This window comes from Ixodes scapularis, unplaced genomic scaffold (assembly GCF_016920785.2).
Source record: "Ixodes scapularis isolate PalLabHiFi unplaced genomic scaffold, ASM1692078v2 PGA_scaffold3__209_contigs__length_174095766, whole genome shotgun sequence".
Taxonomy (NCBI): Eukaryota; Metazoa; Arthropoda; class Arachnida; order Ixodida; family Ixodidae; genus Ixodes; species Ixodes scapularis.
In genome coordinates, this window is record NW_024609868.1 from 157,160,479 (window position 1) to 157,231,901 (window position 71,423).

General features: G+C 49.9%; 1 long non-coding RNA gene across 2 annotated transcripts; it reads left to right on the plus strand.

Moving 5' to 3' along the window:
• The first annotated feature begins 11,689 nt into the window (after positions 1–11,689).
• LOC120840278 lies at positions 11,690–15,646 on the plus strand. 2 transcript variants are annotated; one of them, XR_005715505.3, is made up of 5 exons: positions 11,690–11,796; positions 14,693–14,751; positions 15,216–15,274; positions 15,396–15,452; positions 15,588–15,646. It is a non-coding gene; the product is annotated as an uncharacterized LOC120840278 (long non-coding RNA). The 2 variants fall into 2 exon arrangements; XR_006078165.1 differs by lacking the exons at positions 11,690–11,796; positions 14,693–14,751 and adding an exon at positions 15,002–15,079.
• Positions 15,647–71,423: the final 55,777 nt, after the last annotated feature.

The window sequence follows — 71,423 nt, forward strand, 5'->3', positions numbered from 1 at the left end:
GTCGCCAAACAAGTGACACAGGTTTCGCTTCCCGATAGTTCGGCTGTCATCTGGCAGCCGCCGGGCCAAAGTCGCCAAACAAGTGACACAGTTAGGCTTCGCTTCCCGATAGTTCGGCTGTCATCTGGCAGCCGCCGGGCCAAAGTCGCCAAACAAGTGTCAAAGTTAGGCTTCGCTTCCCGATAGTTCGGCTGTCATTTGGCAGCCGCAGGGCCAAAGTCGCGAAACAAGTGCCAAAGTTAGGCTTCGCTTCCCGATACTTCGGCTGTCATCTGGCAGCCGCCGGGCCAAAGTCACCAAACAAGTGCCAAAGCTAGGCTTCGCTTCCCGATAGTTCGGCTGTCATCTGGCAGCCGCCGGGCCAAAGTCGCCAAACAAGTGTCAAAGTTAGGCTTCGCTTCCCGATAGTTCGGCTGTCATCTGTCAGCCGCCGGGCCAAAGTCGCCAAACAAGTGCCAAAGCTAGGCTTCGCTTCCCGATAGTTCGGCTGTCATCTGGCAGCTACGGGCCAAAGTCGCCAAACAAGTGACACAGTTAGGCTTCGCTTCCCGATAGTTCGGCTGTCATCTGGCAGCCGCCGAGCCAAAGTCGCCAAACAAGTGACAAAGTTAGGCTTCGCTTCCTGATAGTTCGGCTTTCATCTGGCAGCCGCCGGGCCAAAGTCGCCAAACAAGTGACAAAGTTAGGCTTCGCTTCCCGATAGTTCGGCTGTCATCTGTTAGCCGTTGGGCCAAAGTCGCCAACCAAGTGACAGAGTTAGGCTTCGCTTCCCGATAGTTCGGCTGTCATCTGGCAGCCGCCGGGCCAAAGTCGCCAAACAAGTGACACAGTTAGGCTTCGCTTCCCGATAGTTCGGCTGTCATCTGGCAGCCGCCGGGCCAAAGTCGCCAAACAAGTGACACAGTTAGGCTTCGCTTCCCGATTGTTCGGCTGTCATCTGGCAGCCGCCGGGCCAAAGTCGCCAAACAAGTGACACAGTTAGGCTTCGCTTCCCGATAGTTCGGCTGTCATCTGGCAGCCGCCGGGCCAAAGTCGCCAAACAAGTGACACAGGCTTCGCTTCCCGATAGTTCGGCTGTCATCTGGCAGCCGCCGGGCCAAAGTCGCCAAACAAGTGTCAAAGTTAGGCTTCGCTTCCCGATAGTTCGGCTGTCATTTGGCAGCCGCAGGGCCAAAGTCGCGAAACAAGTGCCAAAGTTAGGCTTCGCTTCCCGATAGTTCGGCTGTCATTTGCAGCCGCAGGGCCAAAGTCGCCAAACAAGTGCCAAAGCTAGGCTTCGCTTCCCGATAGTTCGGCTGTCATCTGGCAGCCGCCGGGCCAAAGTCGCCAAACAAGTGTCAAAGTTAGGCTTCGCTTCCCGATAGTTCGGCTGTCATTTGGCAGCCGCAGGGCCAAATTCGACAAACAAGTGCCAAAGCTAGGCTTCGCTTCCCGATAGTTCGGCTGTCATCTGGCAACCGCCGGGCCAAAGTCGCCAAACAAGTGCCAAAGCTAGGCTTCGCTTCCCGATAGTTCGGCTGTCATCTGGCAGCCGCCGGGCCAAAGTCGCCAAACAAGTGTCAAAGTTAGGCTTCGCTTCCCGATAGTTCGGCTGTCATTTGGCAGCCGCAGGGCTAAAGTCGCCAAACAAGTGCCAAAGTTAGGCTTCGCTTCCCGATAGTTCGGCTGTCATCTGGCAGCCGCCGGGCCACAGTCGCCAAAAAAGTGCCAAAGCTAGGCTTCGCTTCCCGATAGTTTGGCTGTCATCTGGCAGCCGCCGGGCCAAAGTCGCCGAACAAGTGTCAAAGTTAGGCTTCGCTTCCCGATAGTTCGGCTGTCATTTGGCAGCCGCAGGGCCAAAGTCGCCAAACAAGTGCCAAAGCTAGGCTTCGCTTCCCGATAGTTCGGCTGTGATCTGGCAGCCGCCGGGCCAAAGTCGCCAAACAAGTGCCAAAGCTAGGCTTCGCTTCCCGATAGTTCGGCTGTCATTTGGCAGCCGCAGGGCCAAAGTCGCCAAACAAGTGCCAAAGTTAGCCTTCGCTTCCCGATAGTTCGGCTGTCATCTGGCAGCCGCCGGGCCAAAGTCGCCAAACAAGTGCCAAAGCTAGGCTTCGCTTCCCGATAGTTCGGCTGTCATCTGGCAGCTGCGGGCCAAAGTCGCCGAACAAGTGACACAGTTAGGCTTCGCTTCCCGATAGTTCGGATGTCATCTGGCAGCCGCCGGGCCAAAGTCGCCAAACAAGTGCCAAAGTTAGGCTTCGCTTCCCGATAGTTCGGCTGTCATCTGGCAGCTACAGGCCAAAGTCGCCAAACAAGTGCCAAAGTTAGGCTTCGCTTCCCGATAGTTCGGCTGTCATCTGGCAGCCGCCGGGCCAAAGTCGCCAAACAAGTGCCAAAGCTAGGCTTCGCTTCCCGATAGTTCGGCTCTCATCTGGCAGCTGCGGGCCAAAGTCGCCAAACAAGTGACACAGTTAGGCTTCGCTTCCCGATAGTTCGGCTGTCATCTGGCAGCCGCCGGGCCAAAGTCGCCAAACAAGTGTCAAAGTTAGGCTTCGCTTCCCGATAGTTCGGCTGTCATTTGGCAGCCGCAGGGCCAAAGTCGCCAAACAAGTGCCAAAGCTAGGCTTCGCTTCCCGATAGTTCGGCTGTCATCTGGCAGCCGCCGGGCCAAAGTCGCCAAACACGTGCCAAAGTTAGGCTTCGCTTCCCGATAGTTCGGCTGTCATCTGGCAGCTACAGGCCAAAGTCGCCAAACAAGTGCCAAAGTTAGGCTTCACTTCCCGATAGTTCGGCTGTCATCTGGCAGCCGCCGGGCCAAAGTCGCCAAACAAGTGCCAAAGCTAGGCTTCGCTTCCCGATAGTTCGGCTGTCATCTGGCAGCCGCCGGGCCAAAGTCGCCAAACAAGTGCCAAAGTTAGGCTTCGCTTCCCGATAGTTCGGCTGTCATCTGGCAGCCGCCGGGCCAAAGTCGCCAAACAAGTGTCAAAGTTAGGCTTCGCTTCCCGATAGTTCGGCTGTCATTTGGCAGCCGCAAGGCCAAAGTCGCCAAACAAGTGCCAAAGCTAGGCTTCGCTTCCCGATAGTTCGGGTGTCATCTGGCAGCCGCCGGGCCAAAGTCGCCAAACAAGTGCCAAAGTTAGGCTTCGCTTCCCGATAGTTCGGCTGTCATCTGGCAGCCGCCGAGCCAAAGTCGCCAAATAAGTGACACAGTTAGGCTTCGCTTCCTGATAGTTCGGCTTTCATCTGGCAGCCGCCGGGCCAAAGTCGCCAAACAAGTGACACAGTTAGGCTTCGCTTCCCGATAGTTCGGCTGTCATCTGGCAGCCGCCGGGCCAAAGTCGCCAAACAAGTGACACAGTTAGGCTTCGCTTTTCGATAGTTCGGCTGTCATCTGGCAGCCGCCGGGCCAAAGTCGCCAAACAAGTGACACAGTTAGGCTTCGCTTCCCGATAGTTCGGCTGTCATCTGGCAGCCGCCGGGCCAAAGTCGCCAAACAAGTGACACACTTAGGCTTCGCTTCCCGATAGTTCGGCTGTCATCTGGCAGCCGCCGAGCCAAAGTCGCCAAACAAGTGACACAGTTAGGCTTCGCTTCCCGATAGTTCGGCTGTCATCTGGCAGCCGCCGGGCCAAAGTCGCCAAACAAGTGTCAAAGTTAGGCTTCGCTTCCCGATAGTTCGGCTGTCATTTGGCAGCCGCAGGGCCAAAGTCGCCAAACAAGTGCCAAAGTTAGGCTTCGCTTCCCGATAGTTCGGCTGCCATCTGGCAGCCGCCGGGCCAAAGTCGCCAAACAAGTGCCAAAGCTAGGCTTCGCTTCCCGATTCGGCTGTCATCTGGCAGCTGCGGGCCAAAGTCGCCAAACAAGTGACACAGTTAGGCTTCGCTTCTCGATAGTTCGGCTGTCATCTGGCAGCCGCCGGGCCAAAGTCGCCAAACAAGTGTCAAAGTTAGGCTTCGCTTCCCGATAGTTCGGCTGTCATTTGGCAGCCGCAGGGCCAAAGTCGCCAAACAAGTGCCAAAGCTAGGCTTCGCTTCCGGATAGTTCGGCTGTCATCTGGCAGCCGCCGAGCCAAAGTCGCCAAACAAGTGACACAGTTAGGCTTCGCTTCCCGATAGTTCGGCTTTCATCTGGCAGCCGCCGGGCCAAAGTCGCCAAACAAGTGACACAGATAGGCTTCGCTTCCCGATAGTTCGGCTGTCATCTGGCAGCCGCCGGGCCAAAGTCGCCAAACAAGTGACACAGTTAGGCTTCGCTTCCCGATAGTTCGGCTGTCATCTGGCAGCCGCCGGGCCAAAGTCGCCAAACAAGTGACACAGTTAGGCTTCGCTTCCCGATAGTTCGGCTGTCATCTGGCAGCCGCCGGGCCAAAGTCGCCAAACAAGTGACACAGTTAGGCTTCGCTTCCCGATAGTTCGGCTGTCATCTGGCAGCCGCCGGGCCAAAGTCGCCAAACAAGTGACACAGTTAGGCTTCGCTTCCCGATAGTTCGGCTGTCATCTGGCAGCCGCCGGGCCAAAGTCGCCAAACAAGTGACACAGTTAGGCTTCGCTTCCCGATAGTTCGGCTGTCATCTGGAAGCCGCCGGGCCAAAGTCACCAAACAAGTGACACAGTTAGGCTTCGCTTCCCGATAGTTCGGCTGTCATCTGGCAGCCGCCGGGCCAAAGTCGCCAAACAAGTGACACAGTTAGGCTTCGCTTCCCGATAGTTCGGCTGTCATCTGGCAGCCGCCGAGCCAAAGTCGCCAAACAAGTGACACAGTTAGGCTTCGCTTCCCGATAGTTCGGCTGTCATCTGGCAGCCGCCGGGCCAAAGTCGCCAAACAAGTGACACAGTTAGGCTTCGCTTCCCGATAGTTCGGCTGTCATCTGGCAGCCGCCGGGCCAAAGTCGCCAAACAAGTGACACAGTTAGGCTTCGCTTCCCGATAGTTCGGCTGTCATCTGGCAGCCGCCGGGCCAAAGTCGCCAAACAAGTGACACAGTTAGGCTTCGCTTCCCGATAGTTCGGCTGTCATCTGGCAGCCGCCGGGCCAAAGTCGCCAAACAAGTGACACAGTTAGGCTTCGCTTCCCGATAGTTCGGCTGTCATCTGGCAGCCGCCGGGACAAAGTCGCCAAACAAGTGACACAGTTAGGCTTCGCTTCCCGATAGTTCGGCTGTCATCTGGCAGCCGCCGGGCCAAAGTCGCCAAACAAGTGACACAGTTAGGCTTCGCTTCCCGATAGTTCGGCTGTCATCTGGCAGCCGCCGGGCCAAAGTCGCCAAACAAGTGACACAGTTAGGCTTCGCTTCCCGATAGTTCGGCTGTCATCTGGCAGCCGCCGGGCCAAAGTCGCCAAACAAGTGACACAGTTAGGCTTCGCTTCCCGATAGTTCGGCTGTCATCTGGCAGCCGGCGAGCCAAAGTCGCCAAACAAGTGACACAGTTTGGCTTCGCTTCCCGATAGTTCGGCTGTCATCTGGCAGCCGCCGGGCCAAAGTCGCCAAACAAGTGACACAGTTAGGCTTCGCTTCCCGATAGTTCGGCTGTCATCTGGCAGCCGCCGGGCCAAAGTCGCCAAACAAGTGACACAGTTAGGCTTCGCTTCCCGATAGTTCGGCTGTCATCTGGCAGCCGCCGGGCCAAAGTCGCCAAACAAGTGACACAGTTAGGCTTCGCTTCCCGACAGTTCGGCTGTCATCTGGCTGCCGCCGGGCCAAAGTCGCCAAACAAGTGACACAGTTAGGCTTCGCTTCCCGATAGTTCGGCTGTCATCTGGCAACCGCCGAGCCAAAGTCGCCAAACAAGTGACACAGTTAGGCTTCGCTTCCCGATAGTTCGGCTGTCATCTGGCAGCCGCCGGGCCAAAGTCGCCAAACAAGTGACACAGGCTTCGCTTCCCGATAGTTCGGCTGTCATCTCGCAGCCGCCGGGCCAAAGTCGCCAAACAAGTGACACAGTTAGGCTTCGCTTCCCGATAGTTCGACTGTCATCTGGCAGCCGCCGGGCCAAAGTCGCCAAACAAGTGACACAGTTAGGCTTCGCTTCCCGATAGTTCGGCTGTCATCTGGCAGCCGCCGGGCTAAAGTCGCCAAACAAGTGACACAGTTAGGCTTCGCTTCCCGATAGTTCGGCTGTCATCTGGCAGCCGCCGGGCCAAAGTCGCCAAACAAGTGACACAGTTAGGCTTCGCTTCCCGATAGTTCGGCTGTCATCTGGCAGCCGCCGGGCCAAAGTCGCCAAACAAGTGACACAGTTAGGCTTCGCTTCCCGATAGTTCGGCTGTCATCTGGCAGCCGCCGGGCCAAAGTCGCCAAACAAGTGACACAGTTAGGCTTCGCTTCCCGATAGTTCGGCTGTCGTCTGGCCGCCGCCGGGCCAAAGTCGCCAAACAAGTGACACAGTTAGGCTTCGCTTCCCGATAGTTCGGCTGTCATCTGGCAGCCGCCGGGCCAAAGTCGCCAAACAAGTGACACAGTTAGGCTTCGCTTCCCGATAGTTCGGCTGTCATCTTGCAGCCGCCGGGCCAAAGTCGCCAAACAAGTGACACAGTTAGGCTTCGCTTCCCGATAGTTCGGCTGTCATCTGGCAGCCGCCGGGCCAAAGTCGCCAAACAAGTGACACAGTTAGACTTTGCTTCCAGATAGTTCGGCAAGTCATCTGGCAGCCGCCGAGCCAAAGTCGCCAAACAAGTGACACAGTTAGGCTTCGCTTCCCGATAGTTCGGCTGTCATCTGGCAGCCGCCGGGCCAAAGTCGCCAAACAAGTGACACAGTTAGACTTTGCTTCCAGATAGTTCGGCTGTCATCTGGCAGCCGCCGAGCCAAAGTCGCCAAACAAGTGACACAGTTAGGCTTCGCTTCCCGATAGTTCGGCTGTCATCTGGCAGCCGCCGGGCCAAAGTCGCCAAACAAGTGACACAGTTAGGCTTCGCTTCCCGATAGTTCGGCTCTCATCTGGCAGCCGCCGGGCCAAAGTCGCCAAACAAGTGACACAGTTAGGCTTCGCTTCCCGATAGTTCGGCTGTCATCTGGCAGCCGCCGGGCCAAAGTCGCCAAACAAGAGACACAGTTAGGCTTCGCTTCCCGATAGTTCGGCTGTCATCTGGCAGCCGCCGGGCCAAAGCCGCCAAACAAGTGACACAGTTAGGCTTCGCTTCCCGATAGTTCGGCTGTCATCTGGCAGCCGGCGAGCCAAAGTCACCAAACAAGTGACACAGTTAGGCTTCGCTTCCCGATAGTTCGGCTGTCATCTGGCAGCTGCCGGGCCAAAGTCGCCAAACAAGTGACACAGTTAGGCTTCGCTTCCCGATAGTTCGGCTGTCATCTGGCAGCCGCCGGGCCAAATTCGCCAAACAAGTGACACAGGCTTCGCTTCCCGATAGTTCGGCTGTCATCTCGCAGCCGCCGGGCCAAAGTCGCCAAACAAGTGACACAGTTAGGCTTCGCTTCCCGATAGTTCGGCTGTCATCTGGCAGCCGCCGGGCCAAAGTCGCCAAACAAGTGACACAGTTAGGCTTCGCTTCCCGATAGTTCGGCTGTCATCTGGCAGCCGCCGGGCCAAAGTCGCCAAACAAGTGACACAGTTAGGCTTCGCTTCCCGATAGTTCGGCTGTCATCTGGCAGCCGCCGGGCCAAAGTCGCCAAACAAGTGACACAGTTAGGCTTCGCTTCCCGATAGTTCGGCTGTCATCTGGCAGCCGCCGGGCCAAAGTCGCCAAACAAGTGACACAGTTCGGCTTCGCTTCCCGATAGTTCGGCTGTCATCTGGCCGCCGCCGGGCCAAAGTCGCCAAACAAGTGACACAGTTCGGCTTCGCTTCCCGATAGTTCGGCTGTCATCTGGCAGCCGCCGGGCCAAAGTCGCCAAACAAGTGACACAGTTAGGCTTCGCTTCCCGATAGTTCGGCTGTCATCTGGCAGCTGCCGGGCCAAAGTCGCCAAACAAGTGACACAGTTAGGCTTCGCTTCCCGATAGTTCGGCTGTCATCTGGCAGCCGCCGGGCCAAAGTCGCCAAACAAGTGACACAGTTAGGATTCGCTTCCCGATAGTTCGGCTGTCATCTGGCAGCCGCCGGGCCAAAGTCGCCAAACAAGTGACACAGTTAGGCTTCGCTTCCCGATAGTTCGGCTGTCATCTGGCAGCCGCCGGGCCAAAGTCGCCAAACAAGTGACACAGTTAGGCTTCGCTTCCCGATAGTTCGGCTGTCATCTGGCAGCCGCCGGGCCAAAGTCGCCAAACAAGTGACACAGTTAGGCTTCGCTTCCCGATAGTTCGGCTGTCATCTGGCAGCCGCCGGGCCAAAGTCGCCAAACAAGTGAAACAGTTAGGCTTCGCTTCCCGATAGTTCGGCTGTCATCTGGCAGCCGCCGGGTCAAAGTCGCCAAACAAGTGACACAGTTAGGCTTCGCTTCCCGATTGTTCGGCTGTCATCTGGCAGCCGCCGGGCCAAAGTCGCCAAACAAGTGACACAGTTAGGCTTCGCTTCCCGATAGTTCGGCTGTCATTTGGCAGCCGCAGGGCCAAAGTCGCCAAACAAGTGCCAAAGCTAGGCTTCGCTTCCCGATAGTTCGGCTGTCATCTGGCAGCCGCCGGGCCAAAGTCGCCAAACACGTGCCAAAGTTAGGCTTCGCTTCCCGATAGTTCGGCTGTCATCTGGCAGCTACAGGCCAAAGTCGCCAAACAAGTGCCAAAGTTAGGCTTCACTTCCCGATAGTTCGGCTGTCATCTGGCAGCCGCCGGGCCAAAGTCGCCAAACAAGTGCCAAAGCTAGGCTTCGCTTCCCGATAGTTCGGCTGTCATCTGGCAGCCGCCGGGCCAAAGTCGCCAAACAAGTGCCAAAGTTAGGCTTCGCTTCCCGATAGTTCGGCTGTCATCTGGCAGCCGCCGGGCCAAAGTCGCCAAACAAGTGTCAAAGTTAGGCTTCGCTTCCCGATAGTTCGGCTGTCATTTGGCAGCCGCAGGGCCAAAGTCGCCAAACAAGTGCCAAAGCTAGGCTTCGCTTCCCGATAGTTCGGCTGTCATCTGGCAGCCGCCGGGCCAAAGTCGCCAAACTAGTGCCAAAGTTAGGCTTCGCTTCCCGATAGTTCGGCTGTCATCTGGCAGCCGCCGAGCCAAAGTCGCCAAACAAGTGACACAGTTAGGCTTCGCTTCCTGATAGTTCGGCTTTCATCTGGCAGCCGCCGGGCCAAAGTCGCCAAACAAGTGACACAGTTAGGCTTCGCTTCCCGATAGTTCGGCTGTCATCTGGCAGCCGCCGGGCCAAAGTCGCCAAACAAGTGACACAGTTAGGCTTCGCTTTTCGATAGTTCGGCTGTCATCTGGCAGCCGCCGGGCCAAAGTCGCCAAACAAGTGACACAGTTAGGCTTCGCTTCCCGATAGTTCGGCTGTCATCTGGCAGCCGCCGAGCCAAAGTCGCCAAACAAGTGACACAGTTAGGCTTCGCTTCCCGATAGTTCGGCTGTCATCTGGCAGCCGCCGGGCCAAAGTCGCCAAACAAGTGTCAAAGTTAGGCTTCGCTTCCCGATAGTTCGGCTGTCATTTGGCAGCCGCAGGGCCAAAGTCGCCAAACAAGTGCCAAAGTTAGGCTTCGCTTCCCGATAGTTCGGCTGTCATCTGGCAGCCGCCGGGCCAAAGTCGCCAAACAAGTGTCAAAGTTAGGCTTCGCTTCCCGATAGTTCGGCTGTCATCTGGCAGCCGCCGGGTCAAAGTCGCCAAACAAGTGACACAGTTAGGCTTCGCTTCCCGATAGTTCGGCTGTCATCTGGCAGCCGCCGGGCCAAAGTCGCCAAACAAGTGACACAGTTAGGCTTCGCTTCCCGATAGTTCAGCTGTCATCTGGCAGCCGCCGAGCCAAAGTCGCCAAACAAGTGACACAGTTAGGCTTCGCTTCCCGATAGTTCGGCTGTCATCTGGCAGCTGCCTGGCCAAAGTCGCCAAACAAGTGACACAGTTAGGCTTCGCTTCCCGATAGTTCGGCTGTCATCTGGCAGCCGCCGGGCCAAAGTCGCCAAACAAGTGACACAGTTAGGCTTCGCTTCCCGACAGTTCGGCTGTCATCTGGCTGCCGCCGGGCCAAAGTCGCCAAACAAGTGACACAGTTAGGCTTCGCTTCCCGATAGTTCGGCTGTCATCTGGCAGCCGCCGAGCCAAAGTCGCCAAACAAGTGACACAGTTAGGCTTCGCTTCCCGATAGTTCGGCTGTCATCTGGCAGCCGCCGGGCCAAAGTCGCCAAACAAGTGACACAGTTAGGCTTCGCTTCCCGATAGTTCGGCTGTCATCTGGCAGCCGCCTGGCCAAAGTCGCCAAACAAGTGACACAGTTAATCTTCGCTTCCCGATAGTTCGGCTGTCATCTGGCAGCCGCCGGGCCAAAGTCGCCAAACAAGTGACACAGTTAGGCTTCGCTTCCCGATAGTTCGGCTGTCATCTGGCAGCCGCCGAGCCAAAGTCGCCAAACAAGTGACACAGTTAGGCTTCGCTTCCCGATAGTTCGGCTGTCATCTGGCAGCCGCCGGGCCAAAGTCGCCAAACAAGTGACACAGTTAGGCTTCGCTTCCCGATAGTTCGGCTGTCATCTGGCAGCCGCCTGGCCAAAGTCGCCAAACAAGTGACACAGTTAATCTTCGCTTCCCGATAGTTCGGCTGTCATCTGGCAGCCGCCTGGCCAAAGTCGCCAAACAAGTGACACAGTTAGGCTTCGCTTCCCGATAGTTCGGCTGTCATCTGGCAGCCGCCGAGCCAAAGTCGCCAAACAAGTGACACAGTTAGGCTTCGCTTCCCGATAGTTCGGCTGTCATCTGGCAGCCGCCGGGCCAAAGTCGCCAAACAAGTGACACAGTTAATCTTCGCTTCCCGATAGTTCGGCTGTCATCTGGCAGCCGCCTGGCCAAAGTCGCCAAACAAGTGACACAGTCAGGCTTCGCTTCCCGATAGTTCGGCTGTCATCTGGCAGCCGCCGGGCCAAAGTCGCCAAACAAGTGACACAGTTAGGCTTTGCTTCCCGATAGTTCGGCTGTCATCTGGCAGCCGCCGGGCCAAAGTCGCCAAACAAGTGACACAGTTAGGCTTCGCTTCCCGATAGTTCGGCTGTCATCTTGCAGCCGCCGGGCCAAAGTCGCCAAACAAGTGACACAGTTAGGCTCCGCTTCCCGATAGTTCGGCTGTCATCTGGCAGCCGCCGAGCCAAAGTCGCCAAACAAGTGACACAGTTAGGCTTCGCTTCCCGATAGTTCGGCTGTCACCTGGCAGCCGTCGCACTCTCAGAAAAAAGGGTGTATGTGGGTGTATCGCGCACCCTTACACCCCCCTTCGACTGGAGACACCCGCCGAGCGTAATCGCACTCCCATCACGCGAGTCCTCCTCTCCCAAAGGAATCGGCGGGCGTGGCGAGGGTGTTGCCAGGTGCACATTACACCGCCCCCCTTTCCTTTTTCAAAAAGGGGAGAGGGAGTGCTATCAGGAGAGCGCAAGAAAACAAACAAAATGCGCGCGGTAATAGAGTAGAGCGCGCGTCCTGATTAGCAGTCACTGGGCACACGTCATCCGACTGACAACCTATCGCGATAGCGATCGCGTTTCGCGCGTTATCTGGCCTTCGTGATGCCAGGAGACTTGACCTCCTCACCTGAGTCACCTCCTGCATTCCATCTCGGCGTGCTTCGGCGGCCATACTTTTGCTTCGGCTGGCGGGTGACATCGCCTTTGTTCATTCGCGCTATCTTGAATTGCGTGTTTTTTTAGAAGGTGGTTGGACAAAGCGGATCGTGTTCACGAAGCGATGCTTGACACGTAGTTGCACTGCAGTCACAAACCAAGATGTGCCCGCCCGATAAAGGTAAGTCTGCCGTTTACATGCACTTGTTGGATGCTGCGTTTGGCGAGGCATGGGGCCTGCTAGCTGGGGACGTGCTTTCCTTTTCTCCTGTCTATGTCAGAGTTTGTTCGCTTTTGTATTTGTGGCATGTGTGCGCGGTGGCGGTGCCCGGTTCTCTGAGTTTACAAACGAGCACGACATCGCAGCTTCGAGACATTATTCTTGCGTGTAGAGCTGGCGTCATTCAGAGCAACGGGTCTCTATCGTTTCGCCAAAAAACACTTTTTGTGGACAGATGTTTCATGGACTCTCGTTCGTCGACACTACCGTTCCATCGACAGTTGTTACGCGGATTTCGCGTTGTAGGGACATTTCGTCGCGGGTGTATCCTACCCGTACTATCCGCTTCGTGGCAACAGTGTGAGGCAGCTCCTTACAGAAAAAAGGTAGTTTGTGCTGTCGATGAGGCATTCTGGCGATGAATCATCGCGTATCTATAAAACGATCTGTCGGTGAAGCGTAGTTCGATTGCAGAGCAACATGCTCGCGCTTGTTACCGGCTTCGCTCGCACGTATGGTTATGCAATGCGATTTTCAGTGGGGATGATGGAACTAAGGTGGCGCTTCGGGATAAGGCGGTTAGAGTGCTTCTATAGGTTCCCTACGGGAGTCAGAGTTGCGCGTTCATCTTCGTAGCGCCGTCTTTCCTGTACGGCATGTTGATCCAGCTCCTCACGCGAATTTTGGACCTCTTGGCGAATATGTGCTGTCACCTCGACACGAGGCCAAGTGTCGAGAAAACAACGCGCGCGCAAGGCCTCTTCCGCCCGTTCCACACCCAAAACGTCAGCTACATCCTGTTCAACCATTGAGGCGCTGTGACCTAGATACTGCTCCCCCAAACTCGCCTTTGTCCCCATCGTGCGTAATCTTCCGCCCCGAGGTCGACACAACGAAACCATATTCCCTCCCTGCTCGGCCACTACGAGGAGGGAGAGGGTACTGGAACCATTGACTCTCGAACCGACGAGGCGCGCGGCGCGCTCAAAAGCAGGGGTGCGTACGGCGGGGCGCGTGCAACGTTACTTTCTTGCAGGGTACGTAGTCGGATCTCGGCAAATAGCGGCGCAGCGGCACGTAGAAAATAGACGCGCAACTCTGGCTCCCGTAGGGAGCCTATACAGGAACTGGTACTCTAGTGCAGCATCGAGATTATATGCTCCAGCCAGAGTTGCGCGTCTGGTTTCCACGTGCCGCCGCGCCGCTATTTGCCGATATCCGATCACGTGAGGAGCAGACTCCAAATGCCGTGCAAGAAAGCCACCGGTACGGCGGCTTCGCCGACGGTGCAAGCGCCTCGGTGCACATACCCCCGCTTTTGCCTCCTCCTGTCCTGCTTTCCAGGAAATGAGGAGGTAGAGCGCCGCGGCCGCTATTCCCCGAATTTAGTCGCGTGAGGAGCAGACTTGAAGTGCAGGAAAGCCGGAGCTACTGGGATGAACGCGCAACTCCTGACTCCCGTAGGCTGCGTCTGCAGGAACTCTAGGGCAGCATGGAGTTCCTGCGTAGGCCCCCTACGGTAGCCAGAGCAGGGTTGCCAGGTATTTGCAGATTAACCCGTCAAAATTTCCTGATATTGTGCCCAAGAATAGCCAAATGTCGGGCTACAAAAATAGCCCAACACATAAAATTTCATACAAGGTATTTACATCTCTTTGGAACACGGGAAACATGATACATGACATAAGCCAATTATTTACAGAAGAAAGCAATAAGAGGATAAAGCGCCCCCATGTATATTTTACTGCAGCGAAAGAAGGGGGTTCTCAATTCATCTGTTAAGCTGCCCCCACTCCTCTTCCTCCCTCCTTCTGGAAACACGTGCCTCCACCCCTGCCTGCGGTATTAAATCATGCCAAAAAACTTCAGAAAAACGATATTGCACCTCCGCAACCAACACCAATGAGGGTCCACATATTGTATTTGCACGCTTGTGATTTGGATAGTTTCCTTTCCTAACCTCTTGAGTTGCTTGTTTTTCTCTACCCGGCGCAGAAATATCATGTTTAAGGCTTTGAAAATTGTTGAATATCGGGTATAAAATAGCTTAATAGCCAACCACCAGATTTTCCTGCCTATTACAAAACTGAGTAGCCCAATTGGGCTCTTTATAGCCCAACCTGCCAACCCTGAGCCAGAGCTGCGCGTTCACCCCGGAGGACCGGCTTTCCTGCAGGGGACGAAATTCTGCTCCTCATCTCACTGGATTGGGCGAATAGCAACGTGCTCTTTCTCCTTTCCTGAAAAACAGGAAAGGAGGAAGAGACAAAAGCAGGGGAACGTACGCTGAGGAGATTGCAACGTCGGCGAAACGGCCGTATCGGCGGCTTTCCTGCACAGTATTTGGATTTTGCTCCTCACATGATCGGATCTAGGCGAATAGCGGCGTGTCAGCGTGTGGATAACAGACGCGCAACTCTGACTCCCGTAGAGAGCCTATGCAGGAACTCTAGGGCAGCATTCACCAGCTTCGGTGTGTGTATGGTGCTCAGTTTGGCGTTACTTTGAGAGCTCTATTCGGAAACATGTGCAGTGGCTGTACCCGCGGATGCTAACTTTTGCGAAGCTCGAGTTTGGCTAACTTTGAATTGTAATGTTGGTACCCTACTTGTCAGACTCTTTCTTGGGCAAAATTTGTAAAATTAGACTACACGTTTTATTGCATTTTTCATTTGTGAAGCATACACTTTATCACACTACAGCAACAATTAGGTGTCGCAGTGTTAATGGTTCAAAAACGCGAGTGTCTCTTTGTGCTTGTAGTATGCAAGTCACCTCACGCACCTGTGAAGTGTGAGATAACATAAGATGCTTGGTTAGATCACGTGTACTAATGACTCGAATCTCTAACGCACAGGAGTGAAGCTCTGCTGCTAGCACAGATGTCGCCATAGTCTCGAGGCACCGTCTGGCAAGGTAAGCGATCAACTAGCTTGCTGATTTTTGTTTTCTTGTCAGATTAAGCATATATTGTAAAATTAGGCTAAGTGCTTGCTTAGATCACGTGTACTAATGACTTTCATCTCTACTGCACAGGCGAGAGGATCTGCTTGTAGCACAGTCGCTACCATAGTCCCGATGCCCTCTCTGGGTAGGTAAGCAACCAACTATCCTGCACTGTTTTTTTTAGTTTGTAATGCATGTCTTGTCAAATTGGGCTTGGTGTCTAGCTAGGTCACGTTTACTAATGACTATTTGCACCTAGCAGTGATGCCATCATTGTCCCGAGGCACGTTCTGGCAAGGTAAGCAATTCACTACCCTGCGGACCCTATTTTCTTTTTTTTTTCTTCTTTACTTGTCAGGCTGCTAAGTAAAATTGTGTGACTAGGCTAGGTGCTTGTCTATATCTCGTATACTAATGAGTAATCTAATGCACAGGCGAGAGGCTCTGCTTGTAGCACAGACGCTACCATAGTCCCGAGGCTCTGTCTGGCAAGGTAAGCAATCAACTATGCTGCAGACTGCTTTTCTTTTTCTCAGGTTGTTAGCGTATCTTGTGAAACTAGGCTTGGTGCTTGCATAGATCACGTTTGCTAATGCCTATTCTCTGATGCACAGACCAGAAGCTCTGCACCTAGCAGATGCCGCCATAGTCCCGAGGCACCGTCTGGCAAGGTGAGCAATTGATTATCCGGTGGACCCTGTTTTCTTTTCTTCTTTACTTGTCAGACTGCTAGGCTTATATTGTGTGATTAGGCTTGGTAGTTGGTTAGATTACATGTACTGATGACTCAAATCTCTGATGGACAGGCTGCCCTCACGGCAAAACAGGTTTAATTTTGGCAGACGCCTTTCGTCAAGCATGGTACGCAGTCTTTGCCATTTTGTAACTATTTGATTCAACGGGGGCGACATGTTTTCTTTAGCGGCATTAATGATAAATAAAGAGTTTGAAGTAAGAAGGACAGCATATAAAATGGCACAAACAAGGAGCAAAGCATAGATACCATTCACATGGGCATTCCAACCGGGGGGGGGGGGGGGGGGCAGGGGGGCGCAAGGCATGTGTTGTCACCCCCCCCCTCTGCCACCCCCCTAAAACAGCCGCCACAGGGCAGGTTAAAGACTGGCCGGCGGCGCCCAAGGGATTGCAAGTTACAAAATGTGGAGAGCGCAAGGTCCCTTTAACAAATTTCTTAACCCCCATGCCCTACAGAAGCCCTCGATCTTTTGGGGTGGGCTATCTGGCCTCTACACTCAAATGTGTTTGAGAGCACTGCTTTAGATGGTCCAAAATTTTGTTAAAGGAAGCTTGCATTAGGACACCTCTGATGTTGGCATTCGTTTATCTGGTTAGGCGCCACTGAGTACAAGGTTGCTTATGGCATTTTTCGGCTAATTGTGCATTTTATTAGTAAAACATAAACACAGTTGCAATAAGAAACAGGCTGGCATTGTTGAAAACCGCCAAAATCAGTTGTTTAAGTATATTGAAAACACATGCTTTTTATCTGTGTTTTCGGTTTTCCAGCCTTGCACCTGTATCTAAAGTGGTAAACTTTCCACCCCACTATTCCTCAATGGTGTGCAAAATATTTATGAAGTTGGCTGAGTTCCTGGTTTTTGGTAATGCTAATTAAGTAAGGTGTGGGGCCTTGAAGTGTCCTATATGTACCTAATCGTGGTATACAACTGGGTTTTGCTTTTCAGGAATGCTTCATGGCTCTTTTTGGTGGTCAACACCCAAGGCAAGGACTAAAAGATAAGACATGCAAAAAGAAGAAGAAAAGAAACAAGTGACGTTTCTGGTGCTTGCATTCAATGTGTATTTTTGTAGTATATGTTTCACCCAGTGTTTATGAGCAATAAATATGTAGGAACAGATACCAATTTTTGTAGCTTATTTTATAAAATATTGCATGATCCTGACAATGTTATATTCGCAGGAGTGACACAAAAGCTCTCAATTTTATTTCAGGTTGACAGTTAGGACGTCAAAATGATGCCAGTCCATATAATGAAATGACGATAGAATGGGGGATTGGCAGCTTAACTGTTTTCGGGTTGACAAATGGGACATGAAAATGACACAAAACACCGTCCTTTGACGGTTAAAAGCTTGGAAAAGAGCTGCAAAGACATTTCCTGTAAATTTGATGGAAAATGTTCTAGTGTTAGTTTTGTTGACTTCGCACATGTACACCTAAGAGTGGGGTTTATCGGTTAGAAGGGTGTGGAAAACGGTATATAAGTACACCTAAGAATTAGGTGTAACTGCATTCCCAATAAGTGAGAAACGGAATATCTGTGCACCTAAGAATGGGGTGTATCAGTATTCCCAGTAAGTGAGAAATGGAATATATGTACACCTAAGAATGGGGTGTATGAGTATTCCCAGTAAGTGATAAACGGAATATATGTGCACCTAAAGGAGGGGTGTATCAGTATTCCCAGTAAGTGAGAAACGGAATATACGTACACCTAAGAAGGGGGTGTATCAGTATTCCCAGCAAGTGAGAAACGGAATATATGTACACCTAAAAATGGGGTGTATCAGTATTCCCAGTAAGTGAGAAACGGAATATATGTACACCCCGGGTGGGGTGTGTCTTATGCACCCGCTGAGGTGCACATGTGCACCTCAAAATGAGGTGCATGTATGCACCCCTTTTTGGGGTGTCGCATATATACCCATGGGGGTGTCGTATATGGGACAAGTCACATACACCCCACTGGGTGTAAGTACTACACCCCTTTTTTTTAGAGTGCGGGCCAAAGTCGCCAAACAAGTGACACAGTTAGGCTTCGCTTAACGATAGTTCGGCTGTCATCTGGCAGCCGCCGGGCCAAAGTCGCCAAACAAGTGACACAGTTAGGCTTCGCTTCCCGATAGTTCGGCTGTCATCTGGCAGCCGCCGGGCCAAAGTCGCCAAACAAGTGACACAGTTAGGCTTCGCTTCTCGATAGTTCGGCTGTCATCTGGCAGCCGCCGGGCCAAAGTCGCCAAACAAGTGACACAGTTAGACTTTGCTTCCAGATAGTTCGGCTGTCATCTGGCAGCCGCCGAGCCAAAGTCGCCAAACAAGTGACACAGTTAGGCTTCGCTTCCCGATAGTTCGGCTGTCATCTGGCAGCCGCCGGGCCAAAGTCGCCAAACAAGTGACACAGTTAGACTTTGCTTCCAGATAGTTCGGCTGTCATCTGGCAGCCGCCGAGCCAAAGTCGCCAAACAAGTGACACAGTTAGGCTTCGCTTCCCGATAGTTCGGCTGTCATCTGGCAGCCGCCGGGCCAAAGTCCCCAAACAAGTGACACAGTTAGGCTTCGCTTCCCGATAGTTCGGCTCTCATCTGGCAGCCGCCGGGCCAAAGTCGCCAAACAAGTGACACAGTTAGGCTTCGCTTCCCGATAGTTCGGCTGTCATCTGGCAGCCGCCGGGCCAAAGTCGCCAAACAAGAGACACAGTTAGGCTTCGCTTCCCGATAGTTCGGCTGTCATCTGGCAGCCGCCGGGCCAAAGCCGCCAAACAAGTGACACAGTTAGGCTTCGCTTCCCGATAGTTCGGCTGTCATCTGGCAGCCGGCGAGCCAAAGTCGCCAAACAAGTGACACAGTTAGGCTTCGCTTCCCGATAGTTCGGCTGTCATCTGGCAGCCGCCGGGCCAAAGTCGCCAAACAAGTGACACAGTTAGGCTTCGCTTCCCGATAGTTCGGCTGTCATCTGGCAGCCGCCGGGCCAAAGTCGCCAAACAAGTGACACAGTTAGGCTTCGCTTCCCGATAGTTCGGCTGTCATCCGGCAGCCGCCGGGCCAAAGTCGCCAAACAAGTGACACAGTTAGGCTTCGCTTCCCGATAGTTCGGCTGTCATCTGGCAGCCGCCGGGCCAAAGTCGCCAAACAAGTGACACAGTTAGGCTTCGCTTCCCGATAGTTCGGCTGTCATCTGGCAGCCGCCGGGCCAAAGTCGCCAAACAAGTGACACAGTTAGGCTTCGCTTCCCGATAGTTCGGCTGTCATCTGGCAGCCGCCGGGCCAAAGTCGCCAAACAAGTGACACAGTTAGGCTTCGCTTCCCGATAGTTCGGCTGTCATCTGGCAGCCGCCGGGCCAAAGTCGCCAAACAAGTGACACAGTTAGGCTTCGCTTCCCGATAGTTCGGCTGTCATCTGGCAGCCGCCGGGCCAAAGTCGCCAAACAAGTGACACAGTTAGGCTTCGCTTCCCGATAGTTCGGCTGTCATCTGGCAGCCGCCGGGCCAAAGTCGCCAAACAAGTGACACAGTTAGGCTTCGCTTCCCGATAGTTCGGCTGTCATCTGGCAGCCGCCGGGCCAAAGTCGCCAAACAAGTGACACAGTTAGGCTTCGCTTCCCGATAGTTCGGCTGTCATCTGGCAGCCGCCGGGCCAAAGTCGCCAAACAAGTGACACAGGCTTCGCTTCCCGATAGTTCGGCTGTCATCTCGCAGCCGCCGGGCCAAAGTCGCCAAACAAGTGACACAGTTAGGCTTCGCTTCCCGATAGTTCGACTGTCATCTGGCAGCCGCCGGGCCAAAGTCGCCAAACAAGTGACACAGTTAGGCTTCGCTTCCCGATAGTTCGGCTGTCATCTGGCAGCCGCCGGGCCAAAGTCGCCAAACAAGTGACACAGTTAGGCTTCGCTTCCCGATAGTTCGGCTGTCATCTGGCAGCCGCCGGGCCAAAGTCGCCAAACAAGTGACACAGTTAGGCTTCGCTTCCCGATAGTTCGGCTGTCATCTGGCAGCCGCCGGGCCAAAGTCGCCAAACAAGTGACACAGTTAGGCTTCGCTTCCCGATAGTTCGGCTGTCATCTGGCAGCCGCCGGGCCAAAGTCGCCAAACAAGTGACACAGTTCGGCTTCGCTTCCCGATAGTTCGGCTGTCATCTGGCGGCCTCCGGGCCAAAGTCGCCAAACAAGTGACACAGTTAGGCTTCGCTTCCCGATAGTTCGGCTGTCATCTGGCAGCCGCCGGGCCAAAGTCGCCAAACAAGTGACACAGTTAGGCTTCGCTTCCCGATAGTTCGGCTGTCATCTGGCAGCCGCCGGGCCAAAGTCGCCAAACAAGTGACACAGTTAGGCTTCGCTTCCCGATAGTTCGGCTGTCATCTGGCAGCCGCCGGGCCAAAGTCGCCAAACAAGTGACACAGTTAGGCTTCGCTTCCCGATAGTTCGGCTGTCATCCGGCAGCCGCCGGGCCAAAGTCGCCAAACAAGTGACACAGTTAGGCTTCGCTTCCCGATAGTTCGGCTGTCATCTGGCAGCCGCCGGGCCAAAGTCGCCAAACAAGTGACACAGTTAGGCTTCGCTTCCCGATAGTTCGGCTGTCATCTGGCAGCCGCCGGGCCAAAGTCGCCAAACAAGTGACACAGTTAGGCTTCGCTTCCCGATAGTTCGGCTGTCATCTGGCAGCCGCCGGGCCAAAGTCGCCAAACAAGTGACACAGTTAGGCTTCGCTTCCCGATAGTTCGGCTGTCATCTGGCAGCCGCCGGGCCAAAGTCGCCAAACAAGTGACACAGTTAGGCTTCGCTTCCCGATAGTTCGGCTGTCATCTGGCAGCCGCCGGGCCAAAGTCGCCAAACAAGTGACACAGTTAGGCTTCGCTTCCCGATAGTTCGGCTGTCATCTGGCAGCCGCCGGGCCAAAGTCGCCAAACAAGTGACACAGTTAGGCTTCGCTTCCCGATAGTTCGGCTGTCATCTGGCAGCCGCCGGGCCAAAGTCTTTAAACAAGTGACACAGTTAGGCTTCGCTTCCCGATAGTTCGGCTGTCATCTGGCAGCCGCCGGGCCAAAGTCTCCAAACAAGTGACACAGTTAGGCTTCGCTTCCCGATAGTTCGGCCGTCATCTGGCAGCCGCCGGGCCAAAGTCGCCAAACAAGTGACACAGTTAGGCTTCGGTTCCCGATAGTTCGGCTGTCATCTGGCCGCCGCCGGGCCAAAGTCGCCAAACAAGTGACACAGTTAGGCTTCGCTTCCCGATAGTTCGGCTGTCATCTGGCAGCCGCCGGGCCAAAGTCGCCAAACAAGTGACACAGTTAGGCTTCGCTTCCCGATAGTTCGGCTCTCATCTGGCAGACGCCGGGCCAAAGTCGCCAAACAAGTGACACAGTTAGGCTTCGCTTCCCGATAGTTCGGCTGTCATCTGGCAGCCGCCGGGCCAAAGTCGCCAAACAAGAGACACAGTTAGGCTTCGCTTCCCGATAGTTTGGCTGTCATCTGGCAGCCGCCGGGCCAAAGCCGCCAAACAAGTGACACAGTTAGGCTTCGCTTCCCGATAGTTCGGCTGTCATCTGGCAGCCGGCGAGCCAAAGTCGCCAAACAAGTGACACAGTTAGGCTTCGCTTCCCGATAGTTCGGCTGTCATCTGGCAGCTGCCGGGCCAAAGTCGCCAAACAAGTGACACAGTTAGGCTTCGCTTCCCGATAGTTCGGCTGTCATCTGGCAGCCGCCGGGCCAAAGTCGCCAAACAAGTGACACAGGCTTCGCTTCCCGATAGTTCGGCTGTCATCTCGCAGCCGCCGGGCCAAAGTCGCCAAACAAGTGACACAGTTAGGCTTCGCTTCCCGATAGTTCGACTGTCATCTGGCAGCCGCCGGGCCAAAGTCGCCAAACAAGTGACACAGTTAGGCTTCGCTTCCCGATAGTTCGGCTGTCATCTGGCAGCCGCCGGGCCAAAGTCGCCAAACAAGTGACACAGTTAGGCTTCGCTTCCCGATAGTTCGGCTGTCATCTGGCAGCCGCCGGGCCAAAGTCGCCAAACAAGTGACACAGTTAGGCTTCGCTTCCCGATAGTTCGGCTGTCATCTGGCAGCCGCCGGGCCAAAGTCGCCAAACAAGTGACACAGTTAGGCTTCGCTTCCCGATAGTTCGGCTGTCATCTGGCAGCCGCCGGGCCAAAGTCGCCAAACAAGTGACACAGTTCGGCTTCGCTTCCCGATAGTTCGGCTGTCATCTGGCGGCCTCCGGGCCAAAGTCGCCAAACAAGTGACACAGTTAGGCTTCGCTTCCCGATAGTTCGGCTGTCATCTGGCAGCCGCCGGGCCAAAGTCGCCAAACAAGTGACACAGTTAGGCTTCGCTTCCCGATAGTTCGGCTGTCATCTGGCAGCCGCCGGGCCAAAGTCGCCAAACAAGTGACACAGTTAGGCTTCGCTTCCCGATAGTTCGGCTGTCATCTGGCAGCCGCCGGGCCAAAGTCGCCAAACAAGTGACACAGTTAGGATTCGCTTCCCGATAGTTCGGCTGTCATCTGGCAGCCGCCGGGCCAAAGTCGCCAAACAAGTGACACAGTTAGGCTTCGCTTCCCGATAGTTCGGCTGTCATCTGGCAGCCGCCGGGCCAAAGTCGCCAAACAAGTGACACAGTTAGGCTTCGCTTCCCGATAGTTCGGCTGTCATCTGGCAGCCGCCGGGCCAAAGTAGCCAAACAAGTGACACAGTTAGGCTTCGCTTCCCGATAGTTCGGCTGTCATCTGGCAGCCGCCGGGCCAAAGTCGCCAAACAAGTGACACAGTTAGGCTTCGCTTCCCGATAGTTCGGCTGTCATCTGGCCGCCGCCGGGCCAAAGTCGCCAAACAAGTGACACAGTTAGGCTTCGCTTCCCGATAGTTCGGCTGTCATCTGGCAGCCGCCGGGCCAAAGTCGCCAAACAAGTGACACAGTTAGGCTTCGCTTCCCGATAGTTCGGCTGTCATCTGGCAGCTGCCGGGCCAAAGTCGCCAAACAAGTGACACAGTTAGGCTTCGCTTCCCGATAGTTCGGCTGTCATCTGGCAGCCGCCGGGCCAAAGTCGCCAAACAAGTGACACAGTTAGGCTTCGCTTCCCGATAGTTCGGCTGTCATCTGGCAGCCGCCGGGCCAAAGTCGCCAAACAAGTGACACAGTTAGCCTTCGCTTCCCGATAGTTCGGCTGTCATCTGGCAGCCGCCGGGCCAAAGTCGCCAAACAAGTGACACAGTTAGGCTTCGCTTCCCGATTGTTCGGCTGTCATCTGGCAGCCGCCGGGCCAAAGTCGCCAAACAAGTGACACAGTTAGGATTCGCTTCCCGATAATTCGGCTGTCATCTGGCAGCCGCCGGGCCAAAGTCGCCAAACAAGTGACACAGTTAGGATTCGCTTCCCGATAGTTCGGCTGTCATCTGGCAGCCGCCGGGCCAAAGTCGCCAAACAAGTGACACAGTTAGGCTTCGCTTCCCGATTGTTCGGCTGTCATCTGGCAGCCGCCGGGCCAAAGTCGCCAAACAAGTGACACAGTTAGGATTCGCTTCCCGATAGTTCGGCTGTCATCTGGCAGCCGCCGGGCCAAAGTCGCCAAACAAGTGACACAGTTAGGATTCGCTTCCCGATAGTTCGGCTGTCATCTGGCAGCCGCCGGGCCAAAGTCGCCAAACAAGTGACACAGTTAGGATTCGCTTCCCGATAGTTCGGCTGTCATCTGGCAGCCGCCGGGCCAAAGTCGCCAAACAAGTGACACAGTTAGGATTCGCTTCCCGATAGTTCGGCTGTCATCTGGCAGCCGCCGGGCCAAAGTCGCCAAACAAGTGACACAGTTAGGCTTCGCTTCCCGATTGTTCGGCTGTCATCTGGCAGCCGCCGGGCCAAAGTCGCCAAACAAGTGACACAGTTAGGATTCGCTTCCCGATAGTTCGGCTGTCATCTGGCAGCCGCCGGGCCAAAGTCGCCAAACAAGTGACACAGTTAGGATTCGCTTCCCGATAGTTCGGCTGTCATCTGGCAGCCGCCGGGCCAAAGTCGCCAAACAAGTGACACAGTTAGGCTTCGCTTCCCGATTGTTCGGCTGTCATCTGGCAGCCGCCGGGCCAAAGTCGCCAAACAAGTGACACAGTTAGGCTTCGCTTCCCGATAGTTCGGCTGTCATCTGGCAGCCGCCGGGCCAAAGTCGCCAAACAAGTGACACAGTTAGGATTCGCTTCCCGATAGTTCGGCTGTCATCTGGCAGCCGCCGGGCCAAAGTCGCCAAACAAGTGACACAGTTAGGCTTCGCTTCCCGATAGTTCGGCTGTCATGTGGCAGCCGCCGGGCCAAAGTCGCCAAACAAGTGACACAGTTAGGCTTCGCTTCCCGATAGTTCGGCTGTCATCTGGCAGCCGCCGGGCCAAAGTCGCCAAACAAGTGACACAGTTAGGCTTCGCTTCCCGATAGTTCGGCTGTCATCTGGCAGCCGCCGGGCCAAAGTCGCCAAACAAGTGACACAGTTAGGCTTCGCTTCCCGATTGTTCGGCTGTCATCTGGCAGCCGCCGGGCCAAAGTCGCCAAACAAGTGACACAGTTAGGCTTCGCTTCCCGATAGTTCGGCTGTCATCTGGCAGCCGCCGAGCTAAAGTCGCCAAACAAGTGACACAGTTAGGCTTCGCTTCCCGATAGTTCGGCTGTCATCTGGCAGCCGCCGGGCCAAAGTCGCCAAACAAGTGACACAGTTAGGCTTCGCTTCCCGATAGTTAGGCTGTCATCTGGCAGCCGCCGGGCCAAAGTCGCCAAACAAGTGACACAGTTAGGCTTCGCTTCCCGATAGTTCGGCTGTCATCTGGCAGCCGCCGGGCCAAAGTCGCCAAACAAGTGACACAGTTAGGCTTCGCTTCCCGATAGTTCGGCTGTCATCTGGCAGCCGCCGGGCCAAAGTCGCCAAACAAGTGACACAGTTAGGCTTCGCTTCCCGATAGTTCGGCTGTCATCTGGCAGCCGCTGGGCCAAAGTCTTTAAACAAGTGACACAGTTAGGCTTCGCTTCCCGATAGTTCGGCTGTCATCTGGCAGCCGCCGGGCCAAAGTCGCCAAACAAGTGACACAGTTAGGCTTCGCTTCCCGATAGTTCGGCCGTCATCTGGCAGCCGCCGGGCCAAAGTCGCCAAACAAGTGACACAGTTAGGCTTCGGTTCCCGATAGTTCGGCTGTCATCTGGCCGCCGCCGGGCCAAAGTCGCCAAACAAGTGACACAGTTAGGCTTCGCTTCCCGATAGTTCGGCTGTCATCTGGCAGCCGCCGGGCCAAAGTCGCCAAACAAGTGACACAGTTAGGCTTCGCTTCCCGATAGTTCGGCTGTCATCTGGCAGCTGCCGGGCCAAAGTCGCCAAACAAGTGACACAGTTAGGCTTCGCTTCCCGATAGTTCGGCTGTCATCTGGCAGCCGCCGGGCCAAAGTCGCCAAACAAGTGACACAGTTAGGATTCGCTTCCCGATAGTTTGGCTGTCATCTGGCAGCCGCCGGGCCAAAGTCGCCAAACAAGGGACACAGTTAGGCTTCGCTTCCCGATAGTTCGGCTGTCATCTGGCAGCCGCCGGGCCAAAGTCGCCAAACAAGTGACACAGTTAGGCTTCGCTTCCCGATAGTTCGGCTGTCATCTGGCAGCCGCCGAGCCAAAGTCGCCAAACAAGTGACACAGTTAGGCTTCGCTTCCCGATAGTTCGGCTGTCATCTGGCAGCCGCCGGGCCAAAGTCGCCAAACAAGTGACACAGTTAGGCTTCGCTTCCCGATAGTTCGGCTCTCATCTGGTAGCCGCCGGGCCAAAGTCGCCAAACAAGTGACACAGTTAGGCTTCGCTTCCCGATAGTTCGGCTGTCATCTGGCAGCCGCCGGGCCAAAGTCGCCAAACAAGAGACACAGTTAGGCTTCGCTTCCCGATAGTTCGGCTGTCATCTGGCAGCCGCCGGGCCAAAGCCGCCAAACAAGTGACACAGTTAGGCTTCGCTTCCCGATAGTTCGGCTGTCATCTGGCAGCCGGCGAGCCAAAGTCGCCAAACAAGTGACACAGTTAGGCTTCGCTTCCCGATAGTTCGGCTGTCATCTGGCAGCTGCCGGGCCAAAGTCGCCAAACAAGTGACACAGTTAGGCTTCGCTTCCCGATAGTTCGGCTGTCATCTGGCAGCCGCCGGGCCAAAGTCGCCAAACAAGTGACACAGGCTTCGCTTCCCGATAGTTCGGCTGTCATCTCGCAGCCGCCGGGCCAAAGTCGCCAAACAAGTGACACAGTTAGGCTTCGCTTCCCGATAGTTCGACTGTCATCTGGCAGCCGCCGGTCCAAAGTCGCCAAGCAAGTGACACAGTTAGGCTTCGCTTCCCGATAGTTCGGCTGTCATCTGGCAGCCGCCGGGCCAAAGTCGCCAAACAAGTGACACAGTTAGGCTTCGCTTCCCGATAGTTCGGCTGTCATCTGGCAGCCGCCGGGCCAAAGTCGCCAAACAAGTGACACAGTTAGGCTTCGCTTCCCGATAGTTCGGCTGTCATCTGGCAGCCGCCGGGCCAAAGTCGCCAAACAAGTGACACAGTTAGGCTTCGCTTCCCGATAGTTCGGCTGTCATCTGGCACCCGCCGGGCCAAAGTCGCCAAACAAGTGACACAGTTCGGCTTCGCTTCCCGATAGTTCGGCTGTCATCTGGCCGCCGCCGGGCCAAAGTCGCCAAACAAGTGACACAGTTAGGCTTCGCTTCCCGATAGTTCGGCTGTCATCTGGCAGCCGCCGGGCCAAAGTCGCCAAACAAGTGACACAGTTAGGCTTCGCTTCCCGATAGTTCGGCTGTCATCTGGCAGCTGCCGGGCCAAAGTCGCCAAACAAGTGACACAGTTAGGCTTCGCTTCCCGATAGTTCGGCTGTCATCTGGCAGCCGCCGGGCCAAAGTCGCCAAACAAGTGACACAGTTAGGATTCGCTTTCCGATAGTTCGGCTGTCATCTGGCAGCCGCCGGGCCAAAGTCGCCAAACAAGTGACACAGTTAGGCTTCGCTTCCCGATAGTTCGGCTGTCATCTGGCAGCCGCCGGGCCAAAGTCGCCAAACAAGTGACACAGTTAGGCTTCGCTTCCCGATAGTTCGGCTGTCATCTGGCAGCCGCCGGGCCAAAGTCGCCAAACAAGTGACACAGTTAGGCTTCGCTTCCCGATAGTTCGGCTGTCATCTGGCAGCCGCCGGGCCAAAGTCGCCAAACAAGTGACACAGTTAGGCTTCGCTTCCCGATAGTTCGGCTGTCATCTGGCAGCCGCCGGGCCAAAGTCTTTAAACAAGTGACACAGTTAGGCTTCGCTTCCCGATAGTTCGGCTGTCATCTGGCAGCCGCCGGGCCAAAGTCTCCAAACAAGTGACACAGTTAGGCTTCGCTTCCCGATAGTTCGGCCGTCATCTGGCAGCCGCCGGGCCAAAGTCGCCAAACAAGTGACACAGTTAGGCTTCGGTTCCCGATAGTTCGGCTGTCATCTGGCCGCCGCCGGGCCAAAGTCGCCAAACAAGTGACACAGTTAGGCTTCGCTTCCCGATAGTTCGGCTGTCATCTGGCAGCCACCGGGCCAAAGTCGCCAAACAAGTGACACAGTTAGGCTTCGCTTCCCGATAGTTCGGCTGTCATCTGGCAGCTGCCGGGCCAAAGTCGCCAAACAAGTGACACAGTTAGGCTTCGCTTCCCGATAGTTCGGCTGTCATCTGGCAGCCGCGGGGCCAAAGTCGCCAAACAAGTGACGCAGTTAGGCTTCGCTTCCCGATGGTTCGGCTGTCATCTGGCAGCCGCCGGGCCAAAGTCGCAAAACAAGTGACACAGTTAGGCTTCGCTTCCCGATAGTTCGGCTGTCATCTGGCAGCCGCCGGGCCAAAGTCGCCAAACAAGTGACACAGTTAGGCTTCGCTTCCCGATAGTTCGGCTGTCATCTGGCAGCCGCCGGGCCAAAGTCGCCAAACAAGTGACACAGTTAGGCTTCGCTTCCCGATAGTTCGGCTGTCATCTGGCAGCCGCCGGGCCAAAGTTGCCAAACAAGTGACACAGTTAGGCTTCGCTTCCCGATAGTTCGGCTGTCATCTGGCAGCCGCCGGGCCAAAGTCGCCAAACAAGTGACTCAGTTAGGCTTCGCTTCCCGATAGTTCGGCTGTCATCTGGCAGCCGCCGGGCCAAAGTCGCCAAACACGTGACACAGTTAGGCTTCGCTTCCCGATAGTTCGGCTGTCATCTGGCAGCTGCCGGGCCAAAGTCGCCAAACAAGTGACACAGTTAGGCTTCGCTTCCCGATAGTTCGGCTGTCATCTGGCAGCCGCCGGGCCAAAGTCGCCAAACAAGTGACACAGTTAGGCTTCGCTTCCCGATAGTTCGGCTGTCATCTGGCAGCCGCCGGGCCAAAGTCGCCAAACAAGTGATACAGTTAGGCTTCGGTTCCCGATAGTTCGGCTGTCATCTGGCAGCCGCCGGGCCAAAGTCGCGAAACAAGTGACACAGTTAGGCTTCCCTTCCCGATAGTTCGGCTGTCATCTGGCAGCCGCCGGGCCAAAGTCGCCAAACAAGTGACACAGTTAGGCTTCGCTTCCCGATAGTTCGGCTGTCATCTGGCAGCCGCCGGGCCAAAGTCGCCAAACAAGTGACACAGTTAGGTTTCGCTTCCCGATAGTTCGGCTGTCATCTGGCAGCCGCCGGGCCAAAGTCGCGAAACAAGTGACACAGTTAGGCTTCGCTTCCCGATAGTTCGGCTGTCATCTGGCAGCCGCCGGGCCAAAGTCGCCAAACAAGTGACACAGTTAGGCTTCGCTTCCCGATAGTTCGGCTGTCATCTGGCAGCCGCCGAGCCAAAGTCGCCAAACAAGTGACACAGTTAGGCTTCGCTTCCCGATAGTTCGGCTGTCATCTGGCAGCCGCCGGGCCAAAGTCGCCAAACAAGTGACACAGTTAGGCTTCGCTTCCCGATAGTTCGGCTGTCATCTGGCAGCCGCCGGGCCAAAGTCGCCAAACAAGTGACACAGTTAGGCTTCGCTTCCCGATAGTTCGGCTGTCATCTGGCAGCCGCCGGGCCAAAGTCGCCAAACAAGTGACACAGTTAGGCTTCGCTTCCCGATAGTTCGGCTGTCATCTGGCAGCCGCCGCGCCAATGTCGCCAAACAAGTGACACAGTTAGACTTCGCTTCCCGATAGTTCGGCTGTCATCTGGCAGCCGCAGGGCCAAAGTCGCCAAACAAGTGACACAGTTAGGCTTCGCTTCCCGATAGTTCGGCTGTCATCTGGCAGCCGCCGAGCCAAAGTCGCCAAAAAAGTGACACAGTTAGGCTTCGCTTTCCGATAGTTCGGCTGTCATCTGGCAGCCGCCGGGCCAAAGTCGCCAAACAAGTGACACAGTTAAGCTTCGCTTCCCGATAGTTCGGCTGTCATCTGGCAGCCGCCGGGCCAAAGTCGCCAAACAAGTGACACAGTTAGGCTTCGCTTCCCGATAGTTCGGCTGTCATCTGGCAGCCGCCGGGCCAAAGTCGCCAAACAAGTGACACAGTTAGGCTTCGCTTCCCGATAGTTTGGCTGTCATCTGGCAGCCGCCGGGCCAAAGTCGCCAAACAAGTGACACAGTTAGGCTTCGCTTCCCGATAGTTCGGCTGTCATCTGGCAGCCGCCGGGCCAAAGTCGCGAAACAAGTGACACAGTTAGGCTTCGCTTCCCGATAGTTCGGCTGTCATCTGGCAGCCGCCGGGCCAAAGTCGCCAAACAAGTGACACAGTTAGGCTTCGCTTCCCGATAGTTCGGCTGTCATCTGGCAGCCGCCGAGCCAAAGTCGCCAAACAAGTGACACAGTTAGGCTTCGCTTCCCGATAGTTCGGCTGTCATCTGGCAGCCGCCGGGCCAAAGTCGCCAAACAAGTGACACAGTTAGGCTTCGCTTCCCGATAGTTCGGCTGTCATCTGGCAGCCGCCGGGCCAAAGTCGCCAAACAAGTGACACAGTTAGGCTTCGCTTCCCGATAGTTCGGCTGTCATCTGGCAGCCGCCGGGCCAAAGTCGCCAAACAAGTGACACAGTTAGGCTTCGCTTCCCGATAGTTCGGCTGTCATCTGGCAGCCGCCGCGCCAATGTCGCCAAACAAGTGACACAGTTAGACTTCGCTTCCCGATAGTTCGGCTGTCATCTGGCAGCCGCAGGGCCAAAGTCGCCAAACAAGTGACACAGTTAGGCTTCGCTTCCCGATAGTTCGGCTGTCATCTGGCAGCCGCCGAGCCAAAGTCGCCAAAAAAGTGACACAGTTAGGCTTCGCTTTCCGATAGTTCGGCTGTCATCTGGCAGCCGCCGGGCCAAAGTCGCCAAACAAGTGACACAGTTAAGCTTCGCTTCCCGATAGTTCGGCTGTCATCTGGCAGCCGCCGGGCCAAAGTCGCCAAACAAGTGACACAGTTAGGCTTCGCTTCCCGATAGTTCGGCTGTCATCTGGCAGCCGCCGGGCCAAAGTCGCCAAACAAGTGACACAGTTAGGCTTCGCTTCCCGATAGTTTGGCTGTCATCTGGCAGCCGCCGGGCCAAAGTCGCCAAACAAGTGACACAGTTAGGCTTCGCTTCCCGATAGTTCGGCTGTCATCTGGCAGCCGCCGGGCCAAAGTCGCCAAACAAGTGCCAAAGCTAGGCTTACTGCCTTGGAGTTCGGCTGATAAGGTTTTTGATGTACGCGGGTGGTCTTCACATTAATTAATTAGAAATCAAGCTTTATTCGGCTGGCCACTTTATCTTATGTTGGGTGTCTCTTGATTTCTCCAGCCCAAAGGTTGGCTGAATGTTTTGACGTGGCTGGACCAGGCTTTGCAAACGCAAATTGTGCCGGATGCTGTACTCGCACTTAGGTGCACACGCCAATATCGGAACGCGCCGAGAGACTGGTTCGACATTAAGGCGCATTCACACCGGCGATACGATCTAGTCGCGCGATAACTTTTATCGCAAAAGTGACCATCGCGGGCAAAAAGCGACGGGATTTGAGCAGTAACTTACTGACCCGACTTTTTGCGATGCGATCTAGTCGTGGAGAGGCTGAGCCAATCAACGCGTTTGGAGCGAGAGCTTTTGAGAAGCGACTCGCCAACGAAGGCGTTGAACTCGCTTATCGCGCACGCCAGATTGACCATCTAAATACTTTTTTTTTGCGATGCGATTTAGTCGCATCGCACACCGGGGATGTAAGCAGTCGCATCGCGCGACTGCTCTCATCTTTGGTGTGAATGCGTCTTCACAGAAAGTGCTGCCATCGAGCTAGCAATGCGCGAGACTGATGTGCACACATCTCCTCAACAGATATCATTATTAGGCGGCGCATTGCAAAAGCGAGCGTGGCTTTGTGCGTGTATTGCAATGTGATTGAGCACTGCCAAATCCTGGCGATAACAAAGAGCGGAAACGGCCGGGGCTCCGTGGAGCAGCTCCCGCATCACACTTAGGGAATGAAAATGGAATCCCGGAACTTACCGATACAGACAGGATGATCTTTCAATTTCAACAACATTTATTTTCGGCTTCAAGCTCAAAGCCCGCCTGTTCCGTGGGAGCGCCGGAAAGGGAAATCTTGGGGGAAGAAGAGGAAGCGGAGGAAGTGTAAGCGATCCCCCTGTCCTGCGGGGCCAGGTACATCGGGCAAACAGGGCGATGCCTCAACGACCGACTCCGAGAACATCAAACGGACGACGAAAGAGCTGCATCGGATTCTCAGCACCTGATCGTCATTCACGGGAGAGAATCTACCGGCTGCGCTCCTATGTCCGATTTCTACGCAAGTGGTCGCGGGTTCGATTCGCGGTGGTCTTGCTTTTTTTTCTTTTTTTTCTCGAACATTTTGTTTTATCGAGGCATTTGGCGATATTTATCAGTGCGTATAGCTTTACTCTTATACAAATGCTGCCCTTATTGATGAAATTCCCTTGGCAGTGGTAGTCAGACGTCATCTCATGGACCATCAGATGACGTCTGATGGTCCATCACGTTCCACCAAGGCTGCTGACTGGCAGTCAGTGTCCCAAATTACGTATATTGATGGAATTTTCAATAGGGTAGCCCATTTATCTATTTTGCTACTTTTTGTTTTCATTGGAGTTCGTGGAATTCTCGTGATGTGTTTGTTAGACACGCTTCGAAAAAAACTGCTCTTCGCCGACGACGAGACCTCAGTTCAATGTGCGAAACCTTCTTTCTGGAGTGTGTTTGAGGGGTACCTGAGTTTGATTATGCACCTGTCAAGGATTAGATGATATCGCTCTTTTATTAGTAAGTACACTGTAAGCATGCTTCAGATAGTAGTCCTGCTTTCCTCTTAATCTCCGCGGTTTTTTATGTGATGAGTTTTGGTTGGCATGAGGACAGTGTTAATTCTATTTTATAATTTTGCTTTTCGTTTGTAAATATCTCGAGAATGCACTGTGTGTAATGATAGTGGTTTAATAAACTTTTGGGAGCGATCGAAAAAACTTTTGTTTGTCTGTATATGTGATTGGACATGCAACAAATGATATGCAACGTACACATACTTGCTCGGCGTTCGGCCGAGCAAGTATGTGGGCAGCAGACGCAGCAGACGCAGCAAGTACGCAGCAGACGCATCGTAGAGTATTCACACAATATTGCGCGAACGATAGGCCGGGGCAGAACGGCTGTACGGCAATACCTGCCGGATATCAAACGGTGGTGCAAAACTGGACATTTGAGTGATATTGGAACCGACTTTAGGCCGGTACTGGCCTGATACTGCAAAGTATTGCCGTGCTGCTTATGAACGGAGGTGATGACATGTGACAATCGTGTTTCTCATGCTTATTTAATTTAATTCTGTTCTGCGGTGCGTGAAAGCACTTCTGTCACACACCAGAGGTATTCTAAAGTTGGGCAGGCCACTCGGCTTTCTTTGCCACTTTTGGCACTTATTTGGCACTTCAGTGGGTAGCCAGAGAAGAGCCAAACTAACGCATGCCCCGATTCGCCAAATTAAGATTTACTGCGGCAGTTATGGCTCTAGTCTGGCACTTACTTTGGCAGAACTGTGGCGCACCAGAGAAAAGTCAAACTTGGCTTGTCCGAAATACCCAAATTAGGCGTTGCTTTGGGAGTTATGGCTCAAGGGTGGCACTTACTTTGGCACAACTGTGGCGGACCGGAGAAAGACCAAACTTGGTGTGGCCGAATACCCGAATTACGCGTTGCTTTTGCAGTTGGGGTTCAAGTCCGGCACTTACTTCGGCAGAACTGTGGCGTACCAGAGAAATGCCAAACTTGGCATGTCGGAAATGCCCGAATTAGGCCTTGCTTTGGCAGTTATGCTCTGGTCTGGCACTTAATTTGGCACAACTGTGGCACACCAGATAAAAGCCAAACTTGGTGTGGCCGAAATACCCAAATTAGGCGTTTCTCTGGCAGTTATGGTTCAAGTATGGCACTTACTTTGGCAGAACTGTGGTGAACCAGAGAAAGGCCAAACTTGGCATGTCCGAAACCGAAATTTGGCGTCGCTTTGGCAGTTATGGCTGAAGTAAGGCACCAACTTTGGCGCTCCTCTGGCGTACCAAAAAAGAACCAAACTTTTGCATGCCCTAGGATCACCCAGCTAAGGCTATAGTTAGGCACCCTACTTTGGACCTGATGATTGTCATGGTGCAAAAACCTAACTGCGCCAAAGTTGGGCCCGTCTTTTTGCCAGACCTTTGCCCAAGTTGGGCATTCCTCTGGCGTGTTACCTGGGACACGACCATTATATTTTCTTTATAATCAATAAACCGGTTCCCATACACCCCCGTTAAAAAAGAGACTATGACATTAACTTCCCAGGGAGAAAATCTTGGCGCCACAGAAACATGAAATCAAACACGATTATTTTATCAATCTTAGCTTTAATTGATTCCAGGACAGCATTTTTAAATTCACGTTCAATCTTGAGTTATCGAGGTCTAAAGTTCCATGATAACCGAAAGCTTGCAATAGCGTGAAAACATGGTTCGGCCAGCACAGATTTCCCGCTCAAAACATTTTGCGAATATTTACTATTTCGACAGATTAAATAGGTATTAATGCCAAGACATTAACTGTCCCATAGAGTGAAGCCGATGAAATACGCTACCTAAATTCCCATTGGCTGAGTGTAACGAGACCTAAATCCCCATTGGGTGCGACGCGTCATGTGGATCCATAGCAACGGGGTTATCGAGGAGCCAGCCAAACTGCTGGCGGCGCAGCGGTAAGGGGGAGGAAAAAGGAGGGGGGGGGGCGGGTATGCGCTGGGCTGACGTCAGGCCAAAGGTTAGGCACAACGTCACGCTTTTAAGTCTAACGTCGTCAACCGGTACCCTCAGATGTTTGACGTGAGGGTGGGACGCGGATATGCGCTGGCCTGACGTTAAGTCTAACATTACGATTTGAGGTCTAACGTCGTCAACCGGTATTTTGAAGTCGTGCTAGACGTCGTCCTCAAGGCGTCGTTCCTGAAGTCCTCCTTGAGGTCGTCCTAGACGTCGTCCTCTAGGCGTCGTTCTCGACGCTGTCCTGGACGTCGTCATCTAGGCGTCGTTCTCGACGTCATCCTAGACATCGTCGTTGAGATCGTCTTTGAGGTCGTCCTCCACGTCGTCCTAGATGACGTCCTTCACGTCGCACTCGACGTCGTCCTAGTTGTCACTTTCGACGTCGTCCTAGAGGTCGACCTAGATGCCTTACTTGGCGTCGATCTCTGGGACGTCGTTCTTGACGTCGTCCTATACGTCGTCCTAAACATTAAGAGCAGAAGCATTACTAGAAAACTTTTCACCCGCGGGACTATAATGCTTTCGCATTTCAATGCGTAGCTCGGTATGCATAGCATCACATTCCAGGAGACAATTTTCATAATTATTATAATTATTTTTCTGTGATTTTTTAATCTCGTCACTTGTGCAATAAGTCGGCTCTCTTCGCTGTGGCGACTAAGTCTGAACGTTTTTTTGGGCAGTTGCCCCTCGCTCAGGAAGCCATACAAATCGTCTGACAAGATTCATTTTTCTACTATCACGTACCTCTGTATACCTATTTATATATTCCGGGAGAGTATTTTGATATCGACTATATTTCTTTTTATATAAATTTTCAATCTCGTCCGTCGCACCACAAGCCGATTGTATTCGCTCTGAGGACTAAGTCCTAACGACATTTTTGGCAAGTTGCATTCTGATCAGGAAGGCAGAAAACTCGCCCGAGAAGGTTCAGTGGCCACAATGGCGTAGCGGACTATATATGTATATTACGCTAGTCTGGGAGAGTGTTTTATATTTTTTCTAATACTGTTTTAGTGAGTTCATGAATAGTTCGTACATCATAAATCTGCCTATTTGCTGTAGATTCTTAACTTCCATATTCTAAAGCTGTTCCATCTCAAAATACGCAATTTTCTGTATGTATCCCTGCTTCCACAAGACCATCTGACGCAAAAGCAAACAGATTGTTATTAGACTTTTCTGGCTGTGGACATGTGAAAAAATAATGTAAAAGTGTTCATTACAAACTTTGTGAATAATATTTTTGATGGTTGATGTCAAACTCTCTCTCTAAAGTCTACGGTGGGGGCCATCTACCCCTGCACTGTAAATCCTGTAATTGTACGCCATCCTTAGCGAAAACCAAGATAATAGGCAGGTACCGAGAAAAACACGCCGGAGATATTTTTGAAGCCTTTATTATCCTAAGCATGGGCGAGCGATGTGTTAGCTTTCCGTCTGTTTCATTAACAGAGGAGGAAATTGCCTTCTTAAAATCTGTTTTGTTTTGGCATTTTACGTGTCCCCTTCGAGCACTCGGGCCTGTGGTCCCTCGTGCCTGTGTGGCTAACGCTCGAGCGGATTCCGCGTTCTGTACTACGTTCTTTTCCTCTTTCGTTAATACATGAGTTGTGAGCGTGCGCTTGTCTGTCGTCTACGTGTTCCTCTTCTCTGTCGTTGTCCCTGTCTGCGTTACTGTAGCTATATTCGATGTCAAACTCGTTGCTGCGAATAATCCTAGTGATGGACGCGAAAATAGTTTTGAATGGACATTTTGAATCAGTCCTAGACTTTTATGTTCCTCCACCTACATACCGGTGTTTGATAATTTGTACGTCTTAAAAAAAACGACTGATACAGCAACGAACAACTGCCAGGGCTCCGTGGAAGGTCAGGCAGGAAGAGCATGCGCGGGTTTTTGTGATGAGTTTGTAAAGTCTAAATCTCATCCCGAATCTATGAGTTGAATAAGAGGAAATGCTTCTTTCAACTTTCCCCGGCACATGACTTTGGTGAGCCCTTAAGCCGGAGTCGCACTGCCTATCATTAGGCTATTTCACAAACCACCCACGCAAAGGTAGTGGTAACACAAAATGTATTATATGAGACACCTCTCATCAGCTTGTTGGAAACAGCGCCTTCGAAAAAAACAAAGCCCAGCCGTAGCTCACGCGTGAGCGTAAAACGTGGTTCAAACCAACGCGTTTTTGTGCGCCCGTAGGTTCTGCGCTTCCTGGAAATTGCGTATTTTGTGACGTCGCGCTGATTCCTTGCGCCTTCCGCGCGCGCGCAAGAAAGTTGGATGATCTCAACTTTTTTCTTAACGCGCACGTGCACGAAAACGCGTTGTGACGTAGTAGGGCGCTCCTCTCCCGGAAAATCGGGTGAGGGCACCAGTTCCGGCTCCGCGTCTCTTCGCCGTCGGGCGCAGATGATCTCCGCTCGCCCGAAAGCGCTAACCAACGCTCACGCTTATGACTCAGAAAGCGCACTGGAAACAGAAAAAATTCCATGAAATACGCAGTTGCCGGGAAGCGCACGACTTTCGCGCGCAGAAAAAGGCGTTGGTTTGGATCGCACTTTAAAGGCCGGCCCGTAAGCAGAGAGAAGGAACCCGACCCTCACTTTCCTTCTTGCCACTGTGAAAGGAGGAAATCGCCTCTCGTTTCCTCCTCACCATTTACGATTTTTTTTTTCTTTGCCAGCTGCCTGTTTTTTTTGTTTTTTTTTACAAGTTTGGGGTGGAGGAAATGAAAGCTTCAAGGATTTGAAAAGATTATCCAGAAGCCAGTCGGCACACCTGCGAAAGGAGCTGAACCAACCGAGTAGCTGTTTTGAGGGAGCTTGGCACTTGCTCTTCCCAACGGGTTGCATTGGCTCTTCTTTAGCATTGGTTTGGAAGACGATTCTTTGCTGTTGTGAGAGCACAATTGCCTTGTTCTACTCAAAGAAGTAGTCATTGAAGTATCAATTTTAATATAAATATCTGATTTGGCATCTTTCGTTGTTTAGGCGGATTCATGGCGACAACGGGAAGTACGAGCGGCGTTTTCTGTATATCACGGATGGCGCTCCATAGACCAGTGGTTCTGAATCATCATGGTTCTTTAAAACGGCAGAAGTGACGGAGGATCCTATCCGTTAGTGGGTCTAGTACTTTTCGGTGCAGAGCGTTTTGCTGTAGGGCATTTCGGTGCGGACTTTTTGGTGCACAGACATTTCAGTGTACGGACTTTTTGCAGCAGACTTTTCGGTGCGCGGATATTTCGGTGCACGGACACTTTGATGCATGGACATTCGACGCTATGGTTTGCTCGCCGGTATCTCTTCCAACGTACGCAGACACGCTTCATATCGTGTTTGTGCGTTGAGTTGATAGAGATAGTCTCCGCTATAAGGTTTTGGCTTTACTATTGGTGCTGCGTGTAGGAAACGACCCAAACAGCAAGACGTTTGAAGTTGTTTGTGTATTCAGAACAATTTTGAATATCTTCAGATGCGCCTCCTCCGCGTAATCGCATAGCTCCGATTCTTAATAATAAATTGCGATGACCTCGCACGACGAAAGGAGAACAATGTAATTATCACTTGTAACTCATTAGGGAATAAAGTAGGTGTGTGCGGGTACAAAATAAGTGTAATCATATCAAATATCGATTTGAATCAAGTAAACATGCCGAATTTGGTGAATGCTAAATCTATTTTATTTGGTATCAAATGTTTGCTTATTCTCGTACGAAAAAAAAAACAGTGACCACAGATCATACACAGAGTATGTATGATCTTTGGTCAACGTCTCCTTCCATGCCGTAATGATGTCGCCGGACGTAAAGAACTGCCTTACAATCGTGCTTATACAGGGCGATTTTTTTTAACGACCAGACATTTTTCTAAAAAAGACGTCAGAGTTACGCAATTGCGGTGTGTGCCTTATCTGTAGTCATCAAAAACACCAAATCATTCATTTTTAAAGAGATGTAGTGGACGTGAAGTGGCTCACGGCTTCCTAAAAAGCCTAATTTGGACGCGAATCGTGTTACCGCAATCTTTTCGGCCACCGCACTCCTCGCCGCTTCTACAGTGGCGTTGTCACAGCGATGCGCATGATTTGTCGTTTTGGCTTCATGGCGTTAGGCTGTGCCACGCGGAGATGGAGGCCACATAAAATCAGAACTATATTTTCGCGCCCAAATTAGGAGGACGCCGAGTAATAGTGTACGCGCGTTACATCTTTTTAAGAATGGACGGTTTGGTGGCTTGCGATTATGGCAAACAACTTTCTAAATACAAGATGCTTTTTTCCTTTCTAATTAAAAAGTTAATTAGCGAATTTTAGGCAATCGGTCGGTCTTAGTTGCGTTCGTTATTGAACCTAATCCTCGCCTGGCCGTATAGCTCACCTACACAAACCGCAATGGCGCTAATTTTTACTGGACAATTTGGTGGCTTCCGATTACGCCCAACAACTTTATAAATCAACTATCCCGTTTTCTTTTATAATCAAAAAGTTCATTAACAAATGTTAGGTAATCAGTCGTTTTTTGTTGCGTTCTTTCTTGAACCCAATCTTCGCCTGGCCGTATAGCTCACATCCACAAAACGTTAATTTCCACGTTTTTTTCTAATATCTAGTAGGTGAAAAAAAAACAAAATATAATAAACGTTGTATATAAAATAGAGGGCAGTTCTTTTCTGATATAAGTAGAGCGTGGGGCACGCGTCTTGCATGTATCGCTTTTTTTTTGTTCGGCCTATGAAAACAAATTCCGGGACATTCGATATTGAGTTTATGATGGGGCGAGCGCTTTATCACGGGGTATTTTGTCATGTTCATAAGCTTTATTACTAGTCAGAAGGAAGCCACGCGAGCCGTATCACGTTGCAAACAGCTAATCGGGTGTTTCTCAAGCAGCTCTAGAACTTTCCAATTGAAATTTTGGTTCTTAATACATCTAAAAAAGTTTGGTACTTAGTCCTAAACATTTAATTAATTAGGCATAATTAAAATACTGCTACTCTCGCAAGACGTCCGCCCAAAACATAAAGTTGGTTTTATTGGTGTAAAGTGGCTGCGTCTTTCATTTTATTCTTGGTCTTTAAAGATTCGTGAAAAGCATTCGCGACCTTATCTGTCAAGCGGCGTACGCGGACAGCGCGGCCTCCTCGGCAAGTTGTTCCCTCATCGAAGACGACAATGAATAAAAGGTGCGATCAAAATCTTAATGCCTGAAGAAAGCGCAAGTTTAAAATAATTCTAAGGGTGTCAATGAAAAAAACAGTTAGGGCGCAGGCGAGCTGGTGTAAGTTTACCATTTTTGTAGACCACCTGAGACTGGGTGGAAGAAACACGACGACGTCGTCGTGTTTCTTCCACCCAGTCTCAGGTGGTCTACAAAAAAAGGGTGTCAGTTGGTTTTATTTCTACTATATTCAAATTTCAACACTCGTCGCGGGCAGCATGAAAGGAAGCACTGCACTCTTGGCGCAAACCAGTGCCCAGTTAACGGTCCTACACTCAAACACGCATTACCACCCGACATGTTTGAAAAATAAATAATTTCCAGTACTTTTGGTAGAAAAGGCGAATTTTCTGCTGAGCGTGATATTTTGTGGACCCAAAAGTCCTGTAGCCGAGATCGGTAATTCATAGCTTCAGGAAGACGAAGAACGACGGAGGCATTATTTCCCGCGGAAGGGCTGTTTTGACTTTGAATTCCACATAAAATTATATATGCACAAATTGTGGCACGATACCGTACTTGCTTGATTACTTTTCTTTTAAAGACAACATAACAAGGCATAGTCTGCAGATATTGCAGAATTCATTTTAATTGGCGTACCGCGCGAAAGGCAAGTATGGACATAAAGACCACAATAGAGCTCTGCATTTCTACTCCATTTCTTTGCGTACTTGTGGACAGTTAGTCCGCATGAACTAACTGTCCACAAGTACGCGGTGGGGTCTGGTTCTTGCAAGGCTGCGATGTTCAAGTTCAACAAAATGTCGGGAAGCCAGCGGCATTGTCACAAGATCGAACACTTTGGCGCTGTCGCTGGGCGCCGCCATGTTGTCGTGGATTTCTATTACTATTGGTGAGCCGCTAGCCATGATAGTGCGTTTTTATTGGCTTTTGACTGCGGTTGACTGCGTGTCAGCGCAACCTTTTGAATAAGCATGGCGCAAGCGCTCTTCGCTACGCAACGCGTCCGCTTGCCGCTACGGAACGCACCGCGCTCCAACGCAGATGTGCATATGGACCTTTAGGTGCGCTTCAGACATCTGCCTTTGCTTGTGCTAATCCCCACTGCGTCCGCTTGAGACGGCGCGAGCTACCATTGTACGGGGATTATCGTAATCTCTTTACAAGACGCTGGCGGACGCAACGCAGTCAAACGCTGACAGGGAGTTTTCGTAGACCGCGTTTCCCACTCCGCTAAGCCCTCCGCAACGAAAAAGCCGCAAATGCTCCTGCGCACCGATGGCCTTAACTGTAGAGTTCCGGGTGGCGTAGCGGGTTGCGGAGAGCTTTGCAGGACGGCGAAAGCGATCTACGAAAACTCCCCAATGTCTGAACGATCTTTAAGCGCAAAACACGTATGTACGACGAAACCGTCCGATCCGACGTCCGATCGCTGCTTCGACTCGCCGCAAACGATTATCCGAGACACATGCTTCCGACCGAGCTTGCGACGCGTCGTTCCGACGGTTCTGATCTGCTCCGCCCAGTCCCGTGACCAGCGCGTGTTGCCCGACTTCCTACGATCGCCCTTCTGCAGTGGGAGGGACAGGCACGCACACGTTCCCTCTTCCATTCTGAGCGATGAATAAAGCTGTGCGCGGGCTCTCCTCCTCTCCCCGGAAATGCCAAGAATAGGAAGAGGGACTCGCAACCGGATCCTTACCCCTGAATAGCCCGCTCCCTGAAACGTGACGTCCTGATGACGTTCCCGCTACCTGCGTCGTCATTGGCCCCGGCCATCCGACCACCGGAACCACCCCTGGACAGTCAAGGGGTGTCCAAGCAGGACACTACAAAACGCACGACTCCGACAAATCGTGAAAATTGAAGAGGGCGCGAAGCGGGCCCGTCCGCTTCAATTTTTACGATTTGTCGGAGTCGTGCGTTTTGTAGTGTCCTGTTTGGACATGCCTTCAGCCGCAACGCCGTTCCGACGTCGAGTGCGACACGACCAAACAAGCTGCGTCCGACCGTCGTATTGACTGATCGGACGTCGGGTCGGACGGTTTCGTCGCACGTTTGTTTCGCGCTTTAGCCATATCTCGCATGTCCTCTGGTATCGCAGTTGTTGTGCACCATGCAGCACATTGCGTCTGTCGGTTTTTTTCCGAAGCACGTGAGTGTACTTCTTCCCCTGGACTCCTGCACACTCACTTCTGATATGTGCGCGATCGTGCCCAATTCCAGGTGCCTCGTGACGAGATTTCAAACTCTCAACACCACATGCAGTTTAAGCTAAGTGCAATAAACAAAAATAGCTGAGTGGTTTTAACGTCCCATGCTCAATCGGATGGGACGCCGGATAAAAACCGAGCGTCTGCGTTTCCTCCAGCTCGCGCTTGTCACGGAGAGTGACAAGCGCAAGCTGGAGGCGGGGCTTCTCCTGCTGGCCTTCTCGGTGTGGTTCACCCTTGGTACCACCTGGGTGCCTTCTGTTCCCCCTAATGCCGACTATTCAACGCTTTCGGCATGAGTTGATATTACGAGAGCGCCAGAGTGCTTCATGACACCGTAGACTTCCCAGTCAGCACGGTCAACGTTTTAAGAAATAACCGTCCTATAATGATCTGCATCTCGGCTCCAGATCGGTCCAATAACTTGAACCGATCACCGCGAAAGTTTTGAGACCGATATCGTCAACCGTTTTGCGACCAATTTCGTCATCCCTTTTCCGGCCTATATCGTCAACCGTTTTTCGGCCGTCTTTCAAAATGTTTTGTGGCCGTTATCGTTGAACCATTTCGGGATTTAAATTTCTATTGTTGAAATACGTAAGAATCCGAATGACTACGACACCAAATGTGAAACTGTTTATTTTCAAAGGAAACGGACGCTTCATTTTAGAGGGAATCGGAGATGTCTGACCATTTTCGACTTAAACAAGGGATATGGGAGCCACTGTAAAAACGTTTCACTCCATTTTATGGGTAAAAGTTGTGGGTTCCATAGTGTCGGCATGGTTTCCTGTAATCTAGAAACTGAACCGTCAGTAAAAACAAGGCACATAATTTCGTATAATGACGGAATGTCTGTGGCCCACTACAGACAACTATTCGTAGGAATTATGAAAGCTGTCGGCACTAAATAACGAGGCACTATACCTTTCGGCCTTTTATAAGGCCAAAATTACAAGCCACCCGTACCACCTGCACCTCCGATTTATCAGGCGACTCCCCTGGAAGAGCTATACCTTTGCCAGGGGTGTCACCTGACGTATTGGAGGTGCAGGATTGGTGCGGATGGCTCGTAGCTATGGTCTTCAAAAAGACAGAAGGGTCTAGTGCTCCGCTAATTAGTGCGAACAGCTTTCATGTTCAAGCAAGCCGAAGTCACATGAAGCTTTTGGGGTACGGATTCGTATGGAAAGTTCATAGCTCCGTCATTCAATATATGAACTTGCATAATGTTTCATCTTTAGATAAAACAAAAAGAGTTCAACAAGAAAAAGAGAACACAACTTCTACTACTCATTGCCAGGATTTTGTTTGTGTGAGATCAGCTGTTCTTAGGGGTGACAGCTGAAGAAACGAACCAATTAAGAAGTTTTGCCACAATGCCTTTATTGGAGGAAGGCATGCCTTGCTTTAAGTTGGGAGAAATTTTACGTTACAGTTGTCCTTGCACTCGATGTCTAGATGCCCCTCCATGCTTGTGTTTATAGATGTCCTTCAATTGAAGACCTCCTCGGTATCTTCGTGGTGCATGTAAGGGCAGCCTGAAATAAAGAGCAGCAGAAGATTCGTAATCGATACACAATCCCAACAAACTATATGGTATACATGGTTAACATCAGGAAGCAACGTGTTTACCACCTAGCCCAGCTCCCCACCTTTCTGCTGCACATGACATATAAAACAAACCTCCCATCAATTAAACCAAACTAAATGTTTTTATTGATTTCAATACGCAACAGAACAAGTGCTTGAGAAATAAAACTAGCAAATTAATATTTGCCTAACCATACGGAATATTAAGCACATTCAAGTGAGCCACATCTCTATCAGAGTATACACTAAGCTCGCAATAATTCAAACTCGGATATTTAATACCTCTGGTTAAGTCAAACAAATTTCAAAACTTGGGTGTTCCCGCTACGTTTTCAATGTATTCATAAGACGCATAATTTGAACGACGTTTTCGTGTAACTCATACTTTTTGTTCTCGCGGCCCAGGAGAGCACACTTCTTTCCGAGCACCAGTCCACTGCGAAGAAGGAGCACCTGTGGAGCTAGCTTTGACAGGTGTTGCTTTCCCGCGGTGCACCGGTGTTCAGTGAAGAGCGCACTCAACACGGCTGAAGCAGAGCAGAGCTGTACATATAGAGCTTGGTATATGAAAGGAGCAAGCAGATCCAAGGTGTGCATCACACGCAGGGCTCAACAAGCCCCCTTGGCCAACCAGAAGCTGAAAATAATCCGCTAGCCATGGTAGCCAGAAACGGCTTTGATAAGTGCGTAAGGGTTAAATGTAGTAACCTTTCATGGTTGAAAATATGGTGCATGCAATGTTTCGATTATGGTTATGCAACAAGATGTAAGAAACGAATGTGCCGCTTGATTTCTGTTTGGCTCGAATAGAGTGTGACCGATTCGACGGCAGATTCCCGGCGCTCGGCGCCTGGTGTACGGATTACGACAGTCGTTCAGATGGTCGAGCATGCTTTTGATATTTTCTATATCTTCCACCGTGATTTTGCATGACCGTGATCAAAACATCACTGCACCCCAGTCACCGAGAGTTACTCCGACGAGCTTATTAATTTTGTTTCTCACAACCACCTCCAGAATATTATGCGCGGCTTCTAATTGGCCACCTACGAATTTGTGAAAGCGCTCTGGAACACGCCCAGCCCACCTTCAGCCAATGGTGCCTCCTCATTTACCTTCTATGCATCCCAATGAATGGTTAAACTATATATACGTCTCTGAAGCAGAGGACACATGAGCGGCAAAAACGGGCGCCGCGCGGCAGTTTCCATATCAAGTTGCACGTGCGTTGTGATGTGGCGGCATGGATTCATGTCGCAGCGTTCACGTAAGTGTCTATAGAAACTGCAGCACAATGCCCGTTTCCATTACTCATGGGTCCCTGCTTAACAGTCCATAACAGACGACTTTTTTGTTGGTTGAACAAACTTAATTCTGTTTTGAGGTGTCATGTGCTGTCTAATCAGTCCCTGATGAACAACATTTTTGAGGGTTGAATAAACTTGTGTCATAAATTTTACCTATGTTTCATGAATGACATACCAGCTTATGATTAATGGGCCTGTGCAGAGGAAATCATGAAATATGTGTTTTGTATGTGTAGCCATCCATATAGAAAATCATACTTTATCTTGCAACACATTTAGATGAACTTCTGATATTCGAGCTATTGATAATTTATACAAAATTCGTGACTTCCTGGAGTTTGAAGTAATGAGTCTACTGTATGTCACATTCAAATTAATGGTTTAGCTTCTTGGGCATAATGATATCTGAACCTCTTCCTTTGGCTGTGCATTAACTGCAAAATAGTACAGCAATGTATTTGCTCTACTTTGTGCACTGGCAAAGAAGTGTGCAACTAAGTCAAACTAGAAATAAAGGCAAGCTGAAGCACTTTTTAAGAAATATGAGTTAGGAGCAGACTTCCATAGCATTTTGGCTTGTTAATTCAGTAATCGCTCTAAACTTGGGCAGAAGGCAACGTAAACTGCATTTATTTTGAAAGATATGTGCAGTGATTATAGCAGGGCATACATTGAGCCTTTCTCCCAACTTTAACCTTTCCAAAGCTTCGTGACATCATCGTTGGCATCCCCAAGTCAGCCTATTGGAGAGCAAGGGTTATCGGACCCTGCTGATCACTTTTGCTAGCCTTTCTCCGTTCTTTCGCACTGCTTTGCTCGGTGCGCCGCAACGTGCGGGGCTACGCCGAAATTTTAATTAATGATTACGACGTTCCTACTACAAAGATTAATAGAAAACTTTGACTTGACTCGGGATCTCTTCAGCTGGGTGTTTGGTAGCTCATGAACTGGGAAGCGGAGTTTACGGATAAGCGTCCCAGCGTGTCCCTACTTAGCGACATGTGCCGCTTACCGTATCCAGTTCAACTCTAGTAGCCAAACGCATTGTCCAAGCTACAGCCGTTAGATCAAGGCGTAATTCAAAGGTAGACTAGATTGCGTTTACCATTTATAAAGGTCCAGGCACGCCTGTCAATTTGACCATCCAGAGGCTTTCGGAGATGGTCACGAGCCAGCAGCTTGTCTTGGGCAGCTCACTGTCAGCCTCTCTGTCCCCCTGTGCACAGTGCCACCTTCATGAGCTCCCACTGAAGAAAAGAAACAAAATCTGGAAATTGTGATGACTGTAATGAAAACCAATCAGAACATCCCAGCAGCAGATGCTACGGTATGGTGTCTGGAACGCGCCTCCGCATTCCACAGCGTTCTATACCACCCATGAATTAAAAGTGGTCTCAAAGCGACAACATTAAATGACGCCACATGGTAGCCGGGATGTCCTGCTGTCGGATGACACAACAATGGCGGCTGGTTGTACAAACCCTGGCAATAAATATATGAGCTAAAGGCAAGCGTCATTGTTCTCGCAACATCCAAAATCACGGCTGCTAAAGCTTCTATGGACTGCCAAGCTTGGGGATATTCTCTCCCCCGCAACAGAAACTACCTCAACAGCCATGAGGTTCACAACCTGTAAAAAAATCCCACGAAAGGTCCATTCAGGAGCAACTGGGGTAGCTATAGAGACAAGCTCTCGCACTATGAAACCATTCCACAAATCTGCCATAAGCATCAGCAGTTCATTTAGAGTGTAGAATTTTGTCTTGTTCATACATTTCGAGAAGAAATTGTATCTGGATTCTCCCAAGACTAGTTTCCTGGCAGAGGTTTATATTGGCAGACTGGCTGAGTTCCTGAGTTGAAAGGTTTATGTGTCACACCACACGTGTCTTTTGCTGACATTCAGAGAAAGGAAGGCTGAATTTCCCTGATCGATGATGATTAGGGTGGAAATCTTCAGACTGTTTCAATTGCCAACTTCCTCAACATTACCTTTTTTCTAGTTCATTGACACCCTGCACGAGGTTGAGTTGGGTACCAATGCTCATCAACAACTGCATGAATCACCTGTAGACATATGCGATAACTATACTAAAGCGCAATTCATTCTACTGGGTGTCCCAACGAGCGGCCATGTTCTTCAAATCGGCCGCAAGATTCGGTTTCTTAACCTATAGCGCTACGACTTTGCGTAGCGTTGCCCACAGATGGTGCATTTGTTTTGTAAAATTTACAAAGAGCAAACTTACCTAAAAAAAATAAAGAAAGAAAAAGGCTTAGCTCCTTTGGAAACGCAGCAACACCCCCGGTCTTCAAACAACACGGCACCGTTTCGCACGGGAGACAAGAGATGGCGCAAGCGGTCGCGACGCCAACTGCCGCCAACGAACGAGCATCTGGCGCCGAGAGCCGGTGTTTTTAGGAGACAATCTTTTCGAGTCAAAAGCGGCGGGCGTTCCGCAGGCGGCGACAATCGCCGATACAAAAATAGGCGCGGTAACAAGGAATTGTAAAGCAGACGACATAAGTACCACGAATAAAAACAGCTAAAATAACCCGACAAACCATTTTTTAATCGATTATCTGTCCATTCAATATGTTTTATTAGTAAGGATGATAAAATAATGCATTGGCACCTGATATCAGAAAAGCTCGAGCCGATTTTGAGTTGAAAAGATTATCTGCTAAAGATGCCGGCTCTCGGTGCCGGATGCTCGTTCGTTGGCGGCAGTTGGCGTCGCTACCGCTGGCACCATCTCTTGTCTCCCGTGCGAAACGGCGCAGTATTGTTTGAAGATTGGTGGCTTCAATGCGTTTCCATAAGAGCTAAGCCTTTTTCTTTCTGTATTTTTTCCTCAAGAAACTTCGCTCTTTGCGAATTTTACAAAAAAAAATGCACCACCTGTGGGCAACGCTGCACAAAGTCGTAGCGCGATAGGTTAAGAAACCGAATTTTGTGGGTGATTTAAAGGGCCTGACGGCTCCTTGGCACACTCAGTAGGAACACACAACACCATAAAACTACCGGAAAACATCAAGCGTGCACCAGTGTCGGAGTAAGCCCTCAACCCCCACGTTTAAAACATTTCAACTCATCAAGAGATATTAAATGTCTATTCCCCTATTTTAAGCAAGTTAAAAAAAATATATATATATATGTAGGAGACCCCATGTGGCCCTGTCACCATGGGCGGTTATTTCTACGTTAGGCAGAAAGTATGGCGATAGAACTTGTAGAGCGGCAAAGCAGAAAAAGATGATGAGGGGTAGAGAATTGAAACGAGCTAGAAAGTAATATATTTAGAACAACTTTCCGTGGCAATGGATCCAAAGCTAGAGAGCCAAAGCGCGCCGTTTCACTGCACAGCAGAATATAGTTCAACCATAATAATTTCGTGGGTGTAACTTAACCAATTAAAAATATATAAAATAGTTCCGTTTACCTTGGATTTTAAAATATTACCAAAACATTAGCAAGGATGTACCAAACTTGCAGTATTTCCTTTCTGGCTCTTTTGTGTTTTCTTGGTTTAGGTTTGCCACAGGTTTTCTAGTTCCCTGCAAAACGAAGATGGCGTCCTTATCATGTGCATCTTGGGCGTCATCGGTGTTGTGTATTGTCGGTACACTCTGTGAGCTCGCCCTTTGTTTGCCGTCTAGGGTTTTTACGAAGTTTGGCAACAAATAAATGTCAAAACAAACTGAGCATGTGGTGTGCAACATGGACAAGTGGGACAGTGGGATCTGGGACCCCCAGTTGTTTTCGTATACCGGTTGATTAGCGAGCAGGGGTGGGGATGATTCCCAGGACCTCTGGTTTCTGCAGCGCAATCTTTCGCTACACGTGTTCTGAGCTCTGGTGCGCCACCGAACCCCCCCCCCCCCCCTTTAAGGCCAGCCGTAACTGAATACAACCCAAATGAAATGTGACTTCGCGCCGTGACGTGTGCGTGCTTCTATGTTGGTATATTACGCCCGCGCGATGATTTTTCAGCACTAGAATACATATGAATGACCTCAAAACACTGCAGTGCTGATGAAATTTATTAATGTGGCGATTCGGGCCAGTTGGTTCATGATCAACACAAGTGCCGAAAAAATAGACACGGATAAGAAGTTGACGTAAACACTGGCACACTCGCAACTAAAGTTTATTGAAAAAACAATCGTTTAAATAGCCGTGAAAAACGTCAGTCATGACTACAACCGGTGTAGCCCTCTATCGAGAAATTCCTATTCTTTTGCCGATAAGGTTATGGATGTGTTAGTTGTACGTTTCGTGCCTTTGGCTTCCATCTCAAACGCCTCGTTTAGCTTTCTAGATACTTTATCTGGGTATATGGCCAAAAATGGGGTGTCATCGAACGACGGGAGCAAGGGCAGCGGCTGCAGTGCATGGCAGCTGCAGCCGCTAACTTTGCTCTTGCAAAAGACAAATCCCAAAGAAAACACCACAAAAAATGGACAGAATGCACGACTGGAGTTGTGTACGAAATCCCAATGTCATACGGTTCTGTATACATTGGTAAGACAGGTTGATATTTTAACGATTCCGCCCGCGAATATGACGCGGCAACACGAAACACCCCCATCATGACATCTGGCAAGGCAGTGCAGCCGATGCCTTTGCTCCCAGTCATTTGACAACACAAACATTTTCGCCAGACACCCGGATAAAATATCTAGAGAGCTACATGAGGCGTTTGAGATGAAAGTCAAAGGCACCAGGTGTACAAGCGACACATCCATAACCTTATCAGCAAAATAATATGAATTTCTTGATTGAGGGCTACACCGGTTGTAGTAATGACTGACGTTTTTCACGGCTATATAAGAGATTGTTTTTGCATTAAATGTTAGTTGCGAGTTTGCCAGTGTTTACGTCAACTTCTAGTCCCTGTCTATTTATTCGGCGTCTGTCTACGATGATAAAGTTTGCAGCATTTCCTGAATTGACGCTGCCCCTCTGCATCAGTTGCAAGACAACTGATGCAGTTGTCTTGCAACTCCACCAAGGTGAAATTTACGTTGTAAGTCTGTCTGAGTGCTTCAGTCAAACTGTTGGCTTACGTCGAACAACATGGAACGTTGGCAGGTCCCTAGAATGTGAGGAACCAATGTGGCTTTTATCTTATTCTGGGCTCGCTTTTCTTTCTGAGTGTTTTTACCTGTGTGCTTCCCTTTCTTGTCTTTTTTTAGCATATGCAAGCGTATATTTCTAACTTCACGACTCACTATATACCTCCCTTCCCCGCCCCCCCCCCCCCCCCCCCCCCGCCTGCAATTATGCGTTCGGGCACTGCAGGGTAACCCGAAAATAAAGAGATGTGAATGTGCCTGCATGCTCGGCAATCCCAATTCAACTTCCTCAACTGCGATTCTCGTACAAAAAAAGATGCACTCTGGCAACTGCGTGGTTGACAAGCCAAAACCAAAACTGAAACCGAGACCAAAAGAAGTTCAGAACTACGAGGTGCGCTAACACAGAGCCATTACCAGTGCCTGCCTCCCCGCTCCCTAGCTTTCTGTTTATTGCCACAAAAAGTTGTGCCCAAGAAAAGATCGGTCGCTCTTTTGTTCTAAATCGGAAGAGTAAATTGAAGGCTTTAGTAACAAAGACAAGACAATGCTGATCGGACACCTTTTAGGATGCTTCATTGTAAAAAAAAAAAAAAAAAAAAATTGACGCTTTTGTTTTTTTGTGTTTGCGCAATTAAAATGGCTCCGCAAACGGCAGCTTTTCGTAATTCCGTGGTTAGACCAAGCAAGGCACCCCCTGACCATGGACACCTTCGCTCTCGAACCTATCAAGTGCGCATCCCCCAAGCTATCCATGATTATCTCCAATTTAGAGTGGGCGCTTTTTCGGTATTTTACACTGTGTAATGTTGTTGTTCGTTTAGAAAAACAAAATGTCAGATAGATCCAGCAGGGCCCTGCGGAAGCAGTGCATGGGCCCTGTTTCACCTTTTACGAAGCATCCTGTCTCAGATGGCAGTAGATAAACGGGTGGGGCTGATACGCCTGCAGGCCCTTGTCAAGTTTATAGCTGCTATCCGGACAGGTGGTTCATCCGCAGCTTCTAGCCACCTGCAGTTTTTTCATCATCATAGAGACTTCCTGCAACACCATGAATAAGACTCCGACTGACATTCTGGAACGAAAAAGAAACCAGAACTTGCTTCACAGATCAACAAAAGAACAAGTGCAATATTACGCTTCTCTTGTCGTCGACAGTGCAAAGACCATGATGACACCACCATTAAACTTAACCAAATAAGTAAAAAATAACTTCTGCATGAAGTAATTGTATTAAAAACAGTGTGCATGTGGAGCTTAGATACCTACTGGTACCTTAAAAAATCCCGGGACCTTCAAAATAAATTAAACAACACCTAGAAAAAGCACAGCTCGCTTGATAGGCACACGCACAGCAATCAACAAGCCTCTTGACATGTTCTGTAGTGCTGGGATACAAATCAAGTATGAAGACCGGAGATGTGGGCAAAATACTTTGGGGTAGTACAATGCGCAAGTTTATCCTGAAGCTACTGTTGACTACAAGCTCCTAAGAGCCGTTAGAGCTGGTTCACACAGCTGCAATCGATTATGATCAAGTTGAACAAAACATGGTTTTAAGTTGCTTGCGACTAACATTCCTACTGCGCAGCACGGTCATAAGCTGCCACAATAGGCCTAATGACTGGTTTTGTAGAACTCAGTCCTAGCCGGTAGCGACAGTGTGGACTAGCCTTTAGACTAAAATTGTACCCAGCATTGGGTCTTCGACATGGCTCTAAATATGTTTTAAGAGATTCCCTTCAACTTTAACGGAACCTCAAGTATTTAAAAGTTGAAGTAGGGAGCCTTCACATTTAAAGCTGGATCTCCTTGATTATGAATGCGTCTCCACTGTACAAGTGAGAGCGCCTGGAAGGTGTGCGAGTTTCCACTGCAACGTTTGTACCACTACACATTCCATACCAGATCAGAGCATTGTAATGAAATCATTTAACCTCTTTCCTCTGCCATGTAAACCACGTGTGCACCCCCGGGTTCTAGAAGTCACGAATATGACCGGGGTAAATTAAAACGCCACTAAGGCAAACAATAAAAACCTTTATTAGCGGCAGTAGTAGTCCCCTGGGTGGCTTGCAAGGCTAGACATATATGCAGAGGCCCATAAGGGAAAAAACAACGAAACGATGAGCTTAACAGTGTCCTCTTAACACTTTTAAGCAACTTTAGGCCCATGCGCCTGAACACCGACGACACGCAGAGCAGGCCGGCGCGGTGCACGCAGCGTACGCCAGCGCCACGAGGACGCTGAGCTAGGAGCGTGTTCTAACCCGCTGCAACCCATTAAACGCCAGCACCACACCGGCGCCCAAACCACGCCATCCCGCTGGACGCGGCGCAAAAAGCCAGTGCGCGCTGACCGAGAGATACGCTGTCGCTAGGGTGAGAAAAGACGAGACGACACGTCTATGTAAAAACCATCCAATTCTCCACGCGTGTCGCCCCCCGAACACATCCAAGGCGTTTGTTTTAAGATCCGTATCCAAGCGTTTGACAGCGCAGATCAGTTTAGCGCGAGTGGCACTTGCAGCGTGTCCAAAGGACTCGCCGATAGCAAGGCGAACTTTCGAAACAATCTGATCAGCGACTCTGCAGTGCTCCGGTATCGCAGGACATTCACGGGATTCTCAAGGTAGCGGCTAGCATTTACGCAAGGTTTCAAAGAACAGCCTCCACTAATGGTAGCGATCGTTTCCCTAAAGGCTACCAGCATTCCTCAGGACTGTGACGCGACACGAAATCACGGAGACCGCTCAAGCGTCGAGAAAACTTACATAGCATCCGAATTACGGTGGCAACGTGAGCTACGGTGCTCGGAAGATCATCAGCACATGTAGATACTTTTCGGGCAAGCATTATGAATACGAAACCGGCAAAACCTTACCTAAAATTTGATCCACGCAGGTTAAAAGTTGAAACAAACGGCGAACTCTTGCTATACCTCCCATTGGGACTCCAATTGCAGACGGCAGCGCCAAATCTCCCCTAACGGGCGTTGGGTTTCTCCAAAAGCAATAAGAAATATGCAAAACAACATGCGCGCCGTCGTCATGGCAACCGCTCGTTTATAGGGGAGGGTGTGAGAAGTGTTGTCCCTCCTCTCCCTCTCTCTCACCCTCGGAGACAAAAGGATGCAAGTTCGTTCGGAGTTCGGAGCAGCCCCTGAACTCTGAACGAATTTGCATCCTATTGTCGCTGATGTTGAGACAAGAGGGAACTGCTCCCATTGCCGCCGTCTCCATTCTTCTACAAAACAATCTAATCTTTTATTGAAAAAAAAACAACGTGGGTTTACCTTTTTTTGCGAATGTCCGACGCTTCCGAAACGATTGCACTTGACTTTGCGTTGCTCGATTGATATCGGCTTGGCAACAGTGCACGTTCAGTTGCAGCCACCTCTCATTAAATCGTCAGTCAATGAATGCAAAGTGCCCCAGCCGCTGCTGTTTCGCGGCTTAAGATGGGCGCACATCGCCAGACTGAGCACGAGTCCAAACTTCTTTTGCAAGTTCTCTTTTTATTAGGCACGCTCTTTATACAGACAAAAAAACGTTCACTGCACGGCACAACAAGGTACCAAATTCTGCACGCAACTACTATTCAAGTATTCACAGACCTGCAATCACACATTTAACTTTACAGTAGTTATTGACAGTGATTCGATCGCCATGGTCTATCACAGGTTCCTTCTGTAGCGCCAGCTGCTCCACGCAGAGCTGCGGTGCTCTAACACCGATACCACCCACACCGCTCATCTTAAGATAAATGCGCTGTCCCTTCTGACCATCTACAATGACTGTACCAGAATGAAATATGCACCAACCAGTTTTCGGCAATCGGAAACTGTATAACCAAAATTATTGCAGCCCGTCTTTACCTTTCGTCACATCGGGAGCCCAAAGAACTTGGCAGAGCAGTTGCCACTGGAATTAGAGCATCACTGAGTCGAGCAATAGACAAGGTTCCGTTCGCTCGGTGTACTGGTAGAAGAAATAGGCCGATAACCAATAGGTCAACGCCACTGCCCGCTGCCGCAAACAAAAACCACCACCGCACCGCTGGCACAGACGCCGTCGAGAAGCCGACGCAGCCGCGACCACGGCAGCCGACGCGCAACTGTTCTTAACGGTCAAAATACAAAAACAACCGGCCAATGAGAGCAAAGTATGAGGGCGAAACTTTAGCTAACCAAAATATTTGTTTCATCTTACTAGGATAATTTTGGAAATCTGTAAGCAGCAACAATAATATGTATCTCATCCTATTAAATAAGCTTTCCGGCGTAAACCGGAACGACTTAATAGAATACCAACGGATAAGAGATGGCGCTCAAATAGCTGACCGGAAGTCGCTCGAAGTTTCCGCCGGTTGGTTGAAACAGACCTGGCCCTTTGTCTGCACGGACGGATTAGAATCCAGAAGGTGCTTGTGGCTTTGGATTAGGGCGAAGTAATGGCTGCGGCTTTAGGTTGGGAAACTATACGACTGCAGCATATAATTAAACACGAGGAAGATACACAAAAAGGGGGGACGGACAACGAAGACTCCCTCCTTTCTATGTATCTTCTTCATGTTTAATTACTGTTACCAACACGCTCGTCTTGTACTTAAGCAGCATATAGTTTCGGTTCCGACCCAACTCTATTGCAGTTTATATTTCGGTGGCCGGTGTCACTACCGTGGTCATTACTGGAGTTATCGTGTTCTCAACGCAGTCCGAAGTTAGTTTTCTGGGCGAGCAGACATAATGTCCCAGCTTCTTCTCCTGTTATACGTTCCATGATAACCTTTGTTTGCTCATCAAAATCTACATCAACTTATATGCAAAAAACACAAAACAAAAAACAGGGTGTTCGGCATCTTAATTTAAGTTGATTTGTTTTATTTGTGAAGACATCCTATTGCTTAACTATTCATTGGATATTTGTTTTAAGTTTTTATTTTTTGCTTAAAAGTATTTGTATTTTTTTTCGGTTTGGTCTGAGACTTTGGTCGTGTTGCGCGGCTCAGTAAAACCGGGTTGTTTTGAGATTTTCAAGATCCTGTACAGCCAAGAGGGTTATAAGTACTAGGAGGTGGCACGTTGCAATATGTGTGAAGCCTAGTCATAAAAAGTTTAAACGATGTTGCGGTCAACGTGACCCCAGATCTCTTTGGCAATTGGTGCGCGTGACATGTCACTCGCGAGATGGATGGTTGATTGTAGTAGGGTTCCTTGCAGCCTTCCCTTACAAAAATGAGCAATGCGTTTCGATTGAGCTTCTAATGAGTTTTTATAGAGTCAATTGAAACTCATAAGAAACTCATCGTTAAATGAGTTTTATCATTACCCACTCTATATCTATTCTTTTGAATTTACTCATTACAAATTCAAGTTAGGTTTATCGTTACCCAATCAATATCAATTTTTTTGAGTTCACTCATTACAAATTCAAGTGAGGTTTATCGCTAACCAATCAATAGCAATTCTTTTGAGTTTACTCATTACACATTAAAATGAGTGTTATAAAACAAAAATCTACTTCCTACTGCATTGCACCCGAAACAAATAGCGCGTCGGTGCTAGTTCTGACATACAGATTTATTTCCTGTGCTTAAAACCATAACTCTATTCACCCTCCTTTAGTCCTAAAGGATGCATCTTTTTCAATGCGCCACAGTTTAGCGAAAACAAGATTTCGCGAAATCGGCCTGTACACACGGAGTTTGACGCGCACAACCTGTGACGTATTCACTCACGAGAATTTCGTCAAACCTTGCCATCTGCACCGGGAATACCAGGCGTTCCGCATCAAAATGATATGAAGTACGCACAGTGTGAAGAGACAGCCTGTTTTATTAATGTCACTCAATGAATTTCGTCAGATTCGGCTCACTGGGTTTTACTAGTCCTGACAAACCCTGGAAAAGCCGCGAGATGATCTCGAAGCATTTCGGACATTTTTGTACCGCTAATAAAGAACGTTATCTCCAGTCATCATGTTTATATACGGTGCTTGCACCCGCCGCGACTGTCAACGAATCTGCACCCCGCCCCCAATCCGTACTGTAGGCGCCGTTCACATACCTGCAACCAAGTAAGACCAAGACTCGCCACCCATACGCACCGCTTCTCCGCTTGTCGCTCGCCATGTTTGTTCGCTTTCTTTCGGCTTCGGCTCGGATACGGAATCGGCCGAAAATCAGACTCCTCCAAAAGCTCGCTCCTCCTCGAAGGTCAGACGTCATAGCGAAGTCGAGCGGCCATTGGCAGCGTCCGCGTTTCTCCTTCGGGAGATTGACGGGCGTCGGTGAGGGTTCAGCGGAAAATTGCTCCAGAAGCGAGAAACCCGCGCCACTTTTTTCGGAGGCGCGCCACTTTTTTGGTCGCGTTCAGACGGGGAATCTGTTTCCCGAAACCTAGTTTCGTTACACAAGATTTGCCAACAAGATATTTACGGCGCCCATATATCGCGATTTGGTCAGTTTCGGTTTCAGTATTGTAACTTTTACTGATTTCGGTTTCAAAATTTAAGGATAGTGTCTTCAACGCCCCATTGGTAGCGACACCAGTTCTTCGTTTTTTTTTATTTATTTTTCTGGCATGGTTTCGCCAGTTTTGCGACTGTTGCAACTTGCGTTAGTGGTGCGTTGGGCCGTTAGTAATTTAATCAAGTTTATCTATCTGTGATGATAGTTCTTGTGATGATTATGTTCAAGAAGAGCGCGGAAGACCGACGACGCGACAGAACGAGCAACTCAACGCAGTTGGTAAGCATACTTCTTTGTTTGCATTGTACGCGTTAAACGAGAAGTGAACATTAGGGAGTTTTAGAATAATCTCGTGGCTTCTGTGTATGCAAAGACCCAAAACAAGCCTCGGACTCGAGCTTTCGGGCCCGTTATTTCTCGATAATAGCATGGGTACCGCAAAAGGCGGCGCCCACGACATCTCCGTTGATCGCGTCTTCGACGCCGTCACCCGCTCGAGAACTGCGTGAGTCGCACTCGGCGACCGCGGTCGGTATGCTCGAAGCGTATTGAAAACGCCACGGATCGCTGAATTCACAGCTCAAAGCTGTCGAGGCGCGTTTACTTACGGTCGCGGCAGACATGTCAACATGCCTGGGTAGTGGATCGCCTGGGCTTCGTAAGTTCAACAGAGCAGCTTGGCAGTGACAAAAACAAAACATGCGGCATTGAGTATAAAACAACTATAAAAATGTTACTCTGGACAAAAAGCTTGTTTAATTTTCAAGAGGAAACGTTCTAACTTCGAAATAAAAGCTGTCGCGACATCTTGGTGGCATTTTAAGCGCGAGATGCTTGCGTTTTGAGGGGTTCCCGGCGGAGAAACGCTATTCTAAAACTCTTCGCCGTAATCCTGGCTATTTTCCCGTCCGTAACGCGCGGTAAAGTAGCGCCCGATATTCTAGAACTCCATAATTTCTCGGCACACGTTTTCTCGTTAAGCTAGAATGTTTTTTTGTTTCGTTTTTTAACTAGTTGAGTTTGCTTTATCTATCCTAATGTTTGGATCTATGCGTAGCGTAAAGAAAAGTTGCCACTCATTCTGTGTACGGTTCGAGAAAGTGTTGCTTATGTCAACAGAGCACGTATTGAATTCCTAATGCTACTTTCAGTCCGTTGCTTTAGCAAATGTCTTATTGGTCTACCAGTGTACTGATGTCGTTCAACTACAAATTAATTACATTGATCATACTTCATTACATTTCAGAAGTTAGACTTTCTTGGAATTCGGTTCATGCAGAGCCAATATTCCTTTTCAGTCGAAATGGTTGAAGAGGATATCCATCTTTTGTTTTGAAGTTATGGGAGTGGACTGGATTGTACTGTTAGGACAAACTTCGGTCCCCTGACTTTCTAGAATTGAACTGGGGTTACATTTGTCAGTTAGAACTTTTGATAAAGCAGTTTCATTTCATTTCATTTATTATACTCTCAGGGCCCGAAGGCATTACAGAGAGGAGTGGAAATATATACATCAATATAAGGTGAACAATAATAACAAAACGCAAAAAACAAACAAACACAAGGTACAGAATCGCTATGGAACATTGTTAAGAACATCAGTTATGGCGGTTTTAAAATCAGCAGCGTCAGTAAGTGAGACTACGGATGCGGGAAGGCGGTTCCAGTTGACGGAGGTCAGAGGTAGGAAGGAGGCATAAAAGGTGGAAGTGATGCAGTAGGGGATTCCTACTTTTAGTGGATGATCGGTGCGCGGCGATATGTATGATGGTTCTGAAATTAATGAGGCTCGAAGTGCTGGGTTAGAGTGATACATTTTGTGAAATAAGCAGAGGCGAGCTATTTTTCTACGAAAGGAGAGATTGGGCAAATGTAGAGACGCTTTCATGGAGGTGACGCTGGCTGTACGGTGATAGTTAGAAAGTATAAAACGTGCGGAGCGATTTTGAATGGATTCAATGGATGATGCTAGGGATACGCCAGGGTTCCAGATAGAGCCTGCATACTCAAGCTTGGTGCGCACTAAAGTTTTATATAGGAGAAGTTTAAGTGAAACAGGGGCAAGGGAAAAGTTTCTTCTGAGATAGCCTAATAAGCGATTAGCCTTGTTAGTGATATAGTCGACATGGATGTTCCAGGAGAGATCGTTAGTTATATGAACACCGAGATATTTATAGGTTGACACAGAAAGCAAGGTGGAGTTATTAATACAGTAGGAGGGACAAGTGTTATTTTGACGGGACACTCTCATAGATTTACATTTAAAGGTGTTAAGTTCCATAAGCCAATTATCGCACCAGCGGGTGACGTTGTTAATATCGGTCTGAAGAGCAGATATGTCAGAGTCGTTAATGATTTCCTTATAAATTACACAGTCATCAGCGAATAGGCTAATAGAAGAAGATACATGCGTGGGAAGATCGTTAATATATATAAGAAATAGAAGTGGACCTAATACAGAACCTTGTGGGACACCGGACTTGACAGGTGAAGTTGAAGAATTAGTTCCGTTCGCGTGAACAAATTGGTAACGGTCTGATAGAAACGATTCTATCCAAGCGATTATATTTAGATCTATGTTAAGTTTACGGAGTTTATGAAGAAGCAGCGCGTAAGGAACCTTGTCGAAAGCTTTTGAGAAATCAAGAAATATGCAGTCAGTCCTGGAACCCCGGTCAAGTGTTACGTGAAGGTCATGAGTAAAGGTTAGGAGTTGAGTTTCACATGAATAAAACCTTCGAAATCCATGTTGCGCTGAGTTAAAAAACGAATTTGAATCTAGAAAATTGAAAATGTTAGTGTAAATGATGTGCTCAAGGATTTTACAAGGGATGCTCGTTAAAGAAATGGGACGAAAGTTTAAAGGGTTATGCTTATCGCCACCTTTGTGGAGAGGGATCACCTTCCCCACCTTCCAATCTTTTGGCAATTCTCCTTGTTCGAGTGAATGCGAAAATAATTTAGATAAGATAACGCATGAGTACGTATTAGTGTTTTTCAAAAACTTAGCATTAATATTATCAATGCCTGCGGTCGTATTGGTTTTAAGGTTTTCAATATTATTAGATACACCTTCACAGTTTACAATAACAGGAAACATGGGCAAAAAATCATAAGTTCTAAATACAGGACAATCTGAGGTTACCGTGCATGAAAAAGATCCAACAAACACATCATTTAACAAAAAAGAACAGACTTCACTTGGCACCTCCTCTCCATGGGTGTCCCTAAGCACTATGCCAGTACTAGAAGGAGGGTTAATAACTTTCCAGAATTGACGTGGATTGTTAAGCAACATTGACGGCAGCGTATTGTTAAAGTAATGTAATTTTGCCTCTTCGATTGCTTTCTTATATACGTTAGCTGCAACATGGTAGGCCTCCCAGCGTTGTACATGGTCCGATAGCTTTGCAGTGCGAAATAATCGTTTCTTTTTATTTGACAGCTTTTTTAATGCCACGCTGTACCATGGAGATTCTGGTGAAGAAGATACCACGCGAAGGGGAACATGGGCGTTCATGAGTGACATAACTTTCTCTTTAAATAAACACCAGTTATCATCAACTGAGCGCTCAGCAAAACAACCTATGTAGTCCTCTAGAAAGTAGCAAAGTTCGTCGTTGATTGAATTAAAATCAGCCCTAGCATAGTCCAAAAATGTTTTCGTCTGATTGGACTTACTGCGTCCAGGAATGTTTAAAAAAAAGTGTAGTAGGGAATGATCACTGAGACCAGGCATGTAAGTTAACGAGGAGATCAGCTCAGGCGACGTTGTTAATATGAGATCAAGCACAGCAGCAGTTGTTGTAGTCGTACGCGTCGGTTTTGTAACAGTTTGAGAGAAATTGAAATCTAAACAAAGATTCAAAAACTCACTACATTCAGAAGAGAAGTGACTAAGGTTTGCACCCTCGTCTGACCATATTATAAATGGGTAGTTGAAATCACCCAACAGTAGTATCGGTGCATTCGGGAAACGAACAATGACTGAGTTGATCGCATCGTGCAGATTCGTTATAAACGCAGTATTGCTAGAAGGAGGGCGATAACACACGCCTAAAATGTATTTTTTATTTTTTAACTGGAGACCAACCCATAGCAGCTCGAGTTCAAAAACAATATTGATAGAAAACGATGGTACATTTTCTGCTACCGCGACCAACACCCCGCCACCCTTTCTTTCTTCCCTGTCGTGACGATAGAAGTTGAAACGTCTCTGACAGTGCAAAATTTCACAGTTGCGTATCTTACTGGACAACCATGTCTCGCTTAACACGACAACATCCGCGTTAGAAGAGTCCACAACTGATGACAGATCGTCCCGTTTATTCATAATGCTTCTAATGTTCGTAAAAAGAACAGAAATATTATTATTAGGCAAAGTGTTGGTAGTAGCAGCCTCACCCCTCCTTGAACGCTATGACGAAGCTGAAGCTTGATTAGGATTTACGATGTCACGTTCTGGCTGACGAGCGGAAGCACGGTTAGTAATTTCGGCGTTACGTCTAGGTAAATTCTGTTCTGGCCCGTGGGAGTTCACTTCACTGACACAGTCTGTTTGAGGTACATAGATATAGCACTTATTTCCAATCAGCAGTTTGTCGAAGCGCAGCTTGAAAGGTATATCCTGTGGTCTTGCTAATTCTAATAGCTTTCGCCGCGCAAGTCGCACTGATGGTATGAAATCCTCACTCACGGAAAATGATGTTCCTTTTAATTTGTAGGCCTTAGAAAGTACGGCCTCTTTATCTTTGTATGAAAACATTTTTACAATTATTGGGCGTCACTTTTGCTGAAAAAACATACCGAGACGATGCGCCCTTTCGATACACGACGGTGCAAGAACAACTCCTAACTTGTCGAGACACTCGTGTACAACAGTCTTTTCCGACTGCGCCCATGTTTCCTTATCCTCATCGGGGAAGCCAAAAAAAAGAAGATTTGATCTGCGCGCTCTGCTCTCCGCGTCATCGCAGCCTGCCCTGAGCTCCGATATCTCGTTAGCAGCCGCGGCTATCTGTGGGGAAGGGCCCACGTCGCTGTTGACGCTGACTGATTTTACCGTAGTTATATCACTCTCTAACTGGTCGACGCGTGCAGCGAGATTACTCAGCTATTTCTCGGTGGAATGTTGCTTAGCCTTTAGGTCTTTTACTTCCTGGAGGATGTCGGTTTGCCCGGTCTGAAGCGTCACAACTATTTCATAAACTTTGTTGAGTAACTCCTCTTGCGCTTTAGTCATGGGTCCAGGGTTGGTTTCAATATCCCCACCAAGCAGTAGAAGCAACCCAAATCCCTCACTTTGGACATATGCAGCAATAACGCTAAACAGCTCTAGATATTCAAGATACAACGTAAAGCATGCCTTGGGGCCTGGCAGCACAAACAAACACAAAAAGTTGCTTTTGAATTCAAAGTATTTGAATTTACTAACCTGCAACGAAACGACAAAAAACTTAGGCATCCTGATCCGGCACTTGCTGTCAGGCCCACTGGCGATGTTGAAGGATGCTGCCGCTTTTCTACCCTGTGGCGCTGAGGTCGATGTGGCTCTTGATGGAAACTGGTTGGGTTCCAACGAAAACTGCACCGTAGGGGTCACGTGCTGACCAGTCCACGAGTGGCCAAGCGATAACGGAAACTTGTTTACACTTGTAACTGCCGATGTCGCCGATGAGACATTGCCTCCGATGACGATGTTGACGTTTTCCGATAGCGATGGGCAGGACGGCACCAGGAACGCTAACAGCAGCTGCAACGAAACGACAAAAAACTTAGGCATCCTGATCCGGCACTTGCTGTCAGGCCCACTCCTTGTTCCTTTTCGCCTTTTTTTTTTTTCTCTTTCATATTGCAATAGACCCCTTCCGAAATTCAGTGCCATCTGGTGGCTGAAATGGCGGTTTAACTTTTGCCATACGAATGGCGGCAAGGAACCCCTAGCCTGCAGTATTTTATCGGGCACCATCACCTATGCATGTCAACGGCAGAGTCAGACTAGAATAAACTTTTCGCTATACAGCTTTGTCTGGATTATCTCTTCCAGTGTCGATTCCCACAACGATGCAACCAGTCAGAACGAAACGCCAACCCAGACAGACGCCTTGATAAAGTTCTATAAGTCAAGGGGTTTCGAAGTCGATTTTGTGCCACTAACAGGTTCACTGGGCTCGAATTAGAGAAATGAACACTTACGCAGCGCTTGCATTCAATTCCGGTTTCGCAACGCGCTAACGTCTAGAATGTATAGGCCTCAAATCCTCAGCGTAGGAGTATCTTCAACATGTTCCTTTATCGGTAAATAGAAAGCCGCCATTGGTATGGCACATATGCCATTTTTCAGATGGTGAGGATAGTGATCAAAGTGGCCAGACTGAATTTCGGAAAGGGTCTATGGTAATGTGATAAAGCCGAGGGCCGCAGTTATTCCCAAATGAAGCAGCAGCAGTGTGTTCCAAGGTTGCGTCACTTCGATTCATTTTAAGGCGTGCCACGAAATGAATGCCCCTGTTCATACACCGTTGGAATTGGGACTGACTTCAAAATGCAGTTCGACACAGTGTTTAAGCGGTATGAAACGTGTGTTGAATGACCTATGCGGTTGTCACAGGTTCGTGGTTGGTGAACCCGAAATGCTCCAAGTTCCACTTCCTTCTTCTTGTCTTCCTCTTCCCATTGGTTTGAAGCTCGGCCGGCATTATACTCTGTTTCATACTTAGCGTGCAACGCTGTCGAAGCTACTGGCGCGAGTGCGTTGCTTCATCTACGGTTTTGCTTGCGCAAGAAGGCGTGCAAATGATCAACGAGATCAAGCCCCACGCTCGCGCCAGTAGCTTTGACAGCGTTGCACCTTAAGTATGAAAGGGAGTATAGTCTCATCCGAGCTCATGCCTTTGGCGCTCAGGTAAACCTGTGCGAGGATTGCGATTGACCCCCCCCCGCTCTCCCCCAAACCACCCTTAAACAAAACAAAATGACAAAAAACATAAAATTTGTGACAGTGGTGTGCGAGAGAAACTGCAGACTTTTAATTACCCTGCCTGTAACTTTGCAAACATTTCAGTGTGGTTGCAGCTGTGAGGGTGAGGTGGATTCAATATGAAAACTGGACCCTGAAGCGACGCCTTCAGGATACCGAAAATAATTATGGTAAGTTAGAAATTAACCCACTAGTATACTTCCTAAATATTTGGGCCGCCAGGATTAAGATAAGCAATATCTTAATCCTGGCGGCAGGAAATTTCGGCTAGCAGTTGACATGGTTGGACAACGGTGTGCATGCTTGCTTTCTCTGAAGCAGCCAATGAAGCGAAATAACAGCATGTGCAGATTGTCCATGCATTTATTTATTTATTTATTTTTTGTTCGTTTTTGACTACATGTGCTCCCAGTACAAGGGGGTGGCCCTCCAAACGCTGACAACCAGCATGTCGTCTCTACTGTTCGGTCGAGGGAAATTTAAAGGGTAAATATTGCAGCTGCAGTTTTTTCTATTCTGTCCCTGCTACACTTCCTGCGAATTTCTCTGCATGCTTCGTCTTTTTGTTTTCATTGTACTGTAAACTTTTGTTATAATCCGTTGCAACTATAGAATAGCACAAGCCCCTCCCACAATTCCTTTTGCTCGCCATGATCGGCGGTGTCCTGTCGTCTCTCCTCCTCTCTAGTGTTTGCTTATTAAAAAGAGTGAAGGGCTTTGTGGGAGGGGCTTCTGCTATTCTAGAGTGGCAACAGAGTATAGCGCGACATCAGTTAATTTAATCATTTCGAAGAGTCCTAGCAGGCACCCATGCATTTTTATGGGAAGCACTGTGCATCATATTTTGAACCGAGAAAATGACCCCACAAACGAGAAAGCACGAGCCTTCTGCTACAACATTAACCGAACCAAACTTTGTTTTCAAGATCAGACCGGAAAAAGTCGACTCCTGTGTTATAAACGGCGAGTGACAGAAATCCTGTGCTAGTCTCGCCACGTTGGGAAGCTAATGCTATGACCCCCATCTTGATTTCTTTAATGCCTGTTATGGCTGTTTTCACATCTGGTATTTCACTGTTCTTTGGCCAAAAGTGAGGGGCAGGTAACCATAGGTTTCCAGAAGGAAGCGGTCGCATATGCAGAAATTTCTGGCAAGTTCGTAGCGCAGTGGCACTTCGTCGCAACCGAGGAAAAACTCTAGGGTATTGTTGGTGCAAAACCTTAAGCCTCACGACTAGCAGCGACTTAATCGTGAATATACTGCACCGTACGGCATTTATTTGAGCTCTACTCCACACAAAATATTACAGGGGCACTTAGGTATCCCTTTGTGGATTTAATGCGAAAGCATTGCCATTCCTATCGACACTTGCTTCTTTTTTTCCTCTATTGTTAGGAATGGCAATGCTTTTGCATTCAATCCACGTAGGGATGCCTAAGTGCCCCTCTAATATATTTTTTTTACGTTACATCATACGGCGATGGTACGTCATGTCGTCATGTGAAGTGTGATGTCATCGAACCGAGGACATATTTTTATGACCATTTTTCGGGCACATCAACGCCGATGCCGTCTTTTGCCGTAATGGGACAAGCTTCTTTTTGAGGGGAGAGTAATGTCGCATTCCGAAGCGGCTGAGTTAGCACAGCAGCTAGCATGCCCGGCTCTCACACAGCAGCACCGGGTTCAAATCTCAGCCGTGGAAGCACATTTTATTCTTTCTTTTGTTCCTCTGTTAACATTTGGTACCACTCGGTTAACGCCGCCGGACGTCGGATCTTTCGCTCCATGGACATATAATGCTTTTGCATTAAAAAGGCACATTCAGTCACGAATGTGCCTTTTCTTGTGGTAGAGTCGCACACCTGCCCACGACTTTGAAAATCACTACTGAAGTACGAGGAGGCGCTAGTGATCACCAAATCAGGTTCACGCCATTCATAGGTGAAGGATCCTTTTGGGTGCACTGAAGATTTGTGTGGCATTTTCTTTCATTGATTCATTGGCGCATCTCGCTCTTGATAGCAGTCCTGCACCTCGTTAGCTCTAACGAGCAGGATGGACAGCTCGGCAGACTCGTCGGCTGAATCTGCCGTGTGTAGTTTAGCGTTGTCCTTATGCTGCTTCAAGTAGGGACCCTATCGAAAAAGGCCAATATGAACTCGGCTTATTGGAAATATTGTATTCCAATGAAGATGATGGAAACCAATAAAAACTTATTGTTATCTGATTAACCCAATACGCACAATGAGAATTCATATAGGAGCACAATATCCCGATATAGTATGCGGTTATTGGTATACAAATGGATATTGGAGCACAATATCCCGATATAACTTGCGGTTATTGGTATACAACACGATATCGGAGCACAATACCCCGATATAATACACGGTTATGGGAATAGAATACGACATCGCGTGCATATTGGTGACCGACATGGACATACTGTACGGCCACACGATATACAAATATCGGTCGTCGGTCATGGGACCAAAGGAGAATACAATATGATATCGCGTGTATATATCTCAGAACGCGGATACCAAGTTACCAACATGAATTACGTTGGCATATCCACACGGCAATACGCGAGAAATATATTGGGTGTGGATTGGTGTGGATACACACATAACATAAACGTTCTGCGTTGCGAACGCATTAACATTGATCGACAGTGCAACTATGTACAGCTGTTAGTACGGCAAACAGTACACACAGCCTCGCGCGCTTGAAACTATAAAACCACCAAACCACTCAGAATAACTAGCCGGAACACCCGCCGCGACCTACCTTTTGATGAGAAAGCCCAATGACGACGTGCTCATTGGAGTGATCGTTTTCCAACAAATGTTTATTGCACTTGTAATGTAACAAAAGTTGATCGCCAAACGATAAACCCAACGTACCGGGATACAATTCGATGTTGCAACACAACATCGCAATACAAGAAACTATCGGTGTTGGGACACAACCACCACATCGAATACGATATCAATACGAAGTTACCGACGGTGAGAAATACAACATCAAACACGATATACTAATCGAAGTTACCGGTGTTGGGACCGAAATCGAATAAAATAATGAGGGTGAATAGGTTTGACAGGTCACGTGCATGTAGTTGCTTCTTACGCGCACATTTATCGATATTACCCACCTTTCTGGGTAATCCTACGTGGTACACAAAATCCACGACGACATGCGAGCACATTTCACCCACCACGTTTCGTCGATTTTTTCGCGAGATTCACACACTGTACAAAAAACGACGTGAAAAATGCGTGCATTTGCGCCATCGAACGATACGTTACAACCTCGTTCTTCGAGAAGATAGTTTCCATCGCCAACCCGCGCGCGCAAGATTGCGCTCCGGAAGAAGTTTGAACTTTGAACTGTTCGAACTTCGAAGGGAGCGAGCCCGGCGAGCCCGCGATGCCCGCGGGCCGCCGTGCTGCCGAGTCAGCACAGAGCGGCCGAGAGAGAGCCGCTAAGCCGCGCATGCCCAGTGCGCAGCGGGCGGGCGTCGGTTTCGCGACCCCAGCCGAATGCAGCTAACGGAGTTCCCGGTTGGGCCGATTGGGGCGCCGCGTCGCTGGCTTCTCTCTCGTACGTCCACCCAAAGAGCAGATTCGTTGGTCTAGCCAACAGTCTCACGCCAGACTGTTTCGCCGCTGTGATTTTGAGCGCTGGCGTCGTAGATAGGATCTTCGCTACCAAAACCGAAGCACTCTGGGCTCTTCCGACCAATCACCAACCTTCAGTGTGAGGGCAGACGACCGTTTTTGTCTTCTCTTTTTGTTTGAGCTCGTCACTCCAAGCTTTCAAATCGTACCGCGCGTGTTGAAATCGAAAGTGTAGATTTTACGGAGCACGGAGCTGCGCGTCTGCGCTCAGAAAATGATTAGAGGGATTAGAGACGTCTCTAGTTTGACAGAGATTCTGCGGAGCGGGTTGCGTGCCTCATGACGGCGTATTACGGAGTCTACTTCGCGGCCAAGTGGTGTAACAGTTATTCAAAAGAACTCTGAGTGCTTATTCTTCCGGTTTCCAAAACAAACGGCGGGTGAGCCTTTATATCAAACTTTTTTGTCAACGTTCGAAACTGGAAGCATTGAAATATATGATCTCTCAATCTTTCCATTACAGCATCGAAATGGATTGCGTTTGCAAAGCGCCAGGACTTTGGAAGCCTGCCGGTGAGCAAGGTGCGTCCGTGTCGTCTGTGCAGCAAGCACGCCGGCGCAACCGCGTTTGCAAAATGTAGGAAGATTCGTTTGCGGAAAAACGCGTGCCTCACCGTTCTTGTTATGAATCCGTTGCTGCAAGGACTGGTTCCTCCAATTCAGTTGCTGTCAGAGTCTTTAGTTAATTTGACAGCTTCGTGTTTATATCTAGGATAGAGTACCTAAAAGCACCCACAGTCAGATATATAGTCACTCCAGAACATTGTTTTCTTTTTTTTTTCTTCTTTGCGTTCCCAATTAGCGAGTTTGTTTATGGTTTATTTATCGTTTATTCTTATGGAGCTCGCCTGCAACCCTTGCATTAATTAACTTAAAATGCAAGCCTGCTTTATATCGGTGTTGATTAGTTTGTTTGGGTATTCAGCATTTTTGTTTGTAGGAGTTGTTTATAGACCCATTTAGATAATTCGATTATAAGTGCTGTTCTGTTAGTTTGTACATTAAAGTAGTTAATTTGGTTTTTACATGTTTGATAACGTTTACTGCCTACTACCGTTCTTGGTTCCGCTTAAGGAGCGGTGGACTGCCGACGGAGTTTGTAAATACGTGCTTGAAATACTGGAACTAATTTGAATGGTGTTCAATTAAAAATACATTTCAATGAACGTGCTGCTTCTCTTTTATTGCACTGGTAATTAATATCTCGCGAAGCGCATTGGTTGCGAGGTGTAGCTCGCGCGGCTCGTCTGCTTGACCGGTGCCGCGCTGGCCGCTTGCAGCGGCCAGAGCGGGTGGGAGAAAGAGGAAGAGGAAAGGGGGGGGGGGGGGGGGGGGGGCGGAGGGTGCACGCCGCGCACGCGCACGCCAACGACATTGGTGGCGCCATCTGGCGGTTTCCCAATATTTTATTTTATTTTATTTTAGTCACGATACCAGAGGCACTCGTCGTACAAATGCCCGCCCTGTTTTAAAAAAGTTTTGGCCCATCTGACTGACTGACTGATTAACTTTTTTTAGTCTCACGCTGTACTTTCTGCCACTTGCGACTTGTGGCGCTAGTTTCTCCTTACCACGGTGGAGGCTACAGCTGCACTCGGCTGGCGACCCGGCGACCCGGCCAGCCGGCGCCGTCGCGCTGCGTTCGTCGCACTCTGTGCTCGTGGGTATCGAGCGAAACCTACACACTTTCAATTGCTTGCAGCATTGAGTGCTTTCGTGTACGCGGATCAAAGTAATCACTGAAAGACAGAAAGGAGACGTGAAGTTTTTAAATCGCGGCCTTTTTGAACGCATCTGTCGCCTGTTGAAAGCCTCTAGCAGTGCTCTGTTGCAGGCGTTATTTCGACTGCGTGTGCTCCAATGTAACATCAGTCACTGTTTACACTCGGCTAGCTTTGCCAATTTGTTATCTCATGTGCGAAATAGGCGTAGAAACCAGCGCCGCGTCTCTTTCAGATACTCAGCCTCCAGCCCCCTTCCTTCCGCGACCGTTCGGCCCATTGGATTCGCGGGCGCGTCAGGCTCGTTTGAAGAGGCGTTGTTTGAAGCTGACGAGTCGCCGAAGTGTTACCGGAGCTTCGCTTTAGGAAAGTTGCAATCGACGCTCGGCGGCTCGGCTCTAGCTGAGCTCGTACTTTTCTCCTCCCGGGTAGACCATGAGTGCCGATGAACGAATTTGAAAAACGCTAGCGAGTGACTCTGTGATGCCGCCCACCTGTCCTTCTATCAACGGCGCAAAGCAAATGATGTACAGAAAAAAAAAACGCGTTTTTACATTTTGTTAGCCATGTTTCACCTCAACGCAAAGTGAATCGCGGCTGTACTTCGGTTGACTCATTACTGTGCCTAGATTGTAACGGAACCTTCTTGGTGTGATCTTATCCTGATATCGTTATATCTCGCCTTTTCACCTTGGCTGCACACTTGTAGACGACATTCTACACATTGCACTCCTTGTCTACATGTTGCTGGTGCTTGAGACTAATTGGAAGTTACTGTTTGCTCACTCCTTGGTGCACATATTTTATGTCCAACATCAGTTATTTGAAGGAGGCTCCATGAAACCCTGGAATTTGTTTAGAGGTACCTCTACATACTGTAGTAGAGTGCTGTTTTGTGTGTTGTAGGTTCGCACAAAACCAAATTGCACTTTGTAATATACTCTATGACTGTTTACTACAATTAAAGTTGCAATGAAACATTGGCCACGAGAGGTGGGTCGGCCAACATGGCCGACAAATTCCTCGGATAATTTTCTCCAAGGGTCATTTTGGATGTTGACAAATTTTCTTGTGAATAATAATTGTTATGCACATATGTTTCTTCTACTTTTCAGGCAGGTACTTCAGTTAGATAAACCCCAGCAAAGGCAGCAGGAGAGTCTCATAGGGTCACACCAAGGATAACGGCATTCCTGCTCGAGTCCCGGGTCTTCTCACCGAACTTCACTGAACATAATGGTACATTCCCTTTCCTTAACTTTGTGGGAGCCAAGGGCGAAAGACGAGGCAGAGGGCACGTGACAGGCGGTCGGCGGAGAAGTCACGAGCTGGCGCGAGACAGTGTGTGCTCAGCGAGGCTGGAGCTGGGCAGGAACATCGGAGCCGGGCTGCCTGGTCTGGCCCATGCCGAACCCCGGAGCGGTCCAAAAGCGAGGTTCGGAGTCCGGACCGGTAGAAACGGCGAGTCCCGGCCATCTAGCCTAAGCCACGACGATCCCGGGGTGCTTCCACAGCGAGACTCGGGCAGTGATAGCCCGGGACAGCCAGCCTACGCAGCGCTGGCGTGGGAAGGACGATCCGCAGGCCTGGACACTGACTCCGACTGTGAGCTCTGATCGACGGGCGACAACAAGGGTCGGCGTGCCTGGACTGCCGGCTCCGAACGACGGGCAACCGTGAGGTACAGTCAACTTAATCGCTGTCTTCTCGTTGCTGTATGTCACTCCCTGGCTGACGGGCGGAGCGTATACCGATTGGGCGGTGATTATTAGTAGCTAAGCGAACTCCATAAAGAAGCCAACATTAAAATGGCTCATCCAACGTGGGGCTTGTTCGGTATGCCTCTGCTTCTAGTCATCCCCAGGGAGTCTCAAGGATTTGTTGAGCGGGTTATTCACTAACGCTAACGATGCCCGTTGAGACAAATATGTTGTAATTTTGGCTACTTGTCTCACGGCAGAGCTCAGCAGGTGTCTCCTCGAATCGAGTACCTAAAGGGCTCGAAGAACGAGGTTACAGACACGCTTTCTCGCGTACCCCAGAATAGTGGTTGGCAGGAGACGGGGAGCACGGTTAAGATGTAAGAAAGTAGTATTCAGAGGCAGAGGATAGTCACGACATGTTCGCTGGAAGGCAGGATAACGAGTGGCAGGAGAGGAAACAGCCAGGACGCATTGGAGATTTAGGATTTAGTCTTGGGGTGATGCGGTAGGCGAGTAAGTGCTTGTCGAGGCCTGGAGTGCAGATAGGTTTTTGTCAGTGGGTGTTGGAAAGATTGCGGAAATGGCAGTTGATACCGGGAACCCTGGCAGACGAGATTGTCAGCGGGTGTCGGGTAAACTGGCGGAAATTGCGGTTGGCACCAGGAACAATGGCAGGCGAGTTAATGAGCACTGATTTGTAACTGCTGGGCCAAAACGGCTAGTTGCTTCGCGTCAGTCCAACGATCGACAAAGGGCGGAGGGACGACTCTCCCTTGAGAGTGGTCGTTCCAAGAAAGCTGCGAAATGATTTATATAATTCTTTCTCGACTTCACCCTGGCCGGTCGTGGCAGTGACAGCAAGACTTTTAATAAGTTATGTCGAGTCACGACCTGGCCGGGGATGCGGTGGTAGACATTTAGGTGGCTTGTAGTTGTCCAGCTTGCCTTGAGGTGTGAACGGTTGAAGCGGGCTTGCTCGCTGAGCGTGAACGGTGGAAGCGAGCCTAGGCCCACTTCAGACGGGGCAATTTCCCCCAGCAACTTAACGTCGCAACACCAGGAGGTGTTGCGACGTTAAGTCGCAACACCAATTCGGTTCCTGCGTTCACACGCTGCAACCGAATTGCTACGACTTGCCATCATCATCATGAAATTTGATTTTTCTTGCGCTATATGGACGCACAACTACGTGCTAAAAACGTGTTTTTATATTTTTGAGCGGCGTTGAGAATACTCACTCATGTTTCTGAGAAAGTTTATTTCCAAAAACGATCCATTTTAAACCAGGACCAAGTCTTCAGCTGTCATCCTCACCACCACAAGGGTGTCACGTGAAAATATTGCGTCCCTGATTGGCTGCTGCCGCTTCAAACTTCTCCAGTTTGTTCGAGTTGCTTGTCTGTTTTGAGCCGAACCTGATATCAGGAATTCGTGCTGATCTTGGAAAACCTAAAGAAAAACCCGCCAGCAACCTCAAAATTGCTAGAAAAGTTGCCCCGTCTGAAGCGGGCCTTAGGGAACTGAAATCAAGGGCAGTGGAGCTCTGGGTTAAAACTAGGGCTCCGTGTTTTCGGAGTTTATTTTTCGTCAAATTCGGAGGGTGTTTTTCGGAGTTTATTTTTTGCCGAAGATTCGGAGTTTATCGGAGTTTATATTTTTTTTTTATTCCCGATTCTCCGAAATTCGGAGTC